General features: G+C 30.9%; 5 protein-coding genes across 6 annotated transcripts; 2 read left to right on the top strand and 3 right to left on the bottom strand.

Annotated features, from left to right (window-relative positions):
- Positions 1 to 9592: 9592 nt before the first annotated feature.
- LOC101260124 (putative 4-hydroxy-4-methyl-2-oxoglutarate aldolase 2) lies at positions 9593 to 12431 on the bottom strand. The gene is made up of 2 exons (XM_010321076.4): positions 12293 to 12431; positions 9593 to 10308 (listed from the first exon to the last, which is right to left on the bottom strand). Exon 2 carries the CDS (start codon positions 10292 to 10294, stop codon positions 9794 to 9796), a length of 501 nt encoding a protein of 166 aa, XP_010319378.1. The 5' UTR covers positions 10295 to 10308; positions 12293 to 12431; the 3' UTR covers positions 9593 to 9793.
- A 902-nt stretch (positions 12432 to 13333) lies between these two features.
- LOC101260714 (annexin D5) lies at positions 13334 to 17157 on the top strand. Its single transcript, XM_004236868.5, has 6 exons — positions 13334 to 13534; positions 14197 to 14342; positions 14450 to 14668; positions 15849 to 16064; positions 16162 to 16251; positions 16771 to 17157. The coding sequence occupies exons 1-6, from the start codon at positions 13459 to 13461 to the stop codon at positions 16972 to 16974; spliced, it is 951 nt and encodes a 316-aa protein (XP_004236916.1). The 5' UTR covers positions 13334 to 13458; the 3' UTR covers positions 16975 to 17157.
- Positions 17158 to 22005: 4848 nt separating this feature from the next.
- On the top strand, positions 22006 to 27207 carry LOC101260420 (purple acid phosphatase 4). The gene is made up of 7 exons (XM_004236867.5): positions 22006 to 22236; positions 24275 to 24431; positions 25035 to 25142; positions 25233 to 25360; positions 26073 to 26201; positions 26554 to 26621; positions 26847 to 27207. Exons 1-7 carry the CDS (start codon positions 22054 to 22056, stop codon positions 27058 to 27060), a joined length of 987 nt encoding a protein of 328 aa, XP_004236915.1. The 5' UTR covers positions 22006 to 22053; the 3' UTR covers positions 27061 to 27207.
- A 1030-nt stretch (positions 27208 to 28237) lies between these two features.
- On the bottom strand, positions 28238 to 42905 carry LOC101256965 (purple acid phosphatase 8-like). Of its 2 annotated transcripts, none has more exons than XM_069296928.1 (7): positions 42625 to 42905; positions 40354 to 40510; positions 39225 to 39332; positions 38981 to 39108; positions 38538 to 38666; positions 30916 to 30983; positions 28238 to 28521 (listed from the first exon to the last, which is right to left on the bottom strand). In XM_069296928.1, the coding sequence occupies exons 1-7, from the start codon at positions 42832 to 42834 to the stop codon at positions 28365 to 28367; spliced, it is 957 nt and encodes a 318-aa protein (XP_069153029.1). In that variant the 5' UTR covers positions 42835 to 42905; the 3' UTR covers positions 28238 to 28364. The 2 variants fall into 2 exon arrangements, with proteins under 2 accessions (XP_069153029.1, XP_069153028.1); XM_069296927.1 differs by lacking the exon at positions 28238 to 28521 and adding an exon at positions 30422 to 30799.
- Positions 42906 to 44151: 1246 nt separating this feature from the next.
- Positions 44152 to 51210, bottom strand: LOC101261013 (RNA demethylase ALKBH10B). The gene is made up of 8 exons (XM_004236869.5): positions 50229 to 51210; positions 48403 to 48519; positions 47969 to 48075; positions 47550 to 47667; positions 45930 to 46049; positions 45738 to 45850; positions 45496 to 45650; positions 44152 to 45015 (listed from the first exon to the last, which is right to left on the bottom strand). Exons 1-8 carry the CDS (start codon positions 50797 to 50799, stop codon positions 44391 to 44393), a joined length of 1926 nt encoding a protein of 641 aa, XP_004236917.1. The 5' UTR covers positions 50800 to 51210; the 3' UTR covers positions 44152 to 44390.
- Between the last annotated feature and the right edge of the window lie 1743 nt (positions 51211 to 52953).

Genomic DNA, 52953 nt, shown 5'->3' with positions numbered 1-52953 from the left:
GGTTATTGTCGGTTTGGTTCAGTTTTTCTGGTTTAGTCAGTTTAAAAGTAATAATTATTTTGAGGACATAAGTATGTCGATAGACACAAATACCAAGTACACGAACAATCTACAGAAAAACTAATGTCGATTTAGTCAAGCAATTAAGCAATATTTATCATTACACGACCAAAGTGATTTATTTAAGATAAAGTGTGACTATTTTATGTGAAGTATAGTAAGTAAAGACTAAAATAAATTTTGATGGACTTGGATTTGAGATTGTTATACCTTGGTTAAAGTGTTAGACTTGAAAAAATGGTAAAGTTAAAGCCTTAAGTTAATTAAAATTTAACAAAATATTTTTAATTTATTTATGAATGATATATAAATAATTATAAAATTTATATATTTAATTTATCGGTTCAGTTTGGTTATTTTTGCACTTATTTTTTTTAGTAAAATCAAAACCAAATCAAATACTATCGATTTTCAAAATTTAAAAATCAAACCTAACCAAACTAAACCTGATATCAATTTTTTTTAATCAATTTGATTTGAATTGTAGTTTGATTTGGTTGTTAACCATAACCATAAACAGTCGTAAGTATAAATGCGTCTCTGAAATTTTAGAAAGTTATCTATGCATTTTCCGTTAAATAAAATATGCTAAAATAAAGTTATATATTTTAATATGTTTTTAATAAGGAACCCCATCGACCAACCAATTCGACATGATGGTCTAAGTAAAGTCTACAAATTGCAACTAATTGCCTATATAATATATGTTGACCATTTAATTTGATTTAATTGTCAAACTTTTTGAACTTTCAAATGTTTTTATATCCTCAATTTGAACAGACAAAAATGACAGCTCATTTTGCTTATAATGTTCATGCAAATAATATATTTTTATTCCCCTCATATTCCTTATTTTATGTTGTTAAATAATGGGATTACTCAATTACCCCTCTAGCCTATATCCAAAATTTCTACGACACACCTTATCTTTGATGAGGTCCTATTACCCCCTTCATCTTTTTTTTAAAGTAATTTATTACCCCTTGCGTGCCTACGTGGCAATAGTCGTGATTTCACCCATGTAGGGCGCGTGAGTGCAGATTTTGACTAACAATGACCAATAAAAGTTAGCCACGTGTCAAAGCAATTTGAAAAAAAATTCAAAAATAAATTTTATTGTTTCTCTCAAAAGTATCTTCTTCCTCTTTTCAAAAAATAACCCCGTGTTCATGGTTCTTCATTTTTGAAGAAGCTCCATCCATTATCATTCAAGTTAAATAGCTTCTTGATTTGAAAAGGTAAAGTAAAATTTAATATATTCGTTACATCTTTTTATGTCGCTTATTAATTCTTATTTTTTTTGACAATGTTTATAAAGTTAGGGTTATGACAAAATCCGAGTTGAATAAGTTGGGTATGGATGAGAACAATTCAATGTTACACTGCAACCAAAAATTAACTCCCAAAATCCAACAACGAAAATCAAATTTCAGTTGGAAATCTAATTTCTAACCTTTGAAATCGATCCCGTCCACACATGCAACACTTTCCCTCTTTCTACTTCATCTACTTTTTGGTAAAATTAATTTGGAAAAGAGTAAACGCCAGCTTTTTAAATTTGGGAAGTGTAAAATAACTTTATCGAAAGCTGAAACAGTGGATCTCGGCGCGTGTTCAACAAACAAATCGACCTTGCAGATTATTATGGCTACGTAGGCACGCAAGGGATAATAAATTACTTAAAAAAAAAGTTGAAGGGGGTAATAGGACCTCATCAAAGATAAGGTGTGTCGTAGGGATTTTGGATATAGACTAGGGGGGTAATTGAGTATTATCCCTTAAATAATGATATAACCAAGTACACATGCATGATTAACAAATAATTAATATATTTAGCTAAGTACAAATTAAATTTTCTTGTCAAATCTTTTTAATGTATCGACAACTTAATCTTATTTGATCCATGTTGGTTTACTCTAATAAGAGATTTACGATAGTTAATTATGCGTATATCTGATTATGAGTTCAGTGAAATTAATAATTTTAATTTCATAATTTTACATTGAAATTTTAATTTTTTTCTTAATATACATAAATAATTTATTTCATTCAGTAATCTATTTAAAATTTGTTCATGCAATTATTTTCCGTTCCTTAATTATTTTATTTTTTAAAAAAAATGGAAACAACATATGGTTGTACCATTTGACTGATTTTTTGGAACTTTGTCAAGTGATATTTTTTTGTTTTTCACTTACAAAATTATATTATTTTCAGAATAAATAGATAATTATCATATTTAGACTTAATTCGACTTTTAAATATTTTTTCAACTTTTTGACATATATTATCCTTCGGAAAAATGATAATTTTTTTAATGTCCAAATTAAATATCTACTTAAAATCTTAAAACCACCTCAAAATAATTTAAGGTTCATCAAGCTCCTTAATTATTTGTTAATCACGTCGAATGCTCGTAGTTTCCACATACTTCTTTAATAAATCTAACAAATTTATTTGTCTCAATTTATATGATCAAATTTAAAATATGCAAGTCAATCATGCTTTTGTTTAAGTAAGACTGCAAGCATGTACTCTTTAAAATAAAATTTACTATATTAAATAAAATACATACACATATGGTACTATATGTATATATATAGTCAACAATTCAAAACAGTTGTTCCAAAAAAATTGAGAAAACTATCGTCAAATAAAAAAGGATAAATATATTTTTGAACAGATACCCTACATCATACTTTTTGAGATATTGGAATCTTTGTCATTCAAAAATTAAGAGTATGTATATCTTTTATACTAACGAATATACACGTGTCATAATCTTATCTACCGACATGATATTTATTAAATATCGGATCGACGGCTAAGATTACATGCGCCACGTGTCCCTATTTAGTATTTTGTTAGAGTGAAGGGCATATATGCTCTTAATTTTGGACGACAGGAGCACCAATGTTTAAAAAGTATGACGGAGGTATCTACACATCATTTACGATAGTTTAAAGGTATATTTATCCTTTTTTTCTCAATAAAAAATAATTTAACTCTTCAAATGGTATTATCTCCAAATAAAATGAAACCGAAAAGTAGTTATTTTTTCTTTCGATTCCTCTTGTTTATGTGATATTTTTTCGTTTCAATTTATTTCATATTTTTTTTCTTATAATTTTTTAGTTTTATGTTTTGACATGACATACTTATAAGATTTTTATATCTTTAATTTAAGACCATAAAATTTAAAAATTTCTTCATTTTTTTTTCCGTTTAAAATCGACAAACAAATTAAAACTGAAAGCATCTAATCAGGGCGTTGGGACAATGATCTGATTTGTTACTACAACCACCTATGTTAGATTATTATTGTATATTATAAGGTTTTATATTTGACTTGATATTTGAATAGAGACATTTCACCTTCTATATTTAATTCATTCTTATCCTTTACCTGTTTATATTTCATATGAAGAATAATGATTAGTTGGTAGATTAGGACGGAATAATACAATTAGTTGGTGGTTAATTAATTAAATCAAAATAGATAGATAGTGATACGTATTATATATATATATATAATAGACTATTAGTAGTTTCACTTAGATTAATTAATAAACAATTTTCTTAATTAATTAATGTATTTTTTGTTATGAATAAGTACAAGAGCTATCATCATCATTTCAACTATATCACACGATGGAATGACGTGAGTTAACGTAAATACACAATAATGTATGCGTTCTAGGTGATTTTTTTAATTTATTTGGGTATGTATATTCGGTGAGGCAAAGTTTGAACAGGGACAGAATCAAATAGGGTCGAGATATTCAATTGATTCATTTCTTTGTGGAAAATCATATTATTTATATATGGTTTAATTTCTATTTAATGCATATATAATAGACGTTGATCCTTATTTGACGACTTCTTTTATTTACTTCATATTTTCAAACTCCTTTTAAAAATATTTTATCATATTTAGCCTTACCAATTAGAGTGGATGCCTTGATGATTAAAATACTACGAAAATCTTTTGTATGGGTCCAATATTTTTATTTTGTCTCTTTTCTTTATTGAAAACAATGGTTTCTTTGCATTTTTTATTTCTCTATTGAGTCATGTAACCATATCAAAGATATAAGATTGATATATTATTAACTTTAAATTAAAGTCATAATTAAAATATAATAACAAGTTTAGTCCTTTTAATATGCACAACTCATGAAAAATTTAACAAAATAAGTTAAAACGAAAAATAATACTAATTTTTGCTAGCTCGTCCAACAAAGTTGGTAAATAATTAAAAACCACAAGTTTTGCAATTTAGTAAAGGAAAATATGTGAACAATTTACTAGGTAGAATGAATATTGTATTAAAATTAGCTTGATATTGAGAATAGTGCCGGTAAAATGAACCTGTATTTTGGTGATTCGTCTAATTCGTTTATTTTTAATGGATTGGGTGATTTTTTACATGAGTAAAATATAGGTTAATATTCATATTTGACCCATAAAAATATGGGTAAAATATGAATTAGCTAAATGAGTTAAGCTTCTAATTTGTATTTTCCCAAGATTTATGATATCACTAAAAATAGTATAACTTTTCTTTTTTTTTATGTTATTCTATAGAACTAAGTACTAACTATTATTCTTTATAATTGAAAAGGTAAAGTCTTTGATCCTAAAAAATATATAATTCAAATGTACATTTTTTTGTTAATTATGATTATATATCTTTTATTTATTTAATTTTATTTTGAATAATAAATAATAGTGTAAAATAAGCAAATCGTGTATTCGTATTGACATTACTTAAAGTGCATTAAACATATTTTTGATCTTGTTATTACATAAATTTATTTTATATTAAAAAGTTATAAGATTTTTTTTATTTTTATGATACAATAAAACTTTTTTTTTTTTTGGTTAAAACAGAACCAAAGGTCCACTTTATTTTAAATGGGCATGACCTAATTCTAGAATGAAACAAAAAGAAAAACAGAATTACGCAAGACAACAAAATTAAAAAAATGAAAGACAAATACCGAAGCCTGTTCAACATTTTCATCTAAAAAAAGATTAAAATATTTCTTCATATTAAATTATTAATAAAAGCTATTTATTCATGAAAATATGAATAAATATGAGTAAACTAATATTTTATTCAACCAATTTATTACTCAATCACTTTTTACCCACATCAAATATAAACGGATTAAATTATTATCCATTTTTAACGTGTCCATATTTACTCAATCCGTTCATTTGCCATCACTATTTCTGAACAAGACAACATTTGACAATTCGGCCCGATTTATAAATAATTTAACAAAATGTGTAGAATAAAGATTATTCCACACTTGTGATATGTCCGATATAAGTTGTGAAAAAAGCGTTATTCACCAATAATATGATATAATCTGTGAATAATTAAGCAAGATAAGTAATATAATTTGTACCAAATTACTTATTACTCGGCCGATGCAACATATATAACTTGTAGATAGATAAGACAAAAATTTTTGATTTTTGTAAAATTTATGAGCAATTTAACAAGATAAATGAAATAAAAATTGTACGATAGTTTTGCTCTAATGTCAAAACTCGTAAGAGCATAGTTTTTTCGAGTACGATGCCTACTTTACAAGTGAGAGTGAATTATAAATTCTGATACAAAATTAATTAAACTCAATTACTTTTTTTTAAATGACTGACTTTTAAAATTTAAAAACTACAAAATTTAAAATTCTGATTCCGTTCCAATAAATACTTTGAACAACAACTTGCAAATTTTTGGTAAAATCCTTCTTTAATTTGTTAGCTCAACTACCCCCAAAAGTAGAATTTATTCATTTAATTTACTTTAAAATTCTCTTTGGTAGTTATATTCAATTATGTCTATCTTGTGGTCCTGGTGGACCTATAGTTAAAATATTAAGTATACTTTTCCAACATAGACATAATTAATTTCAAAGTGTAGCATGTATCTTTAATTTGTATCATACATATATATATATATATAAATAATAAAAACAGATATTATAACTTTTACATGATGTGTCAATATTAATTGAACAATGAAATTAATTTATAGCACTATGGTTTATTTATATATATATATATGAATGTTTCTGACATTATATATCCACAATGTCCTCCTCCTAATTCACATGAAGTGACAACCTTAATAGGAATTATAAACATTCTTATGTTTAAAATTATATAATGTCCATATGGTGTATATATATATGTAACATTTACATCTATATGTTAAACAATAATAATATATATAATGTATATGAGATGCAAAGAAAATTATATGTTTCGATGGATATCAGAATTCATATTGTTTTAGTGTTGACACGTGAAAAACTACTTTATAAATATTTAAAAAGGTTTATAAATTAAGGCTTTGGACTATCTAAACATTTTTTCAGTTAGATGTTTTAATTAATTTCTCACATACTAAAAATATCAGAAAATAAATTGACAAAGATTAGTTAGAAGGCCAAGATCCATTAAATAAGTTGAATCCTTAAAAAAATGAAATGATATTTAAGATCCATTAAATAAGTTGAATCCTTTAAAAAAATGAAATGATTTTTTTTTCTAAAAAAAAATCATCTCTAGAAATTAAGCTATATAAACAATTGACAATTTGACATATACTCCCTTCATCCCAAAATGCCACATGTTACTATTCGAGACTTAGTTTGATCAATTCTTAAATTAAATTGATATCTTAAAATTAAAATATTCAATAATTATTTAAAAATACTATAAGTTGCAATACTTTTTATATTAATAAGATGAAAAAAATAATATTTTTTGACAAAATTTAAGTAAATTGATTCTGAAAAAATAAAACGTAATAAATATTTTAGAACGGTGGAGTAATTAACAACATGGGACACTCGTGTGCTATAACTTAATGGAGTAGGTTTAGTAACTAATATAATACACAATTAGAGCTAGAGCTAATTAGGCACAAAACAAAAAGTTTAACAAAACTTTCCAGATTAAAAAAAAAATAAAAAATTTTCAGATAAATAATAGAAGTTTGGTGAAGACATTGATTGCAATAGGAAAATTATTAGATTTATCAATTTTTAAAAGGAAAATTAAAGGGAATACTAAATGTAGGAAATAGTGGGTTGATATATGTGGGACAATCTATACAATAATCATCATTAATAATAATATTGATTAATCAATAGTGGTTAAGCAGTTCTTTTTCTGATAAGGATGCATACAAAAATGTTAATTATTGGCTATCCAAAAACTAATAAAATAAAACAAATTAATAACATGCAATATATAATAATAGTTCTAGGAATGAGTTGAATGAATTATGAGTTTCACATTTAAATTTCAGTAGTGGCAATTTATTTTAGGTGATTTATTCGTATCTGTTTAGGCATTTAGAGAATTAAGTTATTCAGTACATATGAAAGATAACGAATATTTAATAGAATTAATTGAGATGCATACAGAAAAGTCGGTAAAAAGAAGAAGAAGAAGAAGAAAATAGATGAATTATTTAATTGACAATTAATTTTCATTAACTTTATTGAAGAAAGACCAAAAACAAAAAAACAATTAATTGTAATTTACTTGATTGGAGAAAGACATAAAAGAACAATTACTTGTAATTTACTTGATTGAAGAAAGACACAAAGAACAATTAATTGTTATTAACCTTTTTTTTTTAAAAAAAATTATATGATATTCGATATCCGTTTTGAGACATGTTTAATCCTTGATTAGCGTCAAGAAGTGTCACTTTGGGGGGGGGGGGGGGGGGGAGGGAAGAAACTCTACCAGAACACTGAGAATTACTTGAGAATTTTCTTGGAAATTAGTATGAAAATTTGCAGAAAAATAAGTTTTTTTGTGAATTTTCATACTAATTCCCATATAATTCACGGTTTTCTTATAGTGTATAAAACGCTACTTACCAAATGCAAGCAGAATTCCAGGCATTTGATTAAAGATGAAAAAATACTTAGCTCTTTACCGCAACTTTTGCAGCGTAATATACAACTTATATTACATATAAAGAGAAGAAAAGTTCAAAAGCAAATAATGTGAGAGCAACAAGTAACACAAAATGTGCAATCATTTTGTGGTAGGACATAAAATTGGAAGACATGGATGTAAGCTTTTAAGATTTGTAGATATGCTGGTAAAATTCAATGTATCAATGGTCTTTTTGGCTGATTTCTAAAAGTTAGCTTTTTCCAAGTACAATTTTGCTGTCAAAGTAAAGATTCAGTTTGGCTATATGAAGGACAGTGATTTTTCATGGCCCCACTTCTCGAATCATTCGATCATCTAGTTTATAGAATATGTATCAAGTATACATACTTTATACTAAATATACATTTACTATTAATTTGATATACATACTTAATACACCACACTATACACACACACTGATAGTGTAAATATTGTGTATACTTCGATCATATTGAAATCAATTGGTTCAAACATATATGTTTGGAAATTGTGAAATGTTTCACTAATGGTACCCTTATACCTGATCTTGTTTTCAGTCATATGTGCGTGAACTTTATTCATAGATGCTAGAGTCTAATTTTTCCTGGCTAATGATTCTACGATTTCGAACAAAAATGATGAAAAAATTGTCTTTTAAATGCATATGTTGGAAGTCTGCTTGCTTCCAAATTGTTTGAAGTTTTAGGTTTTGGCATGCCAAACTTCATACATGTGTGTTTTAAGGTTGGTTTAAAATGGCTAAATTTGCAAACATTTAGAAACTTTGGCTATGTCTCAAATAGAGAGATCTTGAAAGTGGCTATCTATGCACTTCCTTCTAAATATCTTCTTTGGAATTATTAAAGAAGTACTAACTATTTCATGGCATCATATCGCGAGAGCCACGATGTTTGCTCTAGTATATGAAGTAAACATGATCACACGCCAATACCTTGGTGTTGTCGTAGGTATAGGAAAGCCAAAAAAGATTCAATTCTAACTTCGGAGAGCCAACATTTCCGTTGATTAAATCAACTAGATCCATCTACCACTAGGGCAACATTGGGCTTTTGCTTTCTCTAACTTCGCGTGAAAATCACACTTCAATTGTGGAAAACCTACGTAAAATGTACCCTTCATTCAACTAGTTTACCAACATTACCTATACATTTCAACTATATATGTCGCGTATATGTATATACACTCTGTATATATTCTGTAAACTAGATGGCCTAATGATATTTAACAGTTATTTTCCCTCTCCTATCTCTAAATAAGTCACATCATGTATCACATCAGACAACACAAGTCAAATTTGTTTTACACTTTTAGTCAGCAGTTGCAGCAAGCCCTGCATATTTGCAAGAGCTTTAAAAAAGGACAGCCCCGGGCACTAAAACTCACGCAATGTGCAGGGTCCATGGGAGGGCCCGACCACAGACCACAGACCCTATTGTATACAGTCTTACCTTTCATTTCTGCCCGAAGCTATTTCCGAGGCGTTATAAGATATTTACTATGAAGAAAAATCACTTTCGAGATTCCTTAAGAACACTAATATATGCAGTGTCAAATATTCCGAAATCTGCAGTTGAAATACTAAATAAACCATCTTAAAACGTGTTCACGACGAGTTTTGACTTACAACATACAATAGATTAATAATGAAGCTTGCGATTCCCATAACATATAAAGCAGTAGTTATGGCAATATAAGCTCCATAAAAATAAGTTCATAATTGATATGCACTTACTTAAGGCATGGTGGATATATGTTCTCAAACACATAGCTCCATTTTAGAAATCAGAATGCCATCGGTATCTGCATAAAGCCACTCACCATCGCAGATTCTAGTCCCGGCAATGGTTATGGGAACGTGCTTCTCCCCAATACCTTTCTTATTTGCTTTCATTGGATGTGAAGCCAGAGCTCTGACTCCGATATCACAGCCATTGATTTCGTCCACGTCCCTTACACAGCCATTTACTACGATCCCAGCCCATCCGTTGTTTTGAGCTTGTACTACAGGGTTGCCACCCAAAATCGCACATCTTAGACTACCACCCCCGTCTACAACGAGAACTCTACCGTTGCCTTTCTCCTCGAGAAACTCACGAACCAAAACATTGTCTTCGAATACTTTCAGAGTGACAACAGGTCCAGAGAAGACTTGGCGCCTGCCATATATTTTGAAGATTGGCTGCAGTGCCCGTAGTTCACCACTCACAATAAGCTGTGGATTTGCATCGCAAACTTCAGCAGTGGTGACCAAGGCCATCCTACGTCAAATACCTGCAGCGAGTAGAGGATATAATTTTTATTTACTTGTAAGAAAATAAAACACATTCTTTTTGTTCTGCATCACTTAAGTGCTCATCTTTGTTAATATTGAAAACAAGTCTGAATCGAACGAATGGTAAAATAAGAGAAAAATGATTTTCTCTATCCATTTTATGTAATGCTTATGTATTCAAGAAGATGGTCAGATTTCACTACTTCTAATTTGGCAAGACATTTAACTTCATGTATGAGAGAACGTAGAAAGAGAAGTCCACGGATCATGCTCCATACAGGATCCTAACTTCAAGAAACATTTAAATGAGATTACTCAAAGAAGTATCTAACCGTAGCCCCATTTGGTTCCACAAGTCAATCAAAACTATTCAACTAGATAAAACTCAAACTATAAACAAGAGGTCAATCACAAGCACCACACTCTTCGCATAAAAAATGATTCTCATCTCAATAGATACTCTCAATCTTATGTTTATCGTTATTAGCCAGAATATTGATTTCAATGGTACAAGCATTCAATCACTTATACAATCTGATGCTATAATCTTGTTCTTAGGCTTCCAATCCTTACTTTAAGCCAGTTTCTATTATCACATGAGCATCAGGAAATTCAACTTTCTCGTTTTAAACGAGTGCCTTTCGATAACCTATTGCATATAGGAATTGATCTTTAAGTCGAATTATAAATACTATTATTAAGTCCAAACCTTGGAAACCAAAAGCAATTGAGAATGACTTTCATCATTTACAATTGCTCACGTGAAGTTATCCTAATTGAGCCCTAGATCATGAGCTTAATGACTCAAAGCTCCCATGAGGTTTAGTTACCATGCCTTGCCAAATAAAAAGGAAGTCTTGGGAACAGGATAAAAGTTAGAATTCCCCGACTTCTGTTCCTACTTATTAGCCTTCTTTATACTTCAATATCAACTTTGTTTAGCTAACCAATTGATCCTTGCCCATCTTTTGCTACCGTTTAGGAGGATTGCGTTGGACCTACGCAACCTCACTACAAGTTCTTTTTTTGAACAAATGGAATCAGGGAAGATGTATATAAATAAACGCAAAATAAAAACTAAAATCACCAAATCAAACATATTTTTGATTCTCATCACATATTTGCTTAGATAAAAGATTGCTAATTTGTTAACCTGAGGGGCCAGATGATTGAATCCCTTTATAGGACAAATAATTCTGGTGGGTGAAATAAACACATCTACAAGAAAATCAAACATATTTATGGAAAATCCAACAACCCCACTTTACCAAATCAACTAAACTCTTGATCAATCTCATAAATAAGCACCAAAATCATCAATTTACTCACAACAAATGGAAATTTTTCAAGAACCTTGGCACAATCAATTAAAGTAGCAAATAAAGCAACAAACTTAAAACATATTTATGGAAGTTCAACAACCCACTTAACCAAATCAAGTAAATTCATGATCAATCTCATAAATAAGCACCAAAATCATCCATTTACTCGCAACAAATGGAAATTTTTCAAGAACCTTGGCACAATCAGCTAAAGTAGCAAATAAAGCAACAAACTTTGAACATATTTATGAAAGTTCCAACAACCCCAATTCATTAAATCAAGAATCTTGATCAATCATAGAAAATATTCAATAACCTAAGCACAATCAGCTGAAGTAGCAAATAAAGCTACAAACTTTAAACATATTTATGAAAGTTCCAACAACCCCAATTCATTAAATCAAGAATCTTGATCAATCATAGAAAATATTCAATAACATAAGCACAATTAGCTAAAGTAGCAAATAAAGCTACAAACTTTGAACATATTTATGAAAGTTTCAACAACCCCAATTCATTAAATCAAGAATCTTGATCAGTCTCACAAATAAGCACCAAAATCATCAATTATACTCATATCAAGTGAAATTTTTCAAGAAAGAAAGAAACTTTAAACCACAAATTGAACAAGACAAATGGGATTTGAAGGAGGAGGTTATACCTGATGGAGATGAAGTAGATTTTTGCTGACTTGTTTGAAGGTGGGAGAGGAAGAGAAGAAGAGATCTGGATCACTAGTAGATCTTTGCAAACTGTAATATAACTTTTTTCCCCTCAAAAATAGCCACTGTAACACCACGTGCCTCCTTAAAAGAATCTTAGTTTTTTTCCTATACAATATAGACAAAATATCAGAATTTGAATGTCTGTTGTCTGAGGAGAGCATTAGGACAACCTGACCTTTGCTATATGACATATTTTTGAAATCGAATTCAAAATTTATCACTAGCTAAGGAGTTTATGTACTTTGTGATTTTAATTGCTTAACTTATAGATATTCTTTCTATATATTTTGTTAAATTATTGACTTTAATAGAAGTTGTTGAACTAAAATAACTTAAAAATATTCTTTAAAAAAAACGTTATTTATCTATTTAGAATTATATTGACACGATTTTCTTCAAAGGGCCATATACATTAGAAGTATCTCTATACTTTATGATCAGAAAATTACATTCTATGATCTTGAAAATTATGATCTTAAACTATTAACCTTCACTTGTCTCGAGGGCAAACCTTCAAGATCAAAAATCAAAAATTATTTAATTTCAAATTATAATTATAACACAAATAAAGTAGAAAATTTAAAATCGTCCACCTCCAAAACATTATTCTTATAAATCACCCCTTATAATAATTTTCATTTCTTTTCAACAACAAATATAAAATTTTATTCTCACCCTAACAACTAAGTCAACAAAAGCCAAAAAAAAAAAAAGGCACCACAATATCAACTATAATATGGAGGAGGAGGTAACTCCTTATATTATCAAAAATTCAATATTATTTATACTAGATCAAATCAATTTAAAATAAAAATAAAATTGCATAGTCATTTAATAACATAATTAAATAATACACATATTTTATTTCTCACATAATCTTTTATGGTGAGACGCATTTGTAGTTGTACCATTCATGTAAAACTTTCCAATTCTACCCTTTGAATTACTTGCTTTTGTATATCTCCCCTTTAATCTATTGAAGTTCTCTTTGTTTCCCTCTCTCCCCTTAACAAATTTTCGCGAGAGAGAGAAACAATTCGCAATAAGGTTTTGATTTTTTTATTAGTTAATTTGTAAATAGTCGTAAAAGATCATTCATAATATGGCTACCTTGATTATACCTCCTGTCTTAACTTCGCCTCGCGATGATGCAGCACAACTTTATAAAGCTTTCAAGGGTAATTCAGTAATTTCACATTATTGAATTCTTTTCTTATTCTTCGACTTTTACTATTTCGTGTTGCTTTGTTCTATCATCTTGCAGCGTTTCAATCTGACTTTTCTTTTGTTTTTTTTAAGTTGATGATTTCAGACTTGTGAGATTACACTAAATATGTTGTTAATTTTTTTTTTTAAATTAAAAGCATTTTTGGTCAAGATTTTCCATTTATACAAGTATTTATTTTTCTACGAAAAAGGGTTATTCAAGAGGGTTGATGTATTTGGTCAAGTTTTTTCAAAAATGAATACAATATTTTTAACTAGTAGATTAGTAGTAGATGTTACCAAAATACTTTTTGAAAACTTTGACCAAATTCACACTTTCCAAAATTGTTTTTCTAAAAGAACACACTTTAAAATAAGCAAATTTTAAAAAGATTTAGTAAACATTTTCATATCATGCATCACATATATATCCAAATTCTAATACTTGCTAAGTACAACACATAACAACACAAAATACCATTGTATCATATAGTCTTTAGACATTCTTATTTGAAGTTTGAATTCAGAATTTAAGTTTTAACGAATTCAAAATTTTTAAGATTCTCAACATTGAACGCGTTATATATCTTTTACTGTTGCTCGATATGATAATTACTTTCTTTTGCTATTCCAGGATTTGGATGTGATACTGCATCAATCATCAATATACTTGCTCATCGCGATGCAACTCAACGCGGTCTCATTCAACAGGAATACAGACTTATGTATTCAGAAGAGCTTAGTAATCGCTTATCTAGAGAGCTTAGTGGTGATAACAAGGTGTGTATATATATATGACGTTAGAATTTAACTTATATACATCGATTTTGCTTCAAGTTGTCTTGTGTATATGTTGATTTTGTTTCATTTGTATCGAATAAATTCAGAAAGCATTCTTGTTATGGATGCATGATCCAGCAGTAAGGGATGCTACTATAGTCAGACAAGCGTTGAGTGGCGTTGTTGTTGATCTAAGAGCTGCTACTGAAGTAATATGTTCTAGGACTCCTTCACAGATTCAATATTTCAAACAAATTTATTATACTATGAATGGTGTTTACCTCGAGCATGATATTGAGTCGCGAACATCTGATGATCATAAAAAGGTATTGATCTTATCGTTCTGTCTTGCATTTGATGATGATTGTTATTTGTTGCCCTCCGAGCAACTCCCTCTGTTGTTGGTTTTTGAAATTCCTCTTATGTAGAGATCTGTTTTTTTGATGTATCTGTTGTTCTTGTGTGAATCTTTCCCTTTCTTTCTAAATTTTTTGCTCCCTTGGTGACTCGAACTCACAATCTTAGGGTTGAAAGTAATTAGAGGTGGTTACCATCTGAGCAACTCCCTCTTGTCTCCATCTGTTGTTGGTTTTTGAAATTCCTCTCATGTAGTTATCTACTTTTATGATATATATATTTGTTGTTCTTGTGTGAATCTTTCCTCTTTCTTTCTAATCCTTTTGCTTCTTTGGTGACTCGAATTCACAATCTTAGGATTGGAAGTAAGGGGTGGTTACAATTTGAGCAACTCCATCTTGTCTCCATCTGTTGTTGGTTTTTGAAATTCCTCTCATGTAGTAATCTGTTTTATCGATGTATCTGTTGTTCTTGCGTGATTCTTTGCTCTTTTTTCTAATCCTTTTGCTCCCTTGATGACTCGAACTCACAATCTTAGGGTTGGAAGTAAGGGGTGGTTACCATCCAAGCAACTCCCTCTTGTCTCCATCTGTTGTTGGCTTTTGAAATTCCTCTCATGTAGTAATCTATTTTATCGATATATCTGTTGTTCTTGTGTGAATCTTTTCTCTTTTGTTTCTAATCTTTTTGTTCCATTGGTGACTTGAACTCACAATCTTAGGGTTGGAAATAAGGGGTGGTTACAATTCGAGCAACTCCATCTTGTCTCCATCTGTTGATGGCTTTTGAAATTCCTTTCATGTAGTAATTTGTTTTTTCGATATATTTGTTGCTTTTTGTGTGAGTTTTCCCTCCTTTTTATAATCTTTCTAGCGGAGTACTATACCTTCGATAGGAGGAATTAGTTTCTACTAGAGCAGAACTACAACAAGCAGTGGCGGAACCAGGAATTTTATCAAGGGATGTCACACTATTAAAAAGTAGATACACATCGAAAAAAGGGAACTCAACATAAGTATATATACATGATAGAACTTTTATGTGAATTTACTCATGTTAAGGTAGATAAAGTTCAGTAACCATACGTTGAAAAATTTACAAAGAAGATACTGATGTATGTATTTGGTGTTGTTTGATTTTATATAACAGTTGCTTCTCTCGTATGTACGTACAATACGCTATGAAGGACCTGAAGTTGACAGTGCTTTAGCTGAACGTGATGCTAAAGCTCTGTACAAAGCAGGGGAGAAGAGATGGGGTACCGATGAGAAGACGTTTATACGAATCTTCACTGAAAGCAGCAGGGCACATTTGGCTGCTGTTAGTTATGCTTATAAAAGCAAGTATAAGAACAAATTGAGAAGTGTAAGTTCACTTACTTTACTCTCTAATCAGCTTAATTAATAACTTTTTATAAGTCATAGTTTACTAATGTGTTTATATACTAATTCATGTTACACAGGCTGTAAAAAGTGAAACCTCAGGGCTCTTTAGATTTGGCCTCTTGTCTATCTTGAGATGTGCTAAGAATCCAGCAAGTTTCTTCGCGAAGGTATTGTTTACCATACTCCGAAGGTCTCTATGATAAATATTAGTTGGTACTTTTGTAAAAATTGTAACACTCAGTGTATATCTCTTAAATCTTTGTTGAATAATGTCGGGTAAAGCCTACATCCTGCCTATGGTAGGTCGGAGTGTTGGTTGAACATAGCACTAGATTTGATAGGCTTGGTTAAGATTAAAGTTGTGTCTAGTTATCAACTATAGATTTTGGTACGATGGTAAGACCTTGATCCTAACAAGTGGTATCAGAGCACAGATAATGAGTTTTAATCCCAGGAACAGTATGTTGCATTAGGAGGGGGGGGGGGTAATGTTGGAAATGGCGAGGTCAGGTGATGGCCTAGATCAGAGTCGTTCTTGAACATGACACTTGCTTGACGAGCTTTATTTGATTCTAACACAGAATATGATCGATTACTTAAATATTGTGTTAAACTTTGGCAAAACCATTCGTGACTTTAATCTACTACGCATTTTTTCAAACTATTTTTACATTTTCTGCATTCAGCAATTGCATAAGGCTATGAAGGGCTTGGGAACGAACGATGCAGCTCTAATTAGAATAATAGTAACACGAGCTGAGATCGATATGCAGTATATAAAAGCAGAATATCGAAAGAAATACAAGAAGTGTCTAAACGATGCTGTTTATTCCGAGACTTCTGGTAATTATCGAACCTTCCTCCTATCTCTTCTTGGGCCAAATTACTAGCGCGCAAAGATGTATAGCTGAAAATGAGATGTATTTATATTGTACCATAATTGATGCCTTGTTGAGTTCAGTTTTGTTACAATTGCAATTTTGATTTGATATGATGGTGTAAATTTTGTTTCTTTGTTGTATCAAATGCATGTATACTACTTATGAAGATTAAAGGAAAGAAAAGGTTGTTAACTTTCTTGTGTATTTTTGCATAAATAAGCATGTCTTCAATGTTCTATTCTAATTTCAAGTATCTAATCGCCTATGGCAGAAATATAAAGGTAAGACTGTGTACAATAAAACCTTATTATCGATCCTTCTGTGGATCCTCCACATAACAAGAGCTTTTTTTTTTAAAAAAAAGGTGTTTTTATACTAATAGAGATACCATGGGGTTTGAATCTTGTCTTGCACCTATAAAATGCTGGTGATTATGTTAATAATAACTTCTTTTATATAATTGCTCTGTTCGGGTCAATTTTTACGTCCATCGACCAATTTTATAAGATATGATCTGAATAATCTTTGATCAGGAATAACATAGATACATATTAAAAGAAAAGCCAAATACATAAACAGGTCCTTAAACTTGTTGTGTTTTTTTCCCTCGGATATCTCAACTATACTATTTTCCTATTGAATCATTGAACCAACCATAATTTGTTCCTTTTAAACAAACATCGTTGGCTGATGTAGAATCAGATTTTGTGAGGGGTATTGATAGAAGACACATATTTTGTTCCAAAACTCATTAGTCCAATTAATAATGAAAATGTTCGAAAATAATTGTGTTTTACTTGAAGTCATTTGAACATATTAGAAAACAAATGAGATCCATAGAGTTTTTCTTCATTCCTTCAATCAAAATCATTACAATACGAACACAATTGAAGGCATTTACAATAGAAAAGCTGATCAAAATCAACCAACAGTGTTTAAAAGGAATAAATTATGGGCGGTTCAATGATTCAATAGGAAAATGACGTACTTGAGATATCTGAGGGGAAAAATCAAACAAGTTTAGGAATCTATTTATGAGTTCGGCCTAAAAGAAATCACCTAGTTTACTTCGTTGATCACTAGGCCATATTTTTTTTTTTTGAATAAATTATCTGAATATAATCGGGTAACGTTATTTCTACTTGCTATTTCTAGCACTTCGTTTATCTTTTCTAAGTTTCACTTAAAAAGTTCAAACATATCTAAAAAATACACACAAAAAGGATTTAGTTTATTGGTTGAAAATAGTTCAAACCTGATCCAAAAATCCCATTGATAGGTCAATATGATGAAATTATCTATCCATGGGAGACAATAATGCTAAAAATGAACAATGATTTTTTTTAATGAAACAGAAATGGTAATAAAATGAGATATGGGCAGTTCAATGATGAGAGTGATGTTAAACTAAAAAAAAAAAGATAATAAAATGACAAAAAAAATACAACTGATATAAACTGTCAATTAATGTAATAATAATAAAAAAAAATTGTCTAGTCTACTATGACTTCCAATAATGGGAAATAATGCTACAACATAACATGGTTTGTCTAGATAAGACTTATTTCCACCACATTCTTCAACTATTTATGAACCATAGAATAAAATAATAAAATTAATAATGATTCATCCTTCTACTTTTTCCACTTTTTTAATCAAAAATAATGAAGAAAATAAAAAATAGAAATTAAAAACGAAAAATTACTTAACTAAATATACATCACTATTATATATATTAATCTTAGTTCTAATTTCAAATGATTACATATATTATTATTTTATATCGTATATTTTAAAAGATGCAATCAGATAGAGGAATTCTTTTAAAATCTCTCTCTTTCTTTATGTTCTCGAATCACGTTTTTATCTTCAACTATTAAAATTAAAACTCCGTAATTAACAATATGATATGTAGAGGTTTGTAACTATTGTAACATTATTATCATATATCTGTTATAAAGATTTTTCTTTTTATGAATGTAAGATATTAAATTTTAATTAATTCGATATTTTAAACATATAATTTAAATATTCAAATCGACATTATATATATTTGGTAAGTAATGATACGTGTATTTAAATGAGAAAACATGGCATGGAAAGGTATATGATGATATTGGTCATTATTGATAAGATGAATTTTACAATTAGCGATTTAGTTTAGTTTTATTATTTCTTTATTTTAGAAAGATTTGTTAAAGTTGATATACTAATAAATAAGTTAAGAGTTGTTAATTAAACCACAATTACTCCTCTAATTAAGAAAATTAGTTACACTTTTAATTTAAAACTAATAAACACATGTATTCAAAGGACAAAATATGATATATAAAGTAATATTCAAGATAAGATTCTTGCAAAGATATTTACAGCTAATATTTTGATTTAGGAAGATTTTGTACATAAAATCTCGATTTTAAATTTTGCTTTGAAATTAATATGTATTCATGAAATTTGTAGAAAATTTTAGTTTTAATTTCAAATATCTAATTCTATGAAAAGAAGGATTTTTTAAAGAAATCAAATCTAAAATTTGTAAAAAAAATAAATTGAAAATTCATGTTCAATGAGAATAAATTATTTGTCACGTGAAAGGATTGTAATAAAAAATAACTAGTTATTATTATCGTTGATTTTTCGAACCAATGAATCTTGGTAAAATTTATATGTATTTTAAAAATTTGTAATAACATATAATCTCAAATAATTATTCGTAAAGATACGTGCAATTTAGTAGTATGACACCTTAGGATGTTTCGATACGTTGTTTATAAACTATAATTTATTCATTTGATAAGTTGTATAATAATTGAAGAAATTTTAATAGTTTTTACAAATTATGTTCCCTCTGTCTAACAATAGTTGTTCACTATACTGAAAATAGTTATTCAATTTAAAAAATTAAAAGATAATTTACCTTTTATATCTATTTTACCCTTCTTATCATTCGACACATTATTCAAAACATTAAATTTAATAAAGTCAAAGAAAAATATTGTAAGGTTACCCCTGTTATTTATTAAGAGATCTGTCAAATCAATTGGAAATAACTATCGTTAGACAAAAAAATTATTATATTTATAAAAAATATAACTTAAAAAATCTAAATTATATATCGTCTAAACAAAATTTCAACTTCAAATCCGTTTCCCAAATATACTCTCTTTTTAACATGCTCTAAACCAATGGATATTTGTGAAATGACAAGTCACAATCAACATCCACTCATATTTCAGACATCAAATTTAACAAGCCAAAATAAAAGGAATTGGATAGGGATTGCACATGGTTTTATCTCACATTATACTCTATAATATATAGTTTTTTTTGTGGTTATTATTTTGCCAATTCATCATATCATTGAGTAATATTTTAAAAATATATATTTTCCAACTAGTAAGGAGATTGCCCACGCTGTGCATAATAGAGAAAAGAAAAATGAAAAAAATACCCCTTAATTATCATTACCAATATTTAATAAGAAGTTAAAAAGTAAATATCTTTACTTACGTGGAAAGTGTTTTTAAAATTTTATATCTTTATATCGACATATTTATTTCATATTATATCGATGATGTTTTTAGAATTTTGTTGGCACATTTATCTCATATTAAAGGGATTTTTAAAATTTTAATATTTATTTTTTAAAAATACATTAGAAATGTTTTTCTACTGATAGTTAAGTTTCAAGTCAATAAAATGCAACATAAATAAAATGTTGAAAATGTCATTAAATGAAAATGCAGCACATGTATAATTTGTTTGACTCATACTTATATAGGGATTTGCATCTTATGTTTGAATAAGATGGGTATAATTGCTTCAAATTATAAGGTCATTAACTTTTTCAGTCTTGATTAAATATTTTTGAAGTAACTTTTTTTTAATTCAAAATAAACTCAATTATCGAAAATTAAAAGAAAATAAATTAATTATCGCTACATTAATATATTTGGTCTAAAATTAGTTATATTGATACTCAATTGACATTATAATATATATATATATATATATATATATATATGTATATATGTATATGTATAATTTTTTAACCATATACTTACACTTCCTCCTTTCTTTTTCATAAGAAAAATACGAATTGGTGTTGTTATATTTATATACAACAAGAACAAAAGATATGTAAATTGCATGTGGATCCACATTTTTTCCATATATATATATATAATGAGTCAATGATTGTGGAATATTCATGAATTTATGAAAAAAAAGATAAGTTCAAAAATCGTGGAAGATACTAAATGAATAAACTTATTCTTAATAATTAACGACGGTTCTATCTTTATTAAAAATATATCAATTATATTTTCTTCATTGAATAATTATATTATTTTAATATCAATAAGATATTTTTAAGTTATGCGCGTTAAAGTTCAGACCAAATAATATCATAGAAAACTCTACTCTTACTAGTATATACTTTTTCTATTTTAAATGATAAGCTCTTGTTTGACCATAAATTTTGAAGTAAAAAATTGAAAAGTCCAGTTTTTAAACTAGATTTTTGAACAATTCAATTTTTTTAATTGTGATTTTTTGAACTTAGAAATTGTGTTTACAGATGCATTTCATCAGAAAAATAAAACAAAATTATGCAAGTGAAAGTAAAATTTCTCACGAAAACTAATCTAAGCTCGTTTTTGAGTAAATATTTATCAATCAAAATTTAAAATCCAATCAAGTTTCATAACCAAACAGATATTCAAAAATAAAATTTTAAAAATTTAATCCAAAAAATTAGTACAAAAAAATTGCTTAAACTCTTTAAACATTATTTAACTTTAAAATTTATCTTTTTTACCCTTAATGCATTATTAATATCTAAAAAACTAAATTAAGCAAACAATAGTACATACCAACAAAAGACTTACTACAAACTTACACATTATAAATAAAACAATGTTTCATTATTTCAAATAGGAAACTTCCTATATTTATAATATTTATAAAAATATCACCTACCCCCTACCCCCCACCCTACCCCACCCCCTCTATAAAATGACCATATAAATCATTTCATTTTCCTCAACATTTAAATTTCAACCCTAATATACTTCTTTCTAAAATTATATGGCTACCATGAAAAAACTCAACAATTTCATTAGTTTCATATTGTTGTTACTATTTCCGGTGGCCATGGCTGAGCTCCACCGGTTAGAACATCCGGTGAACATCGACGGATCGATTAGCCTTTTGGTCGTCGGAGATTGGGGAAGAAGAGGAACCTTTAACCAATCTCAAGTTGCTCAACAAGTAAACACTATAACCATCATTCTTTCTCCTTCGTTTTAATTTGTTTGTCTTGTATCGCTTTAAAAAGCGTATCACTTTTTCTGATTTATAATCATAAGACTAAAAATATTTTAGTATTCCCTAAAAACCTCAAAATTTCAAAGTTTTTATTATTCTCTTAAATTTCGTGTCAGATTAATGCTAAATAAGCTGAAAATTTGGTTAGAAATTTAAAAAAGGATAATGCTAAACGGCCAGAATTTGGCTAGAAAATTAAAAAATTTATAATCTTTTTTCAATTTTAAAATTAATTAATCTTTTTTTTTCATTATTTAGTTAAAATGGTAAAAGTGTTGAAAAAGGTAAAATAGTATATGTAAAATGTTATTCTGGCCAAAAGGATTTTTTTTTCGTTTTTATTTTAAAAAAAACTAATTTGTTTTTTATTTTTAATTAAAATATGTTTAAGTCAAAAAGATAAAATAACATACGATAAAACACTATTTTGATCAAAAATATTTCTTTTATAAATAAACCCTCAAAATTCAAAAGTTTTTCATTTATCTTAAATTTCGTGTCAGATTAAAATAAAATATTTTATTGAGAAATTTGACTAATGGAAAAAAATAATATTTTTGGGAGATGTAATTAGTGGAATCTTCGTCAGCCAAGTGAAAGAATACAAGTGTTAAAGGACATAAACAATAAATGATATCCATTGGGGCCATTTTATTTGTTTTAATCCACTTACTAGCTAATCAATTAAAGTTGTTGTAATCATTTAATTGAATGTTATGTCTCTAAAAAGACAAGTTAATTGATTATCGCGTGCATTTCGTGTTTACCTATCGTAGGTCTAATTTATTTATTATCGTTTTGTCTCAAGATTGCGCGATATTTTTCAGATTTTAAAATTTAAACGAGTTTGTTTTTATTGTCGTTTTTTATATACTTCCTCTGTTTCATAAAAAAAATGACCTCATTTCTTTTTAAGTTCTTTTAAAAAAATGATTTTTTTTTGGTAACAACTTTTCATGTGGCATGTTTAAGGCCATAAGATTAAAGTGCAATTTTGTACAGTTTACATAACTTTAATTTAGGACCACATGATCAATTTTTTTTTTATTTTCTTAAACTACGTGCCAAATTAAACTAGACCATTCTTTGTAAAACGGAGGAGTACCTTTTAATTATTTTGAATCGTCTTTATTAAGATTTATAGTACTTTTAACGTAATTTACAAATATATAAATTTATTTTTAAAAAATTAAAAATTTCACGTATAAATTTCTGATCAAACTTAATCTATTTGACTTTTAAAAAACGAAAAATAACACTAAATTAAAAAAAAAGAGGATATATTTTGTTCTTTTTAAATTATGTACTAGACTCCTATTATCTTACACATTCTTGAAAACACACACAAAAAATATTATATACTTCCTCTTCTCTATTTAGTTGTCTATTTTAAAAATGACACGCATTAAGATAACAATGATTAACATACTGAAGTTACAATTTTATTTTTATTAATTATGCTTTCAAAAAGGATGAATTAAAACTTAGAAATTTTTAAAAAGTTTAAATGAGGATATAATAAGATATTCTTTTTGTCGTTTCTTGATTTGTCAAAATGTAAAGTAAATAAAGACATCTAAAAGTGAAAATATGAACAAGTATGTAAGGACAGAGGGAGTATAATAATAATCAATATAATATTACAGTAAAATGTAAAACCTTACTCTATCTTTGTGGAGTAGAGAGATTGTCTTTGATAGACTGATTAACTTATTAATAAAGCATAATACGTAAATATATTTTTCAATTTGATTTAAGCTGATATCTATTTTTTTATATAATTTTAGGTGTACACAAGTAGACATTTAAATTTATACAAATTAAATAAATTTATGTATCCTAGGTGACGTAATATAATATGATAGGATATGAATTAATAAATATGTCACGTAAATCGAATCTGTTTATTGGTAGAATTTTATGCAATTTAAATATTTATACCCTATGGTGATTTTTTTTTTTAATGTTGAATTTATTGTAGATGGGAATAATTGGAGAGAAATTAAACATAGACTTTGTTGTATCAACTGGAGACAATTTCTATGATGATGGATTGACTGGTGTGGATGATCCTGCTTTTGAGGAATCTTTTACCAATGTCTACACAGCTCAAAGCTTACAAAAAAATTGGTATAATGGTGAGTTTAATTTTTTATTTTTGTCTTATTTTAGTTGTCGTTTTAATTTTAATTATTTTTTTATGTGTTTTGATTATCATATAGTATATATTATTTTTGTTATTAGCTGTTATTTCTTATTCCTTTTGATAATTTTTTTACTATACTGTTTTTCTTGAGCTAAGGATAATCGGAAACGATGTTTCTATCTTTGAGAAAGGATAAGGTTTTATGTATTATGTATATCCTATTCAGGTCCCACTTTGTAAGTTTATACTCTGTATGTTGTTTTTGTTATTAACTGTTATTTCTTGTTCCCTTGTTTAATTCTTTCACTGTATTATTTAAGACTATTTTTTTCTTGAGCCAAGAGTATATTAAAAATCGTTGGGAATAAATCCGTGAACACAAAATTTTAAATTTTTCTTTATTTTCGTAAACTACTTATCAGTTAAACTAAGACAAATAAATTAAATTTTTTTTTTACAGTATAAATATATTCTCAAATTGATGGTATTTATTTCAATTTGAAATCTCTTTTACGTGTTAAATTTCATTTTGACACCTCGACTCGATCGAAACACATATTTTTAACCCTTATGTGGTGTACACTTTTATTTGCAGTTTTGGGGAACCATGACTACAGAGGTGATGCTTTAGCACAATTAAGTCCTATTCTTAAGCAAAAAGATAACAGATGGATTTGTATGAGGTCTTATATTGTTGATACAGGTAACGTAATTAAATTAATCTTAATTATGAAATTTTAATTGTTAAGTTAAGATTTTAATTTTTTTTTAATATTTACACATTATTTTGCAGATGTGGCAGAATTTTTCTTTGTAGATACAACTCCTTTTCAAGATATGTATTTCACAACTCCTAAAGATCATACTTATGATTGGAGAAATGTTATGCCTCGAAAAGATTATCTTTCCCAAGTTTTGAAGGTAAATTTATTTTTCGAGATGATTTTACGTATGATTATTGAAATTTTATTTTATTATATCGGAAGTTACCAAACTATTTTTTATCACAAAATCATTGAGCTTTACCTCAATATCATTGGAAGTCATGAAATTATCTTTTATATCAATAAAATCACGTTAATTTTATCGAAGTTTCACAGAAAGTAACTAAACAAATATTTTTTGTTTCGCAACTAAAAATATTATTCAATTTTGTCTTATAATTATATTGTGTTTTCTCCTAATTGGCTTTATCACTTGGTTTGACACGTATGACATATGCATTTTCTTCGATTTTGTTAAATAGGTTGCAGGTATCGTATCTACTTATTCATTTATGATAGTTCAAACGTTTACTTATTATATCAAAAATTGAAAGACATATATGTCAGCCGAAACCAATTAGTTAAAAAATATATTTATATATTATGTCTTTAAGTTACAAAATTAGTTTAATAACTTTTCTTACTTAGATAAGGTTAAATGTGATACAATAAAGTAAAAATTGAATGATCATCCACTAAGCTAAACCTTAATTTTCATTGATTCATATATTCATCAATCTAAAATTGATTACTTATACCTCTTTACAAACTTTTTTTAATTTTATGTTATTTTTATGAATGACTTTCATTTTTACACATATTAAATTAAATGTAATATTTTATTAACACTAACCTCCTTATTTAAATAGGATTTGGATTCAGCATTAAGGGAATCAAGTGCAAAATGGAAAATTGTAGTTGGTCACCATACTATTAAAAGTGCTGGACACCATGGTAGCTCTGAGGAGCTTGGAGTCCACCTTCTTCCCATATTACAGGTAATGTTTGAGTCAGTTTACACGTATTTTAGTTAATTTTTCAAAAAAAAAAATATATATATTTGTAGCACGTGAATCGTTTATGGCTACTCTATTGCTATGAATTTCATTGTTAATTTGTCGCTAAATTATTCTTAGCTAACTGATTATTTTGATTATTTCTCTTTAAACCTAAATAGAATTAATAATGAATTTTATTGTTTAGCTATAAAGTTTCATTTCAATTTTTTTTTTTTTAATATAGAACCATTTTCTATTAATAATATTAAAATTAAATTATATAGGTTTATCTTGTAATTTGTTATAATAATATTGTTTCTAATACTTTCTCCTCATTTTTCTTTTTTCATAGGCAAACAATGTTGACTTTTACCTAAATGGACATGACCACTGCTTGGAGCATATCAGCAGTTCAGATAGGTAATTAAATATTATATATAACTATTATTATTTTTAATTTTTAATTTTGTATTTATATTAGAGTTTGATTAAATTTCAATTTGCGTAAGAAGGTATCGTATTAGAATTGAAGTGTTACCTATCAAATGTGCATGACTCAGTAATCAGAGAGATTCGAACTCGAGATCTTTAATTAAGGATGAAGAAATTCATTACACTGATCGTAATTTTTTTTATTTTTTTCAGTCCACTACAATTTTTGACTAGTGGTGGGGGTTCAAAATCATGGAGGGGTGATATGAATTGGTGGAATCCAAAGGAAATGAAATTTTATTATGATGGACAAGGATTTATGGCTATGCAAATTACACAAACACAAGTTTGGATACAATTTTTTGACATTTTTGGAAATATTTTGCATAAATGGAGTGCATCAAAAGACCTTGTTTCCAATATATAAACAACTCATAAGAAAAAAAAATAAAAAAGGTTGAACAAAAAAAGTTATTGATTTAATTTTTTTCTGCTAATTAGCAGTTAAATATTATCCTAATCATTGATGTAATTGCATCCAATATCTTCTATTGAAATATTTATTTATTTTAAATCTAAGTTTATTTTACATACGCATATGATTTAAAGTCATTGATTAATTTCCCGTTTAGACTTTTTTTTTTTTGCTTAGATAAAAATAAAATATAAATATGAGTTTGCTATTAACACAATTTGCAAGAAAGGCTCGTAAATGAGATGTAACTTTAATTTTGAAAGAAAGTATAGAACACACCTTTATTTTCAGTGTAGATTATTAGTTTCATCTCGAGTTATTTGTATTTTTAAAAATATCTTTTTATTAACATGAGTGAAATGTATATTCCTAGATTTTCGTTAAATTTAAGGGTACTTTTAATATTTTTCTCGACTCGTTATTAAAAGTTTATGATTCTACAAGAGCTTAAGATCAATTGCTGTGTTATGTGTCGAATCGGAAGTGTATCTAAATTTGATTAATCAAATAAAAAATATTTCTAAAGCTGTCAATATTCAAAAACAGAACTAATAATTTACGCTAAGTTCAAATCTCTTTTTAACTCTTCTCTTTTTAATTTTTAACTATGTAAAATAAAATTCTCTCTTTTTAATAGTTTACAAATATATTTGTTTAATTTAAGCATAATAAAGACAAATTTGTGCCAAAAACAAAACATTAAAAAAAATTACTCGATCTACTTTCAATAATTTAGGAATATTTTTGGCTCTCTTTCTTAAACTAAAATACTATGAGATGTTTTAACTAACGCTTTATCATAAATTTTAAATTTAATTAAAATTTATCTTTAAATATTTCTTTGCGATAGATTTTTGAAAATCTGTTTTCAACTCCTTTAATAAAATTTCAAGATAAAATTCAAATAAATGCACACCCAAATACAACTTCAAGCTCCAAAAATCACGGCTTCATAAACTCAAGTTTTCAAGTTTCAACTTTAGATCTTTGACCAAATAGAAGCTAAGTGTCACAATCCGAATCGGGCCGCGACTGGCACCCACACTTACCCTCCTATGTGAGCGAACCAACCAATTTAAACCTTAACATTTCAATATAATATCAACAGAAAGTAATGCGGAAGACTTACACTCATTAATAAAAACCAATTCAATAACTTCTAAAAACTCAACAACTATTATTATCCCCAAAATCTGGAAGTCATCATCACAAGAACATCTATTCTCAAATTACTAAAGCTAAGAGTATCTAAGAAACTAAACATAAATAATAGCTAGTCTATGCCAGAACTTCAAGGCATCAAGACATGAAGAAGAAGATCCAGTCCAAGCTAGAAGCTTTAGCTCACCCTGTAATCTGGTGTGACGAAGACTGGCTAGAGTTGCGGTTGAGTTGAAGATGACGGTACGTTTGCTGCACTCCACAATGAACAAAAAGAAAACATACAAGTAGGGGTCAGTACAAAACACAGGTACTGAGTAGATATCATCGGCCAACTCAAAATAGAAAACAGTATATATCAGATAATATCATAAAATCAACTACAATACTCAACATGCGGCATTTACAATTACCATAACCCTTGGTCGCAACACCAAGCTCATCAATGAGGACTCACGCCTCCCCATCATACTCATTTGGGAATTAGGTTCATTAAATTGAGTATATTGACATATTTCAAGATTCATTCTCTTTACTAATCCTGGTGTCGGAACGTGACACCCGATCCATATATACTATCCTGGTACCGGAACGTGGAACCCGATCCATATTCTATCCTAGTGTCGGAATGTGACACTCCGATCCTCATATACTATCCTGGTACAGGAACGTGGCACCCGATCCATATTCTATCCTGGTGTCGGAACGTGACACTCCGATCCTCATATACTATCCTGGTACCGGAACGTGGCACCCGATCCATATTCTATTCTGGTGTCGGAACGTGACACTCCGATCCTCATATACTATCCTGGTACCGGAACGTGGCACCCGATCCCCTAATCTCACTACTTTCGTTCATCAAGCCTTCTTTCATACTAAGGCATCATCATTAATAAAGTAGATTAGGATTTCTTTTTCAAGATTTAGGATTCAATAGCTTCATCATGCTTATTTTATCACAATTATATAATCACAACATGCAAACACATAATTAAGCATATACAAGGGTTTACAACACTACCCAATACATATCATTCGCTATTAAGAGTTTACTACGAATAGCATATAAACCATAACCTACCTCCACCGAAGATTAGTGATCAAGCAAGCAAATTCCCCAAAGCTTTGTGTTTTCCTCTTCTCGTTCGATCCTCTCTCTCTCTTTGTTCTTTCTATTTTCTTTATTCAAACCCTCTTTCTTTTACCCTAATTAGCATATAATTAAGAATAAAAGATGGCAATAATAACCCACTAATTTACTCAAGGTTACCTCTTTTAACCCCCAAGTAATTAGACTTATTAACATTAACCCACTAACTTTATAATTAAAGCAGGAATAGTCAAAAACGTCCCTTAAAAATTAAAGAAATCCGACTCAGCCTGGGATTACGCAGCCTGTGACGGCCCGTCGTGCCTGCGATGGTCCGTCCTGCTGCTCCGTCATAGAGTTCAGAGACTCAATTCCCTTAAAGAGTCTGTGACGGTCCGTCACGCCTGTGACGGTCCGTCCTGCCATTCTGTTATGAAGTTCAGAGAGTCGATTTCAATACCCATTTTTCAGAATTTCTAAGTGTTTTGAAACGAGACCCCCACGACGGTCCATCGTGCCCATGACGGTCCGTCGTGGGATCCGTCGTCTCAGCCAGTTTTCCAGAAATAACATCTGTTGCTCAAAATGACTAAACAGGTCGTTACACTAAGATTTCGTACTCTACCAAATTATATAGAAAATAATTATAATAAACAATAGCAAACCTAGAAATTGGATTACGAATTCACGTGAACTCAATAATTTTTATTCAGATCCTATGTAAAAAATATATTACTAAGTATCTAAAAATAAAAATAAATTAATATGATAATATTAATTTGAGATATTTCAAATATACACTTTGATTCTTCAAAGAAAATAATCAATAATAAACTAAAAAAATACCGGAAAAAGCAGCCTACTTGTGGGGCACTGTGTACTTACAGCCTCTACGATAAGCAAGTGAATGTGGCCGGTGCGTGGCGAACGGTTCATCAAGCCATTTTTCGCCTCAACTCCCTAAATAGGAATAGGGGTAGTTTCCAAATTTGGGTAAGAAATTCGCACCAACTTCCAATCAACAACGGGTAAATCTATAGGACATACACGCACACATACTTCACAAGCAATGCATTTATCAAATTCAAAGTGTATTCGGCCTCGGAAACGTTCCGATGTGATCAATTTTTCGTAGGGGTATTGAATAGTTACAGGTAAACGATTTGCGTGGGACAGGGTAGATATCCGTGTTATGATACAAGTCCACGTTTTTTTTACCTCTATTGACTACTTACACAAGAGTCCTTTGACACACTAAATTTATGCAACACATTCCCAAAAACATCATAATACACAAATTCCACTTCTTTTTTGTTCAATTCAATTGACATGAATCCTTGTCCATCGTAATAGAATTTCAATTCCTCTTGATTCCATCCTTTAACGTCTCCCCGCCAAGCCTTAGATCCGCCTCCGCTCGTTAAAAACTCCAATTTGCTAATTAAGTAAATACTTAAATCCATTAGTTCGAGCAAAAATCGAAATCGACATTTATAAACTAATTAATGAAACTTTGACATATGTTTGTGTATATTTGATTGATGTCTTTTTACCTATCGATGCTTCCGATGCGTTGTAAGCAGTGATCGTGGCCGTTGATGTAAAAATCCACATCATGTTTCTATATAAAATAAATAAGATAAAATTAACAATAATTATAAAGCCAAAAATAAAATAAAATGTAACAACCTGTTTAGTCGTTTTGAGCAGCAGATTTTATTTCTGGAAAAACTAGCTGAGACTACGGAACCCACGACGGACCGTCATGGGCACGACGGACCGTCGAGGGTGTCTCGTTTCAAAACACTTAGAAATTCTGAAAAATAGGTACTGAAATCGACTCTCTAAACTTCGTAACGGAATGACAGGACGGACCGTCACAGGCGTGACGGACCGTCACAGGCGTGACGGACCTTCACAGACTCTTCAGAGAATTGAGTCTCTGAACTCTGTGACGGAGCAGCAGGACGGACCGTCGCAGGCACGACGGCCCGTCACAGACTGCGTAATCTCTGGCTGAGTCGGATTTCTTTAAATGTTTTTAAGAGGCGTTTTGGACTAGTCCTGCTTATAATTATATTTTGTGGGTCTATATTAATAACTCAATTTCTTGGGGGATAAAAGAGGTAACCTTAAGTTAATTAGTGGGCTATTATTGTCATCTTTTATTCTTAATTATATACTAATTAGGGTAAAAGAAAGAGTGTTTGAATAAAGAAAATAGAAAGAACAAGAGAAAGAGAGAGAAGGGAATCGATAGAGAGAGAGAGACATCGAGAAGGGGAAAAACACAAAGCTTTGGGAAAATTTGCTTGCTTGATCACGAATCTTCGGTGGAGGTAGGTTATGGTTTCTCTTACGATATTCGTAGTAAACTCTTAATAGAGAATGATAGGTATTGGTAATATTGTAAACCCTGCTATATGCTTAATTGTATGCTTGCATGAATGTAATTATATAATTATGATTATATAAGCATGATGAAGTTATTGAATCCCAAATCTTGCAAAATCCTAATCTCTTTGTTAATAATGAGGCCTTGGTATAAAAGAAGGCGTGATGAACTAAAATAATGGGATTAATGATGCCTTGGTAATAAAGAAGGCTTAAGAATTGATGGAAGGAGATTAGGGGATCGGGTGCCACGAATCGACACGTAGAATTAGGGGATCGGGTGTCACGAACCGACACGTAGTATTAGGGGATCGGGTGTCACGAACCGACACGTAGAATTAGGGGATCGGGTGCCACGAACCGACACGTAGTATTAGGGGATCGGGTGTCACGAACTGACACGTAGTATTAGGGGATCGGGTGTCACGAACCGACACGTAGTATTAGGGGATCGGGTGTCACGAACTGACACGTAGTATTAGGGGATCGGGTGTCACGAACCGACACGTAAATTTAGGGGATCGGGTGTCACGAACCGACACATAGATTTAGGGGATCGGGTGTCACGAACCGACACATAGATTTAGGGGATCGGAGTGTCACGTACCGACACAAGAGGATTAATGAATATTGAGGGAGCGGAGTGTCACGTACCGACACAAGAGAAATAAAGATAATGAATCTTGAAAGATGTTAATATACTCAATCTAATGAACATGATTCCCAAATGAGTATGGTATTGAGGCTTGAGTCCTCATGTGTGAACTTGACGGTAATTGTTAATGATATAGTATTTGTTGTTGCTACATGTTGAGTATCATAGTTGATTTTATGATATTACTTGGTATATATTGATTTCTATTTTGAGTTGGCCGATGATATCTACTCAGTACCCGTGTTTTGTACTGACCCCTACTTTTATGTTTTCTTCTTGTTTATTTGTGGAGTGCAGCAAACGTGCCATCGTCTTCAACTCAACAGTAATTCAAGCCAGTCTTACTACATCGGAAGTTCAGGGTGAGCTAATGCTTCTAGCTTGGACTGGATCTTCTTCTTCAAGTCTTGATGCCTTGAACTTCCGGCATGGACTAGCTTCTTATGTATTTTTAGCTTTTAGAATACTCTTAGTTTAGTCATTCGATCGTAGATGTTCTTGTGATGATGACTTCCAGATTTTGGGGAATAATAGATGTTGAATTTTAGAAGTTAATGAATTGGTCTTTATTTAATGAGTTTAAGTCTTCCGCATTACTTTCTGTTGATATTATATTGAAATGTTAAGGTTAGATTGGTTGGTTTGCTCACATAGGAGGGTAAGTGTGGGTGCCAATCGCAACCCGGTTTGGGTCGTGACAAACTTGGTATCAGAGCATTAGGTTCGTTGGTCTCATCACACAAGAACGAGTCTAGTAGAGTCTTAAGGAACGGTAGGGGGACACCTTTACTTTTCTTTGAGAGGCTATAAGACTTTAGGAAAATTTCATTCTTTCTTTCTTTCGTGCTATTACTTGGATCTAATTGGTATCTAGGTGATACGAATTGGTATCTGACCATCTTCACTCTATTTCGCGGATGGTTAGAACTAGAGTAACAACCGCGCCAACATCAACACCGGCAAGACAAGATGCGTCTGAGCCAGCCACTGGGGCTGTAGCTCGAGGAAGAGTAGCGGCAAGAGGCCGTGGTAGAGGTCGTGGGAGGACGTCCTCTAGAGGAAGAGGACGAGCACCTAGCCCATCTGATACTAGGGCGGTGACTCCTCCACCGACTGAGGAAGTAGTAAGAGAGGGGGAGGAAAGGGAGAATGAGCAAGTGCAGAATGAGGAATTACCACCCCAACCTACCCCATAGATGATTAACCACGTTCTTGCTTATCTTAGCGGGTTATTTGATCCTGGATCCACATTTTCATATGTATCTTCCTCATTTGCTACTGTTCTTAATTTACATTGTGAATTGCTTGACATGCCTATTCGTGTTTCTACTCCGGTGGGTGAGTCGGTGATAGTTGAAAAGGTATAAAGGTCTTGTCTTGTGACTTTTATGGGAAGCAACACTCATGTAGACTTAGTTATCTTAGAAATGGTTGACTTCGATGTGATTCTGGGTATGACTTGGCTTTCTCCAAATTTTGCAATCTTGGATTGTAATGCCAAAACTGTGACATTGGCCAAGCCTGGGACAGATCCTTTAGTGTGGGAGGGTGACTACACTTCTAATCCGGTTCGTATCATCTCCTTCCTTCGTGCTAAGAGAATGGTTAGTAAGGGTTGTTTAGCTTTCTTGGCACACCTCAGTGATGATACTACCCAAGTACCTTCAATTGAGTCGGTTTCGATAGTTCGCGAGTTTTTAGATGTGTTTCCTGCAGACTTTCCGGGTATGCCACCGGATAGAGACATCGACTTCTGCATTGATCTTGAACCGGGTACTCGCCCCATTTCTATACCCCCTTATAGAATGGCTGCCACAGAGTTAAGAGAGTTAAAGGCCCAACTTCAAGAGTTGTTGAGCAAAGGCTTCATTAGACCAAGTGCATCCCTTTGGGGTGCTCCGGTGTTATTTGTGAAGAAGAAGGATGGGAGTTTTCGGATTTGCATAGACTACCGGCAGTTGAACAAGGTAACTATTAAGAACAAGTATCCCATTCCTCGCATTGATGACTTGTTCGATCAGTTACAAGGTGCTTGTGTCTTCTCTAAGATTGACTTGAGATCCGGTTATCATCAATTGAAGATACGGGCAACGGATGTGCCAAAGACTGCTTTTCGAACTAGGTATGGGCATTACGAATTTCTAGTAATGTCTTTTGGTCTTACGAATGCCCCTGCTGCTTTCATGAGCTTGATGAACGGGATTTTTAAGCCATATCTGGATCTCTTTATGATCGTATTCATTGATGATCTATTGGTATACTCAAAAAGCAAGAATGAACATGAAGAGCATTTGAGAATGGTATTGGAAATGTTGAGGGAGAAAAAGTTTTATGCCAAATTCTCCAAGTGTGAGTTTTGGCTAGATGCAGTGTCGTTCTTGGGGCATGTGGTTTCGAAGGATGGGGTGATGGTAGATCCTTCTAAGATTGAGACAGTGAGAAATTGGGTAAGACCTACTAATGTGTCAGAAATAAGGAGCTTTGTTGGTCTAGCTAGCTATTATCGTCAATTTGTCAAGGGATTCTCTTCCATTGCTTCCCAATTGACGAATTTGACTAAACAGAATGTTCCATTTGTATGGTCGGACGAATGTGAGGAAAGCTTTCAGAAACTCAAGACCTTGTTGACCACTGCACCAATCCTTACCCTGCCAGTGGAAGGTAAGAATTTCATTGTCTATTGTGATGCATCCTATTCGGGTTTGGGTGCAGTGCTAATGCAAGAGAAGAACGTAATTGCTTATACTTCAAGGCAATTAAAGGTGCACGAACGTAATTATACGACCCGTGATTTGGAATTGGCTGCGGTAGTGTTTGCCTTAAAGCAATGGAGACATTATCTATATGGGGTCAAGTGTGAAGTCTATACAGATCATCGTAGTCTACAGTATGTCTTTACTCAAAAAGATTTAAACTTGAGACAGAGGAGATGGATGGAACTACTTAAGGACTACGACATCACTATCTTGTATCATCCGGGAAAGGCTAATGTTGTGGCAGACGCCTTAAGTAGAAAGGCAGGGAGCATGGGAAGTCTAGCTCACTTACAAGTTTCTAGACGCCCATTGGCTAGAGAGGTTCAGACTCTGGCTAACGACTTTATGAGGTTAGAAGTAAATGAGAAGGGAGGATTGTTGGCTTGTGTGGAGGCGAGATCTTCTTTTCTTGACAAGATCAAGGGAAAACAGTTTGATGATAAGAAACTAAGCCGAATTCGGGATATGGTGTTGCGAGGAGAGGCTAAAGAAGCAATAATGGATGAGGAAGGTGTTTTGAGAATTAAGGGAAGGGTATGTGTGCCCCGTGTGGATGATTTGATTCACACTATTCTTATAGAGGCTCATAGTTCCGGATATTCTATACATCCTGGTGCAACCAAGATGTACCGTGACCTAAAGCAATCCTTTTGGTGGAGTAGAATGAAGCGCGACATTGTTGATTTTGTTGCCAAATGTCCAAATTGTCAGCAAGTAAAGTACGAACACCAGAGGCTCGGAGGAACACTTCAGAGAATGCCCATTCCTGAATGGAAGTGGGAGAGAATTGCAATGGACTTCGTGGTTGGTCTTCCAAAGACATTGGGGAAGTTTGACTCTATTTGGGTAATCGTTGATAGGTTAACTAAGTATGCTCACTTCATTCCAGTCAAGGTGACCTACAATGCAGAGAAGTTAGCCAAAATCTATATCTCAGAAATCGTTCGATTGCATGGAGTTCCACTCTCACAGGCGTGACGGACCGTCACAGACTCTTCAGAGAATTGAGTCTCTGAACTCTGTGATGGAGCAGCAGGACGGACCGTCGCAGGCACGACGGCCCATCACAGACTGCGTAATCTCTGGCTGAGTCGAATTTCTTTAAATGTTTTTAAGGGGCGTTTTGGACTAGTCCTGCTTATAATTATATTTCGTGGGTCTATATTAATAACTCAATTTCTTGGGGGATAAAAGAGGTAACTTTAAGTTAATTAGTGGGCTATTATTGTCATCTTTTATTCTTAATTATATACTAATTAGGGTAAAAGAAAGAGGGTTTGAATAAGGAAAATAGAAAGAACAAGAGAAAAAGAGAGAAGGGAATCGATAGAGAGAGAGAGATGATCGAGAAGGGGAAAAACACAAAGCTTTGGGAAAATTTGCTTGCTTGATCACGAATCTTCGGTGGAGGTAGGTTATGGTTTCTCTTACGATATTCGTAGTAAACTCTTAATAGAGAATGATAGGTATCGGTAATATTGTAAACCCTGCTATGTGCTTAATTGTATGCTTGCATGAATGTAATTATATAATTGTGATTATATAAGCATGATGAAGTTATTGAATCCCAAATCTTGCAAAATCCTAATCTCTTTGTTAATAATGAGGCCTTGGTGTAAAAGAAAGCGTGATGAACTAAAATAATGGGATTAATGATGCCTTGGTAATAAAGAAGGCTTGATGAATTGATGGAAAGAGATTAGGGGATCGGGTGCCACGAACCGACACGTAGAATTAGGGGATCGGGTGTCACAAATCGACACGTAGTATTAGGGGATCGGGTGTCACGAACCGACACGTAGAATTAGGGGATCGGGTGTCACGAACCGACACGTAGTATTAGGGGATCGGGTGTCACGAACCGACACGTAGTATTAGGGGATCGGGTGTCACGAACTGACACGTAGTATTAGGGGATCGGGTGTCACGAACCGACACGTAGATTTAGAGGATCGGGTGTCACGAACCGACACATAGATTTAGGGGATCGGAGTGTCACGTACCGACACAAGAGGATTAATGAATATTGAGGGAGCGGAGTGTCACGTACCGACACAAGAGAAATAAAGATAATGAATCTTGAAAGATGTTAATATACTCAATCTAATGAACATGATTCCCAAATGAGTATGGTATTGAGGCTTGAGTCCTCATGTGTGAACTTGACGGTAATTGTTAATGATATAGTATTTGTTGTTGCTACATGTTGAGTATCATAGTTGATTTTATGATATTACTTGGTATATATTGATTTCTATTTTGAGTTGGCCGATGATATCTACTCAGTACCCGTGTTTTGTATTGACCCCTACTTTTATGTTTTCTTCTTGTTTATTTGTGGAGTGCAGCAAACGTGCCATCGTCTTCAACTCAACAGTAATTCAAGCCAGTCTTACTACATCGGAAGTTCAGGGTGAGCTAATGCTTCTAGCTTGGACTGGATCTTCTTCTTCAAGTCTTGATGCCTTGAACTTCCGGCATGGACTAGCTTCTTATGTATTTTTAGCTTTTAGAATACTCTTAGTTTAGTCATTCGATCGTAGATGTTCTTGTGATGATGACTTCCAGATTTTGGGGAATAATAGATGTTGAATTTTAGAAGTTAATGAATTGGTCTTTATTTAATGAGTTTAAGTCTTCCGCATTACTTTCTGTTGATATTATATTGAAATGTTAAGGTTAGAGTGGTTGGTTCGCTCACATAGGAGGGTAAGTGTGGGTGTCAGTCGCAACCCGGTTTGGGTCGTGACATAAAATTGGGTAGCAATAGCATTTACCAACCATTTTCCGGTCTCGTCTTTGAAAAATCGCTATTGTCAAGAAATTTTAAAATTCACACGTAAAAGTATTGGTTAATCTGAAACCGTATCACTTATTTAATTGGAGTCTGTCACTAGACTTACATAAGCTCGTGCAAAAAAGATCTATATAGACGAGAAGTTTCTCAAATAAGATTTTTGTCTTTCGAAAAATATTGTATTATTATGTTTGAGATAGCCTTAGTGTAATTATTTTTTTTTTCTCTTAAAAATATAGATCAAAATCTTATAAATGTTGTAGTAAATTATAGGCATAATAAATAAATGTGCCCTTTAACTTGGCTTATGCCCTTCAGCTTTAGTTGTGCACAAATAGACAGTTAAACTTGTATAAAGTTGAACAAATAGACATACATGTCCTATATGTCATTTTTTATCGTACGTGGTGTTTTACGTGTATTGTGCCATGTAGGACTCATGTGTTTATTTATTTAAAAGTTGGATAATTAAAGTGTCTGTTTTTACATTATGAAAATTGAAAGTTAAAATTAAAATTTAAAGCCAAGTTTAGAGTTCAATATATGTATTATGCCTAAATTATAAGTAATTACCTCAAGTATTGGGACTAATTGTTGAGCAAGTTCCATAATAATACCATGATGTCCAGCACTTTTAATTGTATGGTGACCAATCACAATCTTCCATTTTGCAGTAGATTTACTTAATGCCAAATCCAAATCCTTTTTGCGAATCCCCAAAATAAAAATAATAAGAAAAAAAAAACTTTTGGACAAATAAAATTTAACATAAAAATCACAATATGCTAATTATATAAAGTATTATATATTATCTATTGAATGAGTATACTTATATATATTCTGTAAACTAATTATCTCAATTGTCTATACATTACTTATTTGACCTTTTTCTTTTTTAAAAACCCGTTTGAATATATATCGTATTTTTTTTTAAATATCGTATCGTTCATGTCTGAACACCTACTTAAATAACTCAAAATATACTCTAAAATACAATAATAATTATTATTAATTACCTTTAATTGATCATTGAGATATTTGTCCTTTGGTAATACACCTCTCCAGTCATAGGTATGCTCTTTTGGGTTTGTAAAATAATCATTCACAAAAGGGGTTGTGTCTATGAAGAAAAAATCCACAATTTCTGCTTCACCAAAAAAAAATTTTAAAAAAATATTTAATTACATGGGATAAAAAAAAGAAAATATTCCAAAAAATTTTGTAAAAATTTAAAAAATTATTGTTATTAAGTGCACTTACCTGCATGAAGAACATAAAATCTCAAACAAAACCATTTTTTATCCTTTTCTCTAAGGATTGGACTTAGTTGTGCCTCTACATCTCCCCTGTAGTCATGGTTTCCCAACACTACCACAAGAAAAAAAAAATTGAATCGAGGCGGAGTCGGGATTTAAAAATTATAGATTCGAAATTCTGATATTATTATAAGATTTTGTACGTGTCAATCTTAATTATAGATTTAGCGTATATCGAACCCGTCTTATATATGTATAAGTTGATTTAGATTGATAAAAATAAGTTTATGCTGCGAAATAAACAGATTCAATAAATTATATTTTCATGAGCTAATTTCACGACACATCCTCAGAATATAATAAATTGTATAAAAGATTAGGGAAAAGGGTTTGATATACCCCTCAATTTTGTCATTTAGAGCTGATATACCCTTTGTTATAAAAGTGACTCATATATACTCGTACTTATAAAAAAAATGACTCACATATACCCTTTTTCTATAACGGAAATGAAGAACAACAACTTTAATATAACTTTTTATTATTATTTTTTTCTAAAAATTATAATTCCATATGAGTAAATTTAATCCTCGTTAAACATATTTTTTTGACTTTTTTTTGTTTCAATGACTAATTTAGAATTATTACTTTGATAATCAAATTTATTTATGTTTCACTAATATTCTTGTAAAACTTATTATACATGACTAAAAATTTTCTTCGAATACAAAAATCAAATTACAATAAAAAAAATAGTTTCAAATTTTTTCTCTCTTTAAACTAAGGAATGAAAGAAAAAAATAAAATAAGATTAAGAAACTCAAATAATTATAATAAAAGAAGTCAAAAAATAATTTATGTATGAAAAAAATTAAAATATACCTTGAACTTTGATAGAAAAATCATATACACCCCTAAATAATTTTTTTTAAAAAAATAAAAGTAATAAATATAAATTATTTTTTTTAACTTCTGTTAAATAAAGGGTATATTTTGTAACGGCAAGAATATAAGTGAGTTGTTTATATAACGGTAAGAACATATATGAGCCACTTTCATAACGACAGATATATCAGCTCTAAATAGCAATGTTAAATGGTATATCAGACCTTTTTTCCGAAAAAATTATATACCATTGTACCACGTCTTTTGCAAGCTAGGAGCTTTGTAAATATTAGTGAAAGAATGTTGAAATGTAGGATCATTTACACCATTTAGCCCATCTTCATAGAAATTGTCACCACTTGATATTACAAAATCAATCTTTAGCTTTTCCCCTATCTCTCCCATCTATACACATGGAAATTAATTGGAAATAAATAAATAAATATATGATTACACAAAAATAATCACATGCAAAAGATTTGTTCCAAAAAAAATATTTTGTTTTCAGACCAATTCTCACAAAGAAATATGCATATGAAAATTCAAAATCTCGTCATTTCAAAATTTTTATTAGGTATTAAAATAGTTTGAAAGAGCAAATAAAATAATTAAATTTAGTAAAAATTAGATTGGATTGGGACTTGCCCCGTTATGTAACCATTACCTAACCCGTTATGATTCAACCTATTATGACCAAAACAAATTTGGATTAGATTGATTTTTTACCCGATTGTTATCTTAATCTATTATGACCCGTCTAAATTTGACCGAACTGTCACCCCTATTAGAGATGTTTTCTTCTATTGTTATAAGTTTTTACATTAATGTTTTTAAGTGCATTTATATCAAATTTTTATAAGACCTAAAGCTCTAAAATGCTTTTGAGTTTTGAAACAATATAAAAATATGTTTTCCCCACAATTAATTCCAATCTTGAATCTCCAAAGAATTATTCCTTTCTATTTGCGTGAAGAAAGAAAAAACTTGTGTCCTACACTCAAATATATATATATATATATTACTCTTATATTAGAAAAGGCTTATTTCAACATGCGTGGTTCATTGCTTTCAAGGTCATTTTTATCTTTTCAGTTTTATATATATAGAGAGAGAGATGCAAAAGTCATGCTTGAATCACACAACTCTTATTATAGAAACGTTTGTTATAAATTTGATCGCTCGTTAAAAATAATTATAAAATAACGAATTTTGGGGTCAATGATTTTTTATTTGATGTGGACTCTTCAACACCTTATTCTGGGAACCCATTATCGGTGAATATAAATTAGAATAAGATATGTTGATTTACTAAGATATGTTGATCTAATATCATTAAAAAATGAATTTTAAACCTAATTTAATCTTATCAAGTTATTCAAAAAATATCTATAAATATTGACCTACATTAAAAAAACGATATGTAATCTTGAAAACTAAAAATAAGATATATAATCTTAATAATGTGACAACTATTTACATCGTCGATAAATATTAGTTAAACTCATTAAATAATCACAAGAGAAAAAGCAATGAAAGAGGAAGTCAAAGTAGGTGGTTAGTAACAACGAACAAGTTTAAATTAATTAATTAACTGTCATTAAATTATTATAACGAAAATTCATAAAACAAAATAAAAATTCTTATTTCTTCAATAATATTTTTAAGAAGTTAGATATAAATAATCGTCAATCAAAATAATTGCATAATTAAGAACTTGTAAGTATATATTATGAGAAGAATTTAAAACTTGATCACAAGAACACATGGTATGATACGTTTACAACTAACCAGACATTATTTTAGATATTATTTTTCAATTTTTCTATGTTCGATTGGTTAAATTTTTTGAAAAATAATTTTGAATAACAAATTTAACAAAGTGAAATTTTTGTATATTTATGTTGTCTTTTTTTATTCTCCGACACATTCCATCTTCACCCTCGTTCCATCACCCCAAACCCCTATCCCCCATTTATTTTAAGATAATATTTTTTGCTTACGTTTCAGTAGACATCGAAATTAAGTGAAACTTTATCTTCAGTTAAGTTTCTTGAATGTTTCTCTATTCTAAATCATAATTCATATATACCTACATAAAAAATATAGGTTCTTTTGAAAAAACATTTTAAAAGTTCCATAAATTCATAGAACATTCACAAAGTTCATCAAGATATGATCGATGCATTCTTCCTAACAACTATATAATGAAAAACAAATATAACTCAAAGACTCACAATTTCATCATCCTAGTTCAAGAAATACGTCATTTTTAATCCTCGAATCACGAAAAAATATTAAAAGAGAAAACTCAAAACATAAACAGATTTGTACTCACAATCTTAATTAATAAAATCATTTTGTTTGTTTATTTTGTAACTAAGGTGAGAAACATAAACAATAATTCAATTTATTTTTCTAGAAAACATTTTTCTTCGTACCGAATGCACGTGAACTCTCAAATATTTTCATAAATATTTAAATAATTAAATAAAAAATTGTAAAAATGAAAGATGAAGAACCTGGATGGCCAATTCTGATTGATTATAAAGTCCTTTCCTTCCCCAATCTCCAATAACAAGAAAACTAAGAGAGCCATCATCTTTTAGTGATTGATTAAAATATGGAAATTCAGCACAAGAAATTAAAAAACAATATCCAAAACTAAAAAAGAAAATAATAACATATTTAAAATTCATAGTAATTATTTTCTTGGGAAAAAATGCTTCCATTTGATATTATATGAAAAAAAAAATGAAATTACTTTGGAGGGAATTATTATTATTATTATTATATGAGAAATGGTTTTACTCCAATGAAAGAAGGGTATATTAATGGAATATCCAAAAGTTGTCTTTTTTTGTACTTTTCAACTATTCCATTTGGAAAGGAACATATAATAAAAAGTTGCAAGAATATGTCCTTAAATGAAGTTTTTGAATATTAAAAAATTTCCTAAAAAATATTATAAATTGCAATTTATGTAAGTATGATAAAAAAGAAATGTATTTTAAAATATTAATCACAATTTAAATAGTTTGAATCTAGAAAGTAAAATAATGATTCAGGGGAGTCTGTTTTGAGGAATATGGACAGTATAAAGAGTTTACACAATTAAATTATTTCTGTTTTTTTGTAATAATGTTATTTTCAAGATTATAAATTTTTCTTTATATAAAAATTTACTTATGAATATCTTTTAAATAAGTTAAATTGATTACATACCCCAGAAATGAGATCGAAATAAGAATAAAATGTATACAAACTTTACTTTTATCTCACATAATAAAAAGGTCGCACTAATTTCAAAAACCTCGACTCAAATAACAAATAACAAAACAATTTAAAACAAAAACGAATCTCCACTACAGGTGTAAATTAAACTTAAACTATGTTACAAGCCAAGGTATCGTTATATATTTTATTCAAATCTTTGCTTATACGTATCTCTCACATGGATACAACAAAAATAAAATGATCAACGTGTTGTGTTCTTCTTTTTCTTTTCATTTTGGATTTTTCGAGCTATATTGAAGTTTAAATAAAATTGAATCACGTATTTTGAAAATTTTATTTTTCTTGTATGTGGACTTTCAATGTGATTTTTTCCATCGTGGGAGGCTTGAATCAAGATCTTTAATTAAAATGAAGGAATCTCAATCATCTCATCACAATTCAGATAAGATAAATTAAGAAAATCTTAGAAGTGTATGAAAAACGAAGCCTTTTATAGATTTGGCACTTTTAGATTCTATAAATAATAATTAATTCGTTCACATGTACTTCCATTGAAATAATTAAAACAAGAAGAGCTAAATATACCATACAAAAGACGGACAAATAGTAAATTTTTCTTTCCAAGTGTGGAAAAAAGAAAATTAATTAGACATCATCAAAGAAGAAAATGTCAAGAGTTCATTTTAGCCTACAAGTTTTTTTCTGACTTCATATATATATATATATATGAGAAGAGAAATACTACTACTCATTACTTTTATATAATGAGTTGAAATTTTTCTGTGAAGCTACAATAAAGTTTTGTAACTAAGTTGCTCATCTAATATAAGATATATATATATATGTATAATTATGTCTGACAAGACAACAAAAAGGAAGAGCATGAAGAAGAGGTAACTCTCCTTTCCTTGCTCTGATGGAAGTATAACTCTGAACAATTGCTGTTCTGCTCTTTACATTTTCTTCAAACTCACTGCAGTTTGTGGCGTAAACCTTCGGCTCCATCGATCCATTTGCCATTTTTCCACCTTGCTTTTCTGAAATCAGCATGTTAGTGTTGTTCTTCACAAGCCACTGCTTTCTCTGCATCACTAACATCTGCCTTTCCATTGCAGTCTTGTGTTTGTACTTCACTACTATCTGAGTTGACTTTCTGAGAAACAGTTGAATCACTAAGAGGACCAGTATTTTCAGCAGGAATGTTGTCAGTGGATGATGTTCCGGAGCCTGGAGGAAGGAAAACGCCAGTGCCAGGGAGTGGCAGTCGCGGTGGGGGATGCCTAATAGGGGGTACAGCCCATCCAGCTGAGGCAGGTGGAAGGGCAACTGGTGCTGGAAAAGGCATAGCTGGTGCAACCGTAGCGGGAACAAAAATTGGCTGCATATTTGCAGGAGCAAACTGCGGACGAACACCTGGAATAGGTAATACACCAGTTGCTGGCATGGAGCCATAATGCTTGGGCCCAAAAGGACGACGTATATGATTTGATGACCTGCTAGGAGGAACCCACTGGGAAACGGGACCTCCTGCTGATGAAGGGAAACGTTGACTATCACCAGACTTGATTCTTCTCAGCTGTAACTTTGTAAAAGTAACAAGCATTCGCTGCTTCCGGATGGATGGAATTGCATATTTCGCAAATTCAGTTGATCTTCCCTGCATTACAAGTACAGACCTGTGCATTTTCAAAGCAGAAAGATTCATTAGGTGATTACTCCAGGAAAATAGAGACAAAGTAGCAAAGTGAAAAAAGAAGCAGTGGAACATAAAGTGTTGTGCATATATAAGATAGAGAGTGTGTGTGTAGGGTTATTTTCGCATTTTAGTTCAAGTGATAGAGATAATGTTGATTTTGGTCTAACAGAGATATATTAGTAATTGTGTCAACTAATTAGTGGGATATTTATGGCTTCTACTACTTCAAACCATTTCAATGTGCTACTCAGACCACTAAAGACTCTTCTCTCATCCTAAATTGTCATCATTACACTATTGCAAGTTAAGTATAGCTAGTTACTGCAACCTCAGACTGATTTAGAGTCAAAGTTATATAATTCAAGGAAAAGTACAACCTCCTCAATACATGCCCCCATGACAAAATAGTAACTGAAAGAAAAAGAAATAATTGAACAAAAAAGGCCGAGGAAAGGACTACCCTGGTGCAAGAGACAGTTTGAGAGAGCCTCGATAATCGCCTGGATGATCCACACCAATCACCTTACCAAAAGTCATTTCACAGTCTGTCAAGAACAGAGTAGATATTGGTCGTCCATACCAATAAGGCCATAAATGAGGCTGTGAGTGGTCCCCCTACATTTATTAGCACTATATCAAATCTGCAAAGCTTTCTGACCAAAATCACCATGACCATAAGAACTGAAACTACTGCTTGCAAACCTCATTGAAGATATCAATAACGCAAGCATCCGGCTTCACAGACAATGCTTGCATAGCACTCAGTTGATCAATAACATCTTGGAGAAGGCCAGGTATTGCTTCCGTTTTCCGGTCTACAAATAAGAACCCCATAAATACACTGGAAAGAGAAAAACATATAAGTTTATCCTATTGCATAAATGTTAGACATGCCTTTGTATGTTGAAATGGCAGATTCTTCCTCGGGAGGTGCATCTACAATGGGAAGCCCCAACTGGACCATCTCCCTTCCATGGCCCTTCATAGGTCTCTTTGAGACAATAAATGCCTGTGCTGCTTGTCAAAACATTTCTAATCATTGACATCTATATTAAAGTGTCAGATACAAAGGATAGCACTTCAATCACAAGAATCTGATCCGGCTATGCTCTTTCTAATTCAACTCTCTAGCTTATCTTGCATTTAATGAATTTACGAATATTATGATGTGAAAACCACACTACTGATAAACATTTCATTCGGTAACAGGTAACTGAAGTCCCTGTACCTAAGAATGCTAAACCAACATAAAGTGCATACTGAAGCTGCATTTGTATGACATTAAAATAAACCTTTTTACCGGTTTTTACCTAAACAAATGTGCTTGTCCCAACAAATATTTATACATATTGGAACAGACCACTTCCATCTTTTAATGATGTAATTCCATTTTGTCTTCTATTACTAAAGATAATGTGACCTCATAAAATGCAAATAATTTCAACTTTTAACTGCAAGTAACTATCACCAGAGATATTCCATGTGCCCCACCCAACAACCTGAACTACTATTACATGCTACTGACCTTTATGTCCAACCAAAGACAAAAAGTATCCTAATCTTTTTATCAGTGGAAATACTTTAATAATTCGGAAGAGTTTCTAAAATAAGTTCTTTCTTTTTTAACATTTAGTTTCAGATAAGAACTCCCCTCATCAAAGATGAAGATTAAACAGGAGTAAAAAAGTAAGTATACAAGGCAAAAACAGCATAATAAATATTAAAGAGAGAAAGTAAAACAGGAAGGAGAAAAATTACTGATCTTAAATTTATGTAATAGCATATAATTTTTGTTTAAACAGAAAAAAGTGAATAGGGGCAAGGCTACTAAAACTGAAAGCTATATCAACAATACTTGAGCTTGATTCCAAAATTCTTCCTCAGCTGATACAAAATTGGACTACTTTCCCTTAGTAATAGCAGAAAAAGTAACTCTTACTCTCACATGGTCTATCTTGACAATTCTGATTAGTATTCAAAAGGCAAGATTCAAAGTAAGAAGAGGGAATATGTCTTAACTTCAGTAAAGGCATCATCTTGGTCCAGTGATTCTAGTTTCAGATTCAAAGGTAAATTGACCTTAAAAAGGTTTCATATAACTTATCTATTCGAGAAACCCCCCACCCCACACACAAAATCCCAAAATAAAATGAAGCTAGCACTCAAGGAGGATGTTTCAGATCATTCACGGAAACAGCCACAAGATGCTCCAGATTGAATAAGACTGTTTTGTCTTTTCCCATGTTTGCCAACTCATAGACTTTTTTCTCGTCCCCAACCCAACCCATCCCCCAGCCCACAATCCCAAAACATCAAAAACAAATGAAGTGTAGAAAGAGCTACCACCCAAGGCGTTTCAGATCATTCATGGAAACAGCCGCATGTTGCTCTACATAGAATAAGTGAGACTGGTTTGTTTTTTTTCCCATGTTTGACATCGCATGAACTTTTTACTCGTCAAATCAAGGCTTAATTGACAAGTGCCACACTCCAAACACAGAATAAACAACTTACCAGGAAGCTGTCCCCTTCTACCAGCAGCTCTCAAATCATTTACCAATGTAACCAGTTTTGACACTTCTGAACTGCTAAGCAATTCCTCGTAAAGTTTCATGCCATCAACAACATTAACCTACAGAAGAAACCGCTGATTCTTAAATTATGAACAAATAACTTCACATCTTGAGCCAAGTAACTATGTCGGATGAATTTCACAAATTGCACCAATATGGTGCTAGTAGGAAAAGTAAAAAGCCCTTTGGCTCCCTTAATTATGCAGGGAGTTACAAAGGTCAATAAAAGTATTTACATTATACACATCCTTCAGATTATACCAAGAAAACCAAAATCGTAATGTCCTAGACTTCACAAAATGCACTGTTGTACATTTGTTCTCAAGTTGAAAAACAAGCAGCAGTAAATTTTAACATTACCGGTTTTCCATCGTATATCTCTGTAGCAACAAAAGTTTTTGGTACAACATTCTGCTTCTCAGTTGGTATTTGGAAGGAATGGGATTCGCTCTCCACATTAGAAGACCCTTATAAAGTAAACATGCAAAAGATTACTGACTAAGGAATGTAGTTAGCTTAGATAAATGAGTATAACATAAGCAATACTATATCATCTCACACCCATCACAATCAATTTTCACAAATACAAACTGAAACAAGCAGAAAACATAATTCCCTTGATAGAAGACGTTGATATGGCTAATTAATGCAGTCTTACTTTCTTTTCTCTTTTCTCTTTGGTGGACAAGTAATACAGTTTATTAGAACATTCCAAAACGCAATGCATCTCTAGAAAATGTTTCTCTACTAACAGATAGAAAGTAGGATCTAAATCAGAAAAATGAACTACATACCTTCAGAGTTTGAATCACGTTTATCATCAGTTTTGTCTACTTCACCTTGTGAGTCACCAGCTTCTGTGCAAACTGAACCCTTCACTGAGCTATTTGCTTCTGGTTTTGCAGCCAATTCTGTTCCATTGAAAATGAACAAGAGCAAAAATCACTTTCTAGCTTACAACACACAAGAAAAGCTACATGAAAACATCAAAAATCTGCATTTAAAACGGTGAACAAATTTTGGTTTATCTGTACTTCAATCTGATTCTGACATTGGTTTGTGATGATGTAACAGTAAAGAAAGTATGCAATGTACAAAACCCAAGAGAAAGGTCCGCCTGCATCAAGTCAGAGGGATAACTTTCTTCCAAGTTCAGAATAATATCCTTCACATGATCAAGTGGTATCCCCACAAATAATCTGAGTAAACATGATCTATAGGTACCAATGGCAAACTGAAGCATTCGCCTTGGATACAAAAAATAAAAGTATGTATAAGATATCCCAAAATTATTTTCTCATTTTATAGCACATTCAAGTAATTTAAGGCCTGGAGTCATAATTGATATGTGAAGGAAGAGACAGCGAGCTCCACACCCCCAGTGTGACACCGCGTAAACAAAGTAGGTGAGCTTTGGTAAGCACAATCATATGAAGACAATTAAAGGAATTCATTAGCTTTGCCTCAATCGTAAAAGTTACTAATATCAAGATTCACATCATCCTAATTATATTGGCAGAATAATCTGCAAGACTTGATTAAAAACCATACCACCAAACGCAAAACTCCAACACTCTTTCCACTGTCCAATTGCATTATGGCTGGCAAAATGCATACCAGAAAAAGCAAAACTCTAGCATCAAAGTCCATACCACAAAATGCATAACTACAAAGTTGCTAATATCAAGATTCACATCATCCTAATTTCTCTCACTCCTTCTCCCATTTACTTACAATGACAATAAAATCTCTAGCATTAGAATTTCTCTCATTCACTCTCAAATCTCAATCGCTAGCACAAATCAAAAGCAATGACTTCTTTTAGTTTAACATTTAGATGTGCTCCACTCAACCATACAGCTGGTTAATGATACCCTTGTAACCATCAATTAAGTAAGCCAATGTGAACAGTAAACTAGCACAGCAAACACTTCTAAACCAGGAAGCAACTGAAAGGACAAAAATACCTCTTTGGTAGATAGTTACCATGTGGAAAGTCACTAAGAGCTCGTTAGGTTGGGGAAGAAGTTATCCCGGAATTGTTATCCCACCCTCAATGTGGGATAAAAGCAACACTACAATCCCGGAATAACTTATCCCTCAATTTTATCCCAACCAAACACACGATAAACTCATCCTAAAATTAATCCCACAATTAGCTATCCCTTATCCTCACTCCAAACTAGTCCTAATTCATACAGACGATTTCACTTATTCTAAAGTAGCAATTTTGGATTGGAAACAAGTGGCACTCGATCTATTTCCATCAATTAATATACTCAATCACTAAGTAGATTTAACAAATTAGATTACACTCTAATTAAGGATAAGTAACATACATCATTATCAATAAATGGTGATAAATCCAAATCTCTACAACCCATGATTACCAATTAGCTAAATTATTAATAATAGCAATGTCCTGTCTCCTGACAATAAATGGAAAGGAACTAAGATTCTAAAATTCAACAATTTTAAATAGATAATCAATTGCAAGATAGTAATCACTAACAGGCCTATAGAATCCCATGTCCTTCAATCAATAAATTCCAAATAATTGCCTCATAAACACAAAGTACATATACCATATCCAGTACAGGCTAAAAGGGAGACGTCTCACCTTTCTTGTCCCCTTGCTTCTCTTCTACAACATCAATCTTTTCAACCCCATTGGTTTTACTATGAGCATCCAAAGAAAAATTCTGACCCTGACTCTCTTTTCCATCTTTCAATCCCTCACTTTTCCAACCCCCTCCTCCTCCTCCTTTAGACCCATTCCTCTTTCCCACCTTATTAACCCCTCCATCAAAACCCTTTTGCTGCTTCATCCATTCCACCTGGTGTAATGAATAGATCACCTCAGCCACTGAATGATACTGCTGCATATGGAGCACACTATTCCAATTAGCCCTCCTTTGTTGTACACACCCAATCACTCCATCATACTCACCAGGTTCCCCTACTAACCTAAGATGATGACACAACGCATCAATTATAGCATTTGATGCTGCGAATTCCCCTCTTAACCACGATATAAACCCGTCCCTCTCATCCACTTGCTGAGGATGAAACCATTGCTGTTGATGCTGATGCTGTCGCGGCACTGCCACCGCCTCTCCTCCTCCTCCATTGCTGTGCTTTTTCTCCGGCACCGCCACCGCCACCGCCACCGCAGCATTTCCCGATTGCATTTCTTGATCCTTAGTGAATCAATCAGAAAATGTTACTATCTACTAATATAAATATATTTTCTAGTATATTAAACTAAAGGGGCATAAAAAATCAGCTCATTTTCATCAGATCTGAAGAAAAACGAAATGGGGTTGTTGAAAAAACGGCAATAAATCAGTGAAAAGTTTGAATTTTTGGTCACAACCCAGAAAAGTAAATATGGGAATGTGTGAGATCTGAAAAAGCTCACTGTGTGACTGTGTGAAGATCTAGAAAAGGTTGAAGATGAAGAAGAAGAAGAAGAAGAATTTTGGCTTATTGAGCACGCGTATTTCTGGTCCTAAAAATGGTGTTTTCTTTGTGGCTTTCTGTTTTTGACTCACTCTCTCTCACTCGACGAATACTCACAATCCTCGATACACACGTATTCTACGTGACATGATATTTATAAAATAGTATATGTTAAATTTATTTATTTAACTTTATTTAAATTTAAATATTTATTTTTGTACGCATTCAAAATTAAAGTACGTAACTATCGGGATAAAATTATTTTTTTCAAAAAAATATTTATATATTATACTTTTTTATTTGTAAAAATTTTCAAAATGTCAATATTTTAATATTTAATATAATTTATTAACAACACTTTTAATATTCAGTAAAAATATCAAAATTTAAGTATGTTCTTATTATTTGTTTTATTTAAAAAAATATAAACTTTATATAATTGAGAGGAATACAGGGGAGATAATTATTTTAAAAAAGAAACAAATGTTAAGTGTTTCAGTTACACTTTATCAAAATACACCAATTTCATCTCTATCTTCTTCTTTTTTTCGTCATGTTATAAAAAACTCTTTTTTTCATTGTTCTAAAAAATATCCAATTTTTTAATCTTTTTTTTTTTTGTTTCTGAACACTTTTATTAACCAAAATTTTCACTAATTATTGTTATAAAAATCACGGAATTAAAGAAGTGCCACATCTATAAAATTTCAATATCAATTTTTCACTAATTATTGTTATGAAAATCATATAATCAAAAAATATAATATCTCATTTTCACTAATTATTATTATGAAACTTTATGACAATACATTATAGTTTTATCTATTAAATTTAAAAAAAAATTATTTTAAAAACTTGAACACCTATAGTTTTACCTGTATTTGGCATGCTTTTCTCACAATGTATTTGTTTTATTTTTTAAAATTTTGTATCCTTGCTTAAATTGTATTTACTCCAATATGTATACCGTTTGTATTAGTATCCATTCTAGTTTTCATGTTGTATTTTGTATAATGAAGCTTGTGTTTCTTTATTAGTTTGTATTCATTCTAATAGTGTGTCAAATAAATATGTAGTTATTTAAGAAATACATTTCTATTCGTATATTTTTTCAGTGTGTATTTATTTTTCTTTTCAAAATATTGTTTCCTTTTCTAAGGCGAATTCATTTCAATATGTATATTATTTGTATTTGTATTCGAATACAAATAAAATAATAGAAAAATCTTCTTAGTTGACATACATGAATACAAATTAGGGACAAATACAAGATTCATAAATCATGCAACATGAAATTTTTAATAAATACAAATATTGATAGTATACATAGTGATTTGAATACAAATTGAGAAAGCATATCAAATTCTAAAAAAAAAGCTATAAATACAAAACAAACTAATAGAAAATTGTTCGACAACTATCCGATCTTTGTCGTCTTTTTCAAGATCCTCACGAGTAGAAGAAGATTCTACATTTGCGTTCTGAATTTGATGAAGGTTTTGCACACCAATAAGTCGTGTAAATGTTATAACCCTCTTTCTTCCCTCATTTTAGCAGCGGATCATACATTATACACTATTTATTGAGTAATAAATAAATTCAAGGATGAAAAATCACTAAAAATTGGTTGATTAAGATGAATACCTCTCTTCTTGGATTCAGCCATTGGAGAGTAAATCATAACGAAAATTAAAAAGTACAAACAATATTTTTTTAAGATTTAAACAAAAACAAAGTCAGAAAAGAAATCTGAAAATAGGATAAAGATTAAGGATACAATCAAAGGGATTTTTGTTGATCCAATTTCTGATTAAAAAAAACAACCAAAATATGGGAGAGGCAATTAACAATTTCAAAAGGTAAATATGATAGAGAATGTTTTT

This window comes from Solanum lycopersicum, chromosome 4, assembly GCF_036512215.1.
Source record: "Solanum lycopersicum chromosome 4, SLM_r2.1".
NCBI classification, from domain to species: Eukaryota; Viridiplantae; Streptophyta; class Magnoliopsida; order Solanales; family Solanaceae; genus Solanum; species Solanum lycopersicum.
This window is presented reverse-complemented; position numbering and strand designations above follow the sequence as displayed.

Excerpts from the sequence above, each read along its gene's own strand:
- LOC101260124 (XM_010321076.4), bottom strand. The coding sequence starts at position 10,294 with ATGGCCTTGGTCACCACTGCTGAAGTTTGCGATGCAAATCCACAGCTT.
- LOC101260714 (XM_004236868.5), top strand. The coding sequence starts at position 13,459 with ATGGCTACCTTGATTATACCTCCTGTCTTAACTTCGCCTCGCGATGAT. Across the intron at positions 14,669-15,848 it reads CATCTGATGATCATAAAAAG|TTGCTTCTCTCGTATGTACG; the intron begins GTATTGATCTTA and ends TTTATATAACAG. Across the intron at positions 16,065-16,161 it reads ATAAGAACAAATTGAGAAGT|GCTGTAAAAAGTGAAACCTC; the intron begins GTAAGTTCACTT and ends CATGTTACACAG.
- LOC101260420 (XM_004236867.5), top strand. The coding sequence starts at position 22,054 with ATGGCTACCATGAAAAAACTCAACAATTTCATTAGTTTCATATTGTTG. Across the intron at positions 24,432-25,034 it reads ACAAAAAAATTGGTATAATG|TTTTGGGGAACCATGACTAC; the intron begins GTGAGTTTAATT and ends TTTTATTTGCAG. Across the intron at positions 25,143-25,232 it reads GTCTTATATTGTTGATACAG|ATGTGGCAGAATTTTTCTTT; the intron begins GTAACGTAATTA and ends ATTATTTTGCAG.
- LOC101256965 (XM_069296927.1), bottom strand. The coding sequence starts at position 42,834 with ATGGAAGCATTTTTTCCCAAGAAAATAATTACTATGAATTTTAAATAT. Across the intron at positions 39,109-39,224 it reads ATTTTATGTTCTTCATGCAG|AAATTGTGGATTTTTTCTTC; the intron begins GTAAGTGCACTT and ends TTGGTGAAGCAG. Across the intron at positions 38,667-38,980 it reads ATCTCAATGATCAATTAAAG|GATTTGGATTTGGCATTAAG; the intron begins GTAATTAATAAT and ends ATTCGCAAAAAG.
- LOC101261013 (XM_004236869.5), bottom strand. The coding sequence starts at position 50,799 with ATGCAATCGGGAAATGCTGCGGTGGCGGTGGCGGTGGCGGTGCCGGAG. Across the intron at positions 48,520-50,228 it reads GAAGCAAGGGGACAAGAAAG|AATTGGCTGCAAAACCAGAA; the intron begins GTGAGACGTCTC and ends TCAATGGAACAG. Across the intron at positions 46,050-47,549 it reads TAGAAGGGGACAGCTTCCTG|CACAGGCATTTATTGTCTCA; the intron begins GTAAGTTGTTTA and ends TTTGACAAGCAG.